Source organism: Oryzias latipes, chromosome 4 (assembly GCF_053564925.1).
Source record: "Oryzias latipes strain Hd-rR chromosome 4, Olatipes_Hd-rR_3.1".
Lineage (NCBI taxonomy): Eukaryota > Metazoa > Chordata > Actinopteri > Beloniformes > Adrianichthyidae > Oryzias > Oryzias latipes.
The window spans coordinates 25,060,660-25,132,139 of NC_136240.1; the positions used below are offsets into that span (position 1 = coordinate 25,060,660).

The 71,480-nt window shown below is 43.0% G+C and overlaps 3 protein-coding genes and 1 long non-coding RNA gene across 4 annotated transcripts; 2 read left to right on the forward strand and 2 right to left on the reverse strand.

Annotated features, from left to right (window-relative positions):
• The first annotated feature begins 12,011 nt into the window (after positions 1-12,011).
• Positions 12,012-14,388, forward strand: igfbp1a (insulin-like growth factor binding protein 1a). Its single transcript, XM_023954395.2, has 4 exons — positions 12,012-12,581; positions 12,697-12,860; positions 13,047-13,175; positions 13,265-14,388. Exons 1-4 carry the CDS (start codon positions 12,197-12,199, stop codon positions 13,373-13,375), a joined length of 789 nt encoding a protein of 262 aa, XP_023810163.1. The 5' UTR covers positions 12,012-12,196; the 3' UTR covers positions 13,376-14,388.
• A 2,000-nt stretch (positions 14,389-16,388) lies between these two features.
• On the reverse strand, positions 16,389-38,644 carry LOC101162674 (insulin-like growth factor-binding protein 3). The gene is made up of 4 exons (XM_023954396.2): positions 38,168-38,644; positions 36,195-36,436; positions 33,602-33,721; positions 16,389-21,544 (listed from the first exon to the last, which is right to left on the reverse strand). The coding sequence occupies exons 1-4, from the start codon at positions 38,529-38,531 to the stop codon at positions 21,419-21,421; spliced, it is 852 nt and encodes a 283-aa protein (XP_023810164.1). The 5' UTR covers positions 38,532-38,644; the 3' UTR covers positions 16,389-21,418.
• On the forward strand, positions 36,324-41,368 carry LOC105353971 (uncharacterized). The gene is made up of 3 exons (XR_002290002.2): positions 36,324-36,464; positions 41,037-41,147; positions 41,236-41,368. It is a non-coding gene; the product is annotated as an uncharacterized LOC105353971 (long non-coding RNA).
• A 17,802-nt stretch (positions 41,369-59,170) lies between these two features.
• LOC105353972 (uncharacterized) lies at positions 59,171-66,879 on the reverse strand. The gene is made up of 2 exons (XM_078946152.1): positions 59,506-66,879; positions 59,171-59,418 (listed from the first exon to the last, which is right to left on the reverse strand). Exon 1 carries the CDS (start codon positions 66,752-66,754, stop codon positions 63,611-63,613), a length of 3,144 nt encoding a protein of 1,047 aa, XP_078802278.1. The 5' UTR covers positions 66,755-66,879; the 3' UTR covers positions 59,171-59,418; positions 59,506-63,610.
• Between the last annotated feature and the right edge of the window lie 4,601 nt (positions 66,880-71,480).

Consider the following 71,480-nt stretch of genomic DNA (forward strand, 5'->3'; position numbering starts at 1 on the left):
TTTGCTCGCTGTGTCAGTAGCTTCACATGCATACTGAGGGACGATTTGGATATACCAGTCAACCCATGAAGCATGTTCTTGGACTGTGGATGGAAGCTGGTGTGCCTGGAAAGCAGGGAGAACAAACTCCACACAGAAAGATCCCAGCCGGGATTTGAACTAGGCGATGGCGCTAACCACTACGCCAATTTACAGCCCAAGCTCGGTTGCCTATAAATTGAAATAACTATGCATATGAGCGGTGAGAAGGCTTTCCCTAGAAAAACTTGCTAAATATTATGTCTAAAAGCAAAGCACATCAAAGAGGTTAAGCACAAGGTGATTTAGTGATTTTTGTGGAGACCCGATCGCGTGGAGACCCGAACGCGTGGAGACCCGATCGCTTGGAGACCACATCACGTGGAGACCACATCGCGTGGAGGCCACATCCCGTGGAGACCTGATGGCACGGAGACCCGATCATGTGGAGACCACATCACATGGAGACCACATCACGTGGAGACCAGATCACGTGAACCTGTTTCTCGGTTTTTGGACTTCAAGCTCTTTCAGAGCCTGAAGTCCTGTTTTGGCTCATTTTTCTGCAGGAGAATGGAAACCACATGGGATTTTGTGTCAGTGAACAATGTTTTGAGTTTTTGCCCTGAATATTGAATCCCTCAGACTAAAGGTTGTCTTCCAGCAGCTCCGATGTGCATTCCTTAAGTTGCTCCTTTTCTCATTGTTTTCCCTCGGCCGTTGTTTCTTTACACAGTTCCAGCATGAGAGCCGCATTTACAAACCCTCTGTGTTTCACGGCAGGAAACAGGCGCAACACTTCACAGATTCATGCAGAGGGACACAAAAAAAAAAAAAAAAAAAAGAGTGTAACCATGCACAGCTTGAGTAGTGACATTATTGTGATAGCTTTCTTGATTTGTGATCACCCCAAGCGTGCCCCATCTTGGTTTTTCCACTGTTCTTGCATCACAACAGGTACGCAAAGCTAAAAACCAAAAATGGTTTTTCATCAGTTTTTCAGTTTTTTCAGGTTTTTCTATCACCAAAAGCCCCAAAGTCGCAATTTTGATTTACGATAAAGGCTTCAGAGGGGATCGCTCCATAGCAACCAAACCGTTTTTCCCATGTCTTGGTCTAAAGAAATAACAATTATGCAGGAATTTTTGTGTCTGTGCCTCAAAGCGATTTTTCCTATTTTTCCTAGCAACTGATGTTTACAGTTTCCACACCCTCATCAGTATCACTTTGATTGACATGTAGGTGTGTTAAGACTTGGACAGGCTCTAAAACTCTCTGCAGGATAAACTATGTAGGTTAATTTTTCTTACTGAAAAGACCAAACGAGAATGTTTGTAACCCCAAAGTAGAGGTCCTGTGGTCTATGTGGATTAGGATGGCCAGTTGGCCATCAATAGTTGTCGTGCACAAGTTCAAGGAAAATAAAATACAATGGCGGTACATGCAGTTTGCACCTATAGGCCGTGTCACACAGCCACCGTGTACATATTGCACATATTGCACCAATGAAAATTGGTCACACGTGAATATTTGTGAGATAAAGTGAGAAAAGTTGTGGTCTTAATCATGGTCTCATGATTGAACCACATTAAAAACACAGAAGAAGTACAAATAATCACGCAAAGAACATGTAAATCAACTCAGAACATGACCCGTGTGTGATTATTGCACTGTTTATATGGAATTCATTAGTGGTTCGTGCATCATTACATAATTTTAATGTGATATGTGCACCGTCTACGCGATATAAGTTATACATGGATGGTAAATGCGTGAAAAGTCAGTTAAACGGTCGTGGAAAGACACAAATATCCAAATGCATCTCGCAAAAATCACGCACAATTGCATACAGTTTACATAATAAATCTTATGCTAATAAACTAAAATATGCCTAAACCGTCACGTAAAGACCCGTTGGCTGAATCCCTCGACGGACATCTGCACACATGGACAAATGCAAGAAGCACTTATGAATCGCGTATATCACGCATGTATCACGGAAAATCAAAATTTCATGGAAAATGCTTTCAATGTACATAGTAAGTGTGTGACACGGCCTTAAGTCTTTATTGACATCGCTCTTTGTTCTATGTGTGTTTATGAACCTAACACACAATGTAGCCCAGTTTATACAGATTATACTCTTATGCAACTTGCACAGGTGAACTGCACTGTAACCTGTGTACAATCAACAAATAACAAAAAAAACAACAACTAATAACTTAAAAAAAAAACATCAATCTAAATCTTTGACAAGCAGCCGAAAGCTGCATTAAAATGCATCAAACATTAATAACTATTTTGTCTTGCTTAGTGCACCTTTAAAGTCTTCAAAAATAGACCATTCGTGGCCGTATTATCTGCTGTGCCCTATTGTGTGGAAATGACTATAATTTCAATTAAGGTCTGGCTGTATGCAGAAAGTTTTGTGTGTGTCAAAGTTTGTGGTAAAGCCAACATTGGTGACTGTATTTGCTTATTTGCCACGTCTTCATAAATCCAGGCGGCTAAATTATCGACTAAATCCAAGCATCAAGAGCAGCCGGCACAGGTGTTGTGAGTGTGAGCCGAACTTGTTGCATGTTTAGAGGGCTAAATACACAAAAATGTCTCCTTCAGCTTTAAGTTCATAAACAAGCCCTTATTAGGAGCTTTAGCTGCATACAGACCACAGGAGACAACTCCTTGAAATCTACATTTTTCAATGTTTGACCCTTCTGTCATTGCAATTTTGATTTATTAGTGCCGTATTTTCCACACTATAAGGTCCAACTGAAAGCCTTAATTTCTTTTTCCACCTAAATCCGGAGTGCCTTATATATAGATTAATTCTGGCTCTGTTTACTGACGTTGAAGCGATTTTAAGGAGTACAGAAAACAACCATCCTTCATCTCTGCATTCAGGCAGACGGCGACCCCATGCTGCACATATTTATGCACCTCCGTCTGAACATAATAAAGTTGAAAGTGAGGAGTAGAGGAGCCGCCGAAAGTAAGTGCAGCCAACATCAAACGGGGTGGTGACCGGGTTTCAGCTTCTCCTCGCCACATAGGATGTTTCCGTCTTTATTTACGGCGCTGGATCCTCTGATGTGGATGTACTGGACAGATTGTTCTTGTGTCAGAGGATCAGCAGACAGATTGGATGGAAGGAAAAGGGGAGGAGGAGGAGGGAGTCCCAAGTAGCAGTGAGCTGGGATTTTTTTGTTTTTTTTTTTGCACTGGGACATAATAACATGATCCTAGCAACACAGCTTCCCTGACCCATTCATGGAACTGTTTCCAGATAACTTTGCCAAGAGTGATCCTCTGGACTGGACTTCCCACTCCTTCTCATTAGAGCGACAGAGGGAAGCGCCGCAGCTAAACACACACACAAACACACACACACTCAGAAGGACAGAGAGAGGAGGAAACCAAACACAATAGATGCTGGCGCATGGGAGACTGGATTTCCTGGGTTTCCCACACACAAGTGTGCAATCCCAAAAACTCTCAGACACTCACGCTCATAGGAAAACACGCACTAAAAACACAAACGCACACACCTGCACCGTCCTCCTGCCGCATGCTGGCACGTTTCAGAGCAGGTCCTCGAATGACAGGCTCTGCATTTAGAGCAGATCTCCTCCATCATTTATGACCTCCATGTTTTGCTCCACCTGTGATCTCACTATAACAGGAATGATCCGATTAAGAACAACTTGTGAGAAGGAGGCGGAAGAGCAAAAGGACAACTTTGGAGGAAGGGGGGATTAGCGTCACCGTACCCACTCACATCACATTCCTGACTGCTGATTCTCAGCCCTGGGAGAGGACACTGCTTATCCAGCGCCAACCATCAGCTGAGTGTCCCCAGGCCGGACCGTACCATCTCTGATCCCGGGAACGCCAGACTCTATTTGCAGCAGGAGAAGTTCCCGACCGGAAAACACCCACACCATTGTGCTGCTGGGTCACACCAAGCAAGCTCCAAATAGTACATGTCGTCCAGCAGAGACCGAGACCGTCCCGACCCCCACGACCCCAAACTGGGGTGACAGGGCCTCGTACAGTGTGTGAGACACAACACTGGGCAGGAAAACACAACATCTTTCACCCAGAAACACAACACAGCCACAAAATACTAACCACAACCTTTTTTTTTCTCTTTAAAACACTTTCTTGATGAGACTTTACATGATTCCTAATCCTAAATGACTGTACTGAGCTCAAAACAGAATTCACGTTGAGTCCTGTCGGTTGAAACCTTGGAAAGGCATCTGCGCACATCGATGAATGACGAACTCAAGAAACACTTCTGAATTACAGAGATCACGCGTGTATTGCAAAAAAAATGTGCAAAATGTAAGTAGTAGCTGCATGACACGGCCTTAAATAGATGAAAGGGAAAACGGAGCAAAAACAGAAACCGTGTGGGAAACTAAAACTGAAACCTGGTGTGACTGGAGAAACCTGAAAACTGGAAGTAACCTGAAGACAAAATAAAGAACCACCTCATCCAAAATCCTGGGCACAAACTACAATTATTCATTTCTCCTTCATGATCATACTTACAACGGTTGGCACTTCCGTGTTTTGAAAAGTACGCTAACAACACGTCACTTTCAAAGCGGAGTCCCTGATTGGTCAAAGTTCAGCTGAATAAACTTTCAGCGTGCGTTCAGTGAACGGGCTGTACATAGTGACCGAGAACGGACTTACAAACCTGCCTAGTGTCACGAGAATGGGAGGGAAGCCTAAAAAGCGGATCTTCGGACATTTACGTAGACTTTACATTAAAAGTGGCAGTTTGAACGCGAGTCGCCGTATAGACCATCTGACACAACAGGAAGTACCTGAGTTTGGCTGTCTTTTACAACTTGTAGTGTGACCCAAAAACATGTCTAATGACTGAACTCCCTAGGAGTGAACACAATTAACACACTTTATGTTGCAGGTTTACACATTTATGGCTATTTCTGATCAAATCACTATGTTTTATTTAGAAATCAAACTCCAATTATTTTTTGATCTATATAAAGTGTTCCCAGTGCTCTTTTATTAATTATGATTATGCTGTTTTTAGCCAAATATTTAAAAAAAAGTTCATTAGAAACTCTACTCTGAGTTGTAGTCAGGACTGTTGGCACGGTTTAGTTTAGTTTGAGCATCATGAGGTTGAGATCAGAACACGCCGCAGGTTCGGGTCCTCTAAACATCTGAAGGGCCTGTAAAGCTGCTCCACATCTCCCAGTGTAAACCTCAAAGTGTGTTTGCGTCTGCCTGTGCATCATTCACACAGGTGCCAGCGCTTTCCCGCAGGCGTGTGTCATACATCTCTGTTTTCCCCCTTTCCTGTATCGTGGACCACCATCTCCCCCCCTCCACACGCCTTAAAAGGCAAAAGTTTGAATTGCGAGTTAGCAGTTGGCGTGAGCGGACTCTCTGTTTTCAGCAAAGGTAAACATTCCAGTCTTGGGACGTTCAATGCCAAACGCCGTTTGATCTCCTCACCATGTGACGCTTCGCAAAAACAAGCCCTGCAGCGGGGGCTGGGCATTTTTTTCAGAGGTGGAGTCTGCTGTGTTTTTGAGAAAGCGTGGGCCTTCCCCCCCTCTGACCTGAGATAACTCCGTTTTGTTTTCCGCCTCTCTGATCCGACAGAAAAACCTGTCGGCTCACACATGTGGCTCCTCAATGAGAATACCTCGCATGTTTTAATGCTTCACGTCTGTCCCGCTTCGCATCAAGCTGCTAATTAGGCCGCGATCCCATGCTCTGCTGCGTAGCCATGCCAGGCCGTGTCGTACCACAAACGGTGGGAGCCGAGCACTTTAAAAGTTATTTTTAAAGCGTTTAGGTTAGAGGAGCTTCTTCGATTTAAGAGATTTTCTCTCAGCAGCTCTTAGGCCACACTCTCCCACAGACCCTGACGTCACAGTGGAGCTGAAGACACACTAAAAACCGTCTGACTGCAGTCATAAAATGAAATGTTTTAAAGCTTAACCAGCTTTAAAACCATTTTTTTCTTTAGTTTCAAGTTTCAAGCTCGTTTTTTCTTGTCTGGTTTCAGAATAAGAGTCCGACTTGCAGTGGAAATGCTGATATATTTATTTTTACATTTTTTGAACAAGCAAGCTATTAACCTGCTTCTATGTTCTGTCATTAAAGAGAAAGCATGCATTCGCAGTTCTTTTTATTTTTAAAATACACCATTTTAATGTTGCATTCTTTGCTTGGGAGTCCAGAGCAGGGGCCTCAAAGACTCCTATGGCTGCAGGAGCCAACGTCAGTTTGAAAGAGTCTTTGTGCACTTGTGATCAATTAGAGTTTTGCGTGTCTCGGCATGATGTAGACGTACAGCAATTATCAAGTCTGTGGTTAAAAGTAAAAATTCTGACATGTTTTGTAGGTTTCCATGACGACAAAGTGAGATACAGTGAGTCAAGGCCGACAGAGGACGAAAGCGAAGACCAGTCGGTCGAGTCCGGAATAGTCATTAATCAAACACTGGATGTGGGTTTGGTGCCTCCATTGTTCCATCCTGTCTGACACTGAATAACATTGAGGATTTTTGAGAGATTATACCTCAGATGAGGGATTATTTCCTGCTGGTTATCTGCTAGATAAAGAATGTTTTAGAACTTTCAGTGGTCTCTATAAGAAGATCTGACCACATCGCTGTACCCCTAATGAAGAGTCGGTCAAACTCATTAAATGTTTGAGCTCACGACTGCCCCCAGTTTTGGGTTGCCGGTCCAATTATGTGAACCCAAATTCCTATCATTGCACCGGAAAGCAAAAGATTTCTTTGTTGACCTGAACTTTTCACTGCTGTCGTTAAGCAGTGTGTGATGGGTGGGGGTCATACATGTCTTTAGTGGGGTGGTACCTAACCTCAGTTCACTTTAATGTAAAACTGTCCAACTTTACAAAACTCCTTTTGCATCTGAGGTTAGTGGAAATCTCCACTAGACAACCGGAAAGCCAACAAACAGGGGGAAAAAGCTTTAATTGGTGTCTGTACACTTTGTTTTTGTTCATATTTCTGATGTAAAAATTAAGTCAAATATACATAAAAAACTCACCTGCAGCCATCAATTAGTTTATGAGCACAATAAGAATTTGTGGCCACAAAATATCACTAATGATGTTATTATCGTAGATGGATAAATACACCATGTCACTAAAACGATGTGCACCACAATGTCCTGTTTAAATGTCTCTCCAAAATGACGACTCCATGTAACGTCAGGCTTCTTAGAATGCATTTGTCTCTCATTTCCATCCTAAAGTAAACCTCAATCATATTGTCTCTGTCCATCAAGTAGCTTTGCTCTATATCCTGCTTTTCTTACCTAACAGCCCACAAATTATGACACTTAATTCAGCAGCATATTTTGTTTGCATTGTAATTATGTTGTGGCCATGAATAAAATATTTTTTTACCATGTTTTGACTATTTTGTGGCTACAATTTATTTGTTATTTTTTATACCATGTCACCAGACAGACTCCTCCTTATCTTTGTACAAATATTAGCTAATCTATAGATCACATGAGTTGGCATGACTCTTTTATATTTATCTGTGAAATTAATTGGCATTAAATTCTTGAATGAATTCTTTTTCTTTTTCTTTTAACAGTTTTCATTTACTTTTGCTATCATGTTTTTTCTTCTGTTAGGTTTATGGCAACAAATTTTCAAAATTGATCACGAGTGAATTTACTTGGAAAAAGTGAAAAAGAGTTGTGGTCTTTACGTGAAAATTCCACGTATCACGAATAAACCACGTAAAAACTACAGAAGAAGTACGAATAAACCACGCAAAGAATGCGTAAATTAACCTAGAACATGAACCGTGCGTGATTACTGCCGGGTTATATGCAATATAATAGTCATTTGTGCATTATTAACACAATTTTTACGTGATATGTGTGTGCCGTACATGCGATATAAAAGTTATACATCAGTGGTATATGCATGAAAACTCCGTCAGACACACATGGAACGGATGTGAAAAGCCAAATTTGCATTTGCATCTTGTAAAAATTATGCACAATCGCACCAGATTTACATAATAATTGCCTATAAACTACATAAAATACACGTGAACTGTGTAATTCTCAAGCAACCAAAAACATTCAACAGTTCAAAATCAAATACGTGTTGGTTGAATCCCTCGACGGAAATCTGCGCACATCGACGAATGACGAATGCAAAAAACACTCAATTACGTAGATCACGCATAGATCACGAAAGAACATAATGTCATATGTGGAAAACATGCAAATGGTACGTAGTGGCTGTGTGACACGGCCTTGAAATCATTTTGATAAAATGCATCAAAACTAAGTAATGTATTTGTGTTAATGTCAGAGTTATTTCCATTGTTACTAGGAAGATTCTCTGTAGTCATGGAAACAAATTTAATCAGCGATCGCTTGTGTTTGTTTTTAGTCAGAACAAATATCTTAATGGTCTTCCTGTGTTTCGGGGTCATCATTATGACAGCCCTGACAGATTATGCTGTAACTACCATTAAGACCTGTTTACCATGACGCTGCCGTGTTTATTATTTGCTTTTTGGCCTCCTCAGAAACGTAAAGTACAAAAAAACATGTACCGAAGGGCTGAGTGACGATAAGGCTCCCTGTTGTTGTAACTCATTAAAGGACTTCCTGTTCAGTGAGAGTGAGCAAAAACACACAACACCGGCGCGTCCTTTAGAAAAAAAAAAATTTTGGGGGGGGGGACGGGGGGTTCTTTTAGGCTTCCCATAAAACGTAACAGTCATACCCGAAACATGTAAACAGATCTGAGAGGAAACCTTTCAGCATCTAAACACTGTGCGAGGATCTCAAACAAGTTGAGTCCTGCACCACGCATGATCCATCAAACCAGGAAATATTCGTTTTAGGATCTCTTTTCCAAAGAAATCCATGCTTACAATTGATCGTCAGCAGGTGCAGGTTTCTATGAATAACGGAGGTTTATTTTTTGGTTTGGCATGAAGCAGGCACGTTTGTAAAAAGAAAAAAAACAAGAAAATACAGAAGCACCCCAACACTGAGAGAAGACATGTCTACTTAAGAGTCAATATTATTCAGCATAATTCGCCGGCACGATAAGTCGCACTTGATAGCCTTAATTTGATTTAAAAAACAACAACAATGTGCCTTATAATCAGAAGCTCCTTATATATGGATTGATTCTGGTTGTGTTTATTGATGTGAAAACGACGTTGAGAGGTACACTGTGCTCTGTCAAAATGTCGGATGGATTTTTTTTACAAGTTGCAAGTGGTTTGTGAATACGCTAACACGGCTAACATGTTTTTCAATCCAGGTAGGAAGTACCCGCTGGTTCCAAAAATCCCATTGACTTCTATAGAGAAAGAAACACCTATAACTCAGTCAGAATAACCATTCTTGATCTGATACCTTTTTTTATTTTATTTTTCGTTAGATTTTTTACTGTAATGAAGGTTATACAAGTTATAAACCGGCCAATCGGATGCCTGAATAAAAGCATGCCTCAAACATTCAAAACGTTTGACTGACAGATTGTCCCGCGCCCGCTTTCAATGAAAGGGGTATGAACTTCCAACAAGCTCACTCCTGATTGGCGACAGTAGTTGACATAGAAACCTCAGGCCGACTCGGACCCATCATTGCTTACTGTCGTTGTCTGGCTCCAACTGACGGCGTCTGTATTGCAGATATTTGGCGACGGAATAGACTTTGAAGTAAGTAACACTCACTCCTGTTTTCATATGCAGTCAATACAAAAACAGGTGAAGATCAAATAACGAAATGTGTGTTTGAGAAGTTCAGCTAAATGTTAATAGTCAAAATTAAACATTCAAGGTCAGTTTTCAGGCAATACACAACACAAAACACATCTTAGGAAAATAAATGAACCTTTGTATTAAGAAAAATGTCTTTCTTGCAAGAAAAATAATCTTATTAAGAAAGTTTTCAGTGGTAAAATTATCTCAATTTAAAAAAACATGTCTTAGTGACTAGATTTTCTATTTTAAGAGAAACTCTTGACCATTTTTCCTACCTCAGTGGCAGATTTTTGGTTTAGTTCTCCAATTTTTGGATCTATTGTAAAATCGCTCCCAGTGGTTTTTTAATTATGATTATGCCGCTTTTTAGCCAAAATCTAAAATCAAGTTCCAGGACATACTTTCTGTAAGTATTAGTTGATTTGAACACGCCTCTGAATTGTGGGCAGGACTGTTGGCGCAGAGTAAGCCTGTCCAAACTTCCCATTATCTGTTTATTTACGTGTTCTCCCGCTAGCTTACAGCCACCGATACCCCTAGTCTAACATTACTGGTGCAACTACATGGCGAGAAGTACTGCGGCTGTCATGGATCTATTTGTCTAAAAGAATACCCAGAAATATAATTTTAAGCTTAATTTTGTCATATATATCATCTATCTTCAGAAAAAGGCCACAAAAAAATGTTAAAACACAATTTTCATTGGAGTGGGGCTTTAAGGAAAATATTTCACATTCAGAATTCTTTCATTTGTTTCTGGGGGGACTGTTTTGGCTGTGCAGCGCCCCCTAAGGGGCATCTCTTGTAAGTGTAGGATGCTTCTATGTAAAGGAGTTTTCTCTCAGTGGTACATTGTGAAACCAAAGCACACCTTCTGTGTTTTTTCCACCCAATAAAGCTTTAACATCCTGAGCTTTGGAGCAGCTCCCCCCCCCCGCCCCCACACACACCTCCACCCTGATTTGGCATCTTTAGGTCAAGTGGAAAATTCAACCAACTTCCCGTTTGCCATAACTATGAAACCATTCATAAAAAGAAGACATGTTCTCCCTCACCTTTCCCCGTTGCCCTCCAGTTTAACCTGCACTACAGGTGTGTGACTCATCATCATCATCCTCATCATCTCACCTGGAGACACCTGCGTCTTCCGTTGAGGGGGCGAAAAGCAGCACATGCAGGATCAACGGAAGCTTCCCGATGCCCCGGGGCGGCGGAAGAGCGGGGCATCAGTGCAATCAGATGATGCAATCCCACAACGCGGTTACGTGCGGGAGCACGACACCATGCAGACCGTTGCGTCAGAAAAAAACCAAACAAACAAACACGGGTGCAATTCATTAAAACGTGACGTGACAATGAATCAGATTTTTTTTTTACAATAACTGGGACATTTTTGTGCATGGGCTGCGACCGGGAGTGGGTGGGGGTTAATGGCGGGACACTCCAACCCTCGGCGAGTGGGAATGAGAGAAACGTGTCTGTGGTCATGTCAGGCTGATCCGATTCCTATTATTACCCCAAGAAGAAAAAAAAAAGGGGGGGGGGGCAATTAAAACAGGACATCTCCTGAGAGGAGTCCAAAAGCTGGCTGGAGCGCACGCATACCACGGTCCTGAGATGACCCCCCCCCCCCCCTCCAGAAAAACAAAAACTCATTTTGGAGCAGCTATTTTTGTAACTTAGGGCTCATTGTCCTTCCGCGGAGCTTGATCATGTCGCGCCAGGAGCCCTTTGCGCGCAACGTGGGCGTGCGTAATTTGCGCAAATTATGCCCAAAACTCTCCATTATTTCCTGGATCTATTTGTTTTTGTTTTAAATATGTTTGTATATTGAGGCAGGGGGACATATAATCTCATATAAATTGACACTGAATTCAGGGACTGCCCCAAAATGAACTTATTAATTGATTATTTAAAAAAAATAAAGACGCGTGCAGATCATCCACTCCTCTGAAGCTTTTGGAAGCAGAGGGTTTTGTTAACTGGTAAACCAGTTAAAAAGTAGCACCCTAGTGAGGAATAAGGGGGGAGGGGGTGATCGCAACATCAAACACTGGTGTCGTCACCCGTAGGTCGTACGTGCCAAGTGCCCGCCTGCTCCAAAATAAATATTGACGTGATAGATAGTTGTATTCAAATGAGCGGCATGACCGGACGCGAGCGGGCCAATCAGAGCGCACTGTCTCATTACACCTTCTTTTCAGAAATCATTCATAACGCCGATGCGTCAAACAGTCATAGAGGGCCGGCTATAAATACGGCTGTGCGCGGCGCAGAGTTAGACATTTCTCTAAGATCCAAGGAAAAGGCAGCACAGTGCCGCGGGGAATCTGACCGGCTCCTTCATCTGATCACTCCGTCTGACCTGCTCTCCGATCCATATTCCACGCTGAGTGTCTTATCATGCCGGCAATGGCTGGATTACATGTGAGGCGCGTCGTGGTGGCGGCGCTGTGCTGCGCTGCGCTCGCCGCGGTCACGCTGGGGTCCCCCATGGTGGGGCCAGAGCCGTTCCGCTGTGCACCGTGCACCCCGGAGCGGCTGAGCCAGTGCCCCGCGGTGGCGCCCGGATGCGCAGAGGTGCTGCGGGAGCCCGGTTGCGGATGCTGCCTCGCCTGCGCGCTGAAGCGCGGGGAGATGTGCGGGATCTACACGGCGCCGTGCGGCTCCGGACTCAAGTGCACCCCAAGACCCGACGACCCCCGGCCGCTGCACTCCCTGACCCGCGGACAGGCCGTGTGCGCGGAGGTGACCGTGCAGGAGCCCATCCCGGAGCTCCAGACGCAAGGTAGGCCCCGTGATTCCACCCCCTCCTCCTCCTCTTCCCCCCTTTCCTCTTCACTGCTGCACCTTTGCGCTTCATTCCATCTTCTTACTCATCTTCCTTCACGTCCCTCCATCAGATCAGGAAGAGTCGGAGGCGGAGATGGACAACACAGCCGGCATCCCGGACACCGGCCTCTACCTCGCCGGTCTCAGTAAACCCTACGACCCGCGCGCGGCCGCAGACGCCCAGGAGAGCATGAAAGCCAAACTCATCGCCATCCGCAAGATCTTCCCTGAGCAAGTAAGTGCTTTGGTCTTCCTAAAAGCGCGCCTTTCCAAAACTTTTGGGGGAAGATTTGGGAGATAGGTGGATGAGCCACAAGGGGGAGCACGTGCGCTTTTTAAAAATTTTTAAACAGTAAAAAAAAACTGCTGTAGTGTTGCTGCCAGCAGATCCCACACTTATTCGGCCTCTTCCATCAAACAGGGTCCCTGTCTCCTGGAGCTGCAGACCGCCATGGAAAAAATAGCCAAATCCCAGCAAAAAGCTGGGGACAAATTGACCAGATTCTACCTCCCAAACTGCGACAAGCGCGGCTTCTACAAACCCAAGCAGGTTGGTCTGAGGTTCAAACAGCTCTGACAGTGAGGGTGATGGATATCAGCCATCTAAATGTCTTGTTTCCTTTCTCTTCACCTCTGCAGTGTGATTCCTCTCTGGATGGCCAGAGGGGTCCCTGCTGGTGCGTCAACTCCTGGAATGGCAAGAAGATTTTAGGTTCCACCGACCTGCCTGCAGATGCCGAGTGTCCTTAAAAGAGAAAGAAAAAACAAGAACAAAAGAAGAAGAAAGAAGCCACTGATTTAACCTTTTTTTGGTTTATTTAATAAGCTTTGTCTATGTTTGATTCAGGTACACTGTCCATGTGAGACGGGGGTCCCAGCCACCCCGAAACCCCTTCATTCCTTTATCCTGCACCCGTCCCAAAGAGAAAAAAAATCTATTTTGTTTGTTCTGAAAAGGAGATTTTATATTGATGCGTTTATTTCTACTCTTCAGTCTTATTTATTTTAGTGCATTTTATTTGGTATTTGTAATTATTCACGAGTATTTATATCTTTTTTTTTGCCTTTTTGTTATTTTTTTAAATATTATTTTTAAGCATGTATAAAGTGTATATATGGATTTTGGCCCTGAGAAACTCTGCTTTTAAGTTGCTCTGCCCTTATGGAGTTGTTTCTAGGTTTTGGTTTGTGACAAACCAAGAAAGATAAAGAAAAAAAAAAGCACTGAGTGACCAAAAGTCATTAATGATTCTTTTTTTAGCCATTGTTTCCTTCTGTTACATTGTTAGCCTTTATTTCCTCATGCGATACATCAGCTGCCGTTGGTCGATACAAAACTCCTCTTAGAGAATCCTCTGCAGGCTCAGAAAACATTTCCCATGCTTCCATGGGGCTGCAGATACAGATAGGCACAGGAAGGTGGCCGCTCACTGTGCCACCTCTCAAACGGGTATTTCTACATGTACCTACCTCCGATATTTACATGTCTGCTGCCAGTAGTGTTGCTGTGTCTGTTGGGAAACAAACAAGATTTGCTACTTTGACACCTTCTCTATATAGGCCAAGAACACATGACCACAAAAAGCGGGCGCCACAGTGAGCTGAGGCGGCTCTGCTACATGCTGCTGTTGGGGGAGAGAATTGTTGTTTGTGTGAGTCGATTCCAAAGTGGCTAACAGCTCACTTGTGTGTATGTACACTTTTGTAACTGAGATGTAATGTAAGAAATAAGTGATATATTTAATAAAAACAATAGCCTCATGCTCATTGTGTTTTTTATTTTAACTTTCTGTACACATAAATTGTTTAAACAAGAAAACATATGAAAAAAGCCCACAAATATGTAAATATTTGATGCTATGGATTAAATTCTTGGTGGTGTCATTTATAAGGTTCCAATATAGATAAATACGGGCTTTAAAGTGGCACATCAGTGGCCTCTGGTGGAACCCAAGAGTATAACCTTTCTAAAAATAAAAATCCACAAAATAAATCAACAAAATGTTTATCTGACACATTTAAATATTACGGTGGCCCTGAAGGGCCAATCACACCAACAGATCACTCAACACAAAAACATGTTAAAGTTCAAGTAAAAAAGCAGAACAAATAATAATAAAAAACAACATCATATTCTAGAAATCAAAATAAAATCCCCCCCAAATGATTAAACTATGTGGGGGAAAAAGTGATTTTTGAAAATCAAAATGAAATGTAGGTACTCTGGGAAATCACTGATTCAAGGATGATGTTTTTTTTTTTTTAATGTGTGCATACTATTTATTAAAATATCAGTAAAGAGCATCTCCAGTGTCATTTCAAGCCACATAACATGCAGTTGAAATAATGGACAAAAGTCATCGTCCAATCAGTAATCAGCAAAGTTTGCAATCAGCCATTAACCATGTCAGTAATGTTAGCAATGGAATGTTAAAAAGCGAAACAAAGAAACCAGAAAATGTAGGTACTATGGGACATTTGCTGATTGATTTGATTTGATTTTATTGATTTATTTCAAACATTGTAGTCAAAGCAATAAATAATTTACACATATTTATCAAACTCATTACAGAAATGATGAAATGCATAGATTAAAAAGACAGAAAATAAAACAAAACACAAACCTCATTTGAATCACATTTGCTTAATTAAATACAGTGATCATTAACTGAAGTATAAGTAGAGTTTGATTTATTGCTTGAAAAGGAGTGGGAAGAAGATGATGATGACACCTGTCCATCATTTCAACCTAAAATGAATTGGCATGAAGTGATACTGGATATCATCATCTAATCAGCAACGTCCCATCGTTCCTACTGGATATCATCATCTAATCAGCAACGTCCCATTGCTCCTACCATAGATCATTTTGTAACATTTCATTTTGATTTCTGGAAATTTCTTTTGTTTTCCCAAACATTTCATTCTTATTTCGTGTCATTTATTTTGATTTCTAAATGTAAATGTTATTTTTCTCTTTTGTATTTTGCTTTTTTAATTGATCTATAACATTTTTTTTGCGTTGAGTGATTTGTTGGTTTGATTTGCCCTTCAGGGTCACCGTCGTCAAAAACCCAAAGCTGCTTCCTTCCCCTCTTCCTACCTCACTTTACCACTTAGCATGTTGAAAAAAACTGAGATGCAAGAGTTGCTACTTGAAAAATATGATGATTCCCTGATAGTACAAGAAAAATATAAAAAGTGCTTTGAATAAAGTTCAAAAGAATAAACCTGCCAGAACAGAAATGCCTTTATTTCCACATTGAACCATCGAAGTGTATACATTTTTGGCAGATTTGTGCATTTCAATGCTGTCTTCTGTTTAGTTTTCAGTAAAGTGGCTAAAAACATCAGGAGGAAGACTAAAGCTTCATCAGGAGTCCAAATCTCACATTTTTCACTTCAGCGTATTTGCATGCTGTGTTATCGCAGCGATCTAAAGTGGAAGGTGCTGCTCTAACTTTAGCCGGTGGCTCGCACCGCTCAGCCCTGCCGTTTGACCCGCTCTTTGTTTGTCTTGGTCGGGCACAGGAATTTGCCCTAACCTCTAGTGCCCACTGCCAGCCTCCCTGGCACCACCAGATTTATTTTTGTTCTTCACAAATTGAACCCTTGCTTCATCCATATTAACACATTCCAAGACTGAGGCGAGCCTGATTGCAGGAGGAGGAGGAGGAGGAGGATATCTTTGCCTCCATAGATGATCAGCTGCATGCGTTAGGAGGAAAGAAACACACACACAAAAAAACAACACACGGACATCTTTAAATGTGTTCACTTTTTATTTAAAAAAAAAAGACATTAAATACAAATTATATCTTGATTGAAAATCATTACCTTTCTTGGAGAAAGTCATAGCTGTAAAGTTTGTACCATGAAAAGCTTGAATCAAGACAAAAATCTTAAAATGACAAATATGATACAGTTACCCGTGATCAGAGAGGGGACCAAAAGGAAAAAAAACAAATGAAAAATAAGTGACATAACTGAACTGTGACCCTGGCTTTCTGCAGTAACACATGCAGGATGGCTGGGTTTGCATGGAGAGAACCCGATCCAGTGACCTACGGTAACCTGGAGCGGCCAAACTGAGACGGGCCCGGCGGGCACAGAGGTTACTGCTGACAGACAGTTCTTTTATTTAAAAAAAAACAAAACAAAAACAAAATCATTCATTAGTGATTATATTACCCCAAAACACAATGAATTATAAAGACTTTGCTGTGCAATCACTGAATTGTTCAAAGGAGAACCTAGTTTGGATCAGCTTATAACTCTTTCATAGATAAATAATTTTTATTTTTAAGTACTGTACATGATGTCTGATCAGACACATAGCTGGCCAAGAAATACCACTAAGAATAATAATAAATTTATAATAATAATATATAAAAGACAAACATACAAATATTAGGGAGGGGATAGCTTAATCAGATTTCATGCATGTTCCTCCCCCTGCATCAAGTCTTTGAATGGATGGGTTGTAGTAGCACCAACAGACTGGTCAGAAGTTGCTGCTAGCTATCAGGAAGCCAATCTCACACTACTGAGCAACCAGGCAGGCCTTTTTTTCCTCTTTCCCATCAGCATTCTCTCCGCGTTTCAAGTCTTTACACAGGATGCAAGAGAGCGTTGGGCAGGAAGCTCAAAGGGAGGGGGGAAAGAAAGGATCACACCTCCCTCCACGAGACCCCCCGCCAGTTGTGTGAATGCATATTTTTGGTGCTTTGTCCACCTTGTGGAGATTTGTTGACATTTGATCACACGAGATGCTTTTTTTTTCTTTTTCTTAAAGACTATCAACAGGAAAATAAAATAGTTGCACTGAATGGAAACCATTCCAGAGGGAGGTGGTGGTGTTGTTGGGGAGGGTGGGGTGTCAGAAGTCCTGGTGTAGCTTTTTTTTTTTTCCTCCTTGCGTTTCAGACTGTTTCATCTGGCATTACCTCTGAGCACAGGTATGCAGATGCAGACAGGTCCAATTGTCTTTAACTGCATGCATTGACGAGTAGCAGCTAAAGTGCTTTAAGTGCTTGTGCTTGAAGCATAGGGGCAGCCGGCACCTGCGACGGGGCGAGACGGTCACACCGGGCTCGCCCCGTTCAAACAAGCCGACACCAGGTTGCACCATTGACAGGAAGAGAGGCGGAGGTGGCAGGATGCTGGAGGACAGGATTAGGCACAGACGTGGGGTTAAGACAAAGCGGAGGACAAAAAAAAAACAACCAAAAAGGACGGATGGGGCTCCATTGTATAAGAACAAAGACAGCCGTCAAAGAAAATTGGACCAAATCTATCTAATTATCTTTAGGCTAACAGGGTGTTTTGTTGGTAGTTTTGCTTTTGGCATCAACACAACTTCAACCTCAAAGCCCTAATAACAGTTTTGAATTTTTGTTTTGTTTTTGTCGTGTGGACCATTGCCTAAATTCCAGACTGGGTTTTTTTTAAAGTCACGTTTGGGTCAAGCATTTACTAAATATTAGCATTAAAGAGAAAATAGAGCCCAACGGTGGAAAAATCACAAAGTGTTGCTAACTTAAGGTTTTGCTAGCAGTGCACTCAAGCCTCACCTCTATAGCTACATTTCAATGGTTTATTGTGGAAAGGATTTTCCAAATTTAGGTTCAAACGGAAGCATTAAAAAAATTAGAGGAAATATTTTAAATGTATCTTACTGTTGGGCATCATGGGAGGACATTAAGTACGTTTTTTTTTTAGCTTTAGCAAGGATTTTATTATTACTATTTTTTGTCTTTTACTTTAGCTGGAAATAAAAAAAAATTATAAGACATTACGACAAAATGATCCACCTGTGAACGCCCAATTCATATTATAAAATCTTTTGCACATGTTTATAAAAAAACAGTACACTATCTGATGTCAGGCAAGTTTTTAGGCTAAACTTTAACAAACAAAAACAGTTAGCTTTAGCTGATTCAGTCTGACCTTAGTTTAAAGACATTAGCTCAATATTAGCTTGGTTGTGGTTTTCATGTTTTGAAGCAACTGAATAAACGAGCAATTCATTCAATAAACAAGATTTAAAGGGTCTATATCATGCTAAATCAGTTTGAGTTTTTAAGTCTATAATAATGTTAATTCTTCAAGAACAACAACCCCAAAGTGGTATTTTCATCCATTCACGCAGAGTATCCTCTAAAAAAATTGCGATCTCAGGTTCTCACATTGTGATGTAGATAAGTGAGGAACTGTCCATTCCAGGAAGAGTCTGTGCTGCAAGCACAACCCCCAGGCTAACACATGCACACACTTTCGCCACAGAGCTAGTGGTGATCGGCAAAACACTTTCCTTTTCTATGCACATATGCACATCCATCTTTGCAAAAGTTTGGATGTTGTTTGTTTTTGTGGGCGAGACGCAGACACGCTGCCGAAGGCCAACTCTAGGTTAACGTCATGAAATGGGCGGCACCCACAAGGAGCGAAATTCGGTGCCCCCAGAAATTGAGTCATCTTACCTCCAGGTAAGAAAACAAAAAAATTACTAATATTTCATTTTTAAAAAATTGTTTTAATGTGCCAAAAGTGGTATATTGTCATATACTGTATATGGATTTAGTTTACTCTGAAAGGCTTAAGAATAGCATGATATAGGCCCTTTAAAATTGCATTGTGAAAATTTAAAAAACACCAGTTAGCATGAAAACAACCAAAAACCATTTCGTAGCTTTACCGCGGGGAATTTTTATATTTAAAGTCATCCATTGAAACAAACTGCAAATTTATAACAATCTTAAAAAGTGTTACTATGCTACAAGCCTAGTTTTACAAGTTTTCGATTAAAATATTCAAATACCGCTAGCATTTTTTTGTTCAGCTAAAATAAAAGATTCTTGCTAAACACGTAGTTACAGTCTGGCATGATTAATTTTTACATGTGTGCTTGGTTAAACAAGGGTTGGAAATTTGATACGAATTGAGCTGTTAAGTTTGTTTAAGTCCCCATATTCACCTTTTGATCCTTTGATAAGGGAACCGTTGACGGTGACTGGAATTAACAAAAATTCTTCTAACTGAACTCTTCGACCATTTACTTGATTAACGTAATCCCAACGGATTTGGAAACTAAGAATAACAGCTTTGCCCTGGCGTAAAGTTATTCTGTGTCAAAATTAGTTGATTTTTGTCAATTGCATAAACACTCGTGAAGTGTTGTTAATCAATTTCTTAGCTTCAGAGAAACGTAGTTGGAATTACGTTAACTGCATAAACAGTTAAATAGTTGCTGTTATTCAAAGACAGTCACTGGAGCTAAAGCAATGGTGCTAAGGGGTTAAACTCCAAACAAAATGTGTTTTCAACCAGCATCCTATGGCAGCCAAAGACCTACTTTATGAACAAAAAAAGGTTTTGTGTTTCTGGTACTTCTGTTTTTTCTAAATGGATTTGAAGGGACATGTTCCGGGTAAAACAACATTAAAGTAATTTCTGAATTCAAGAGGGAAAAGGCTCATTTGCTACCAACTTCCCTCTTCTTAATATTTTTTGTTTTTAAGCAGAAAAGGCACAGATGTGGAAATAAGCTAAAGTCAAAAACTGGGAGGGAACGAATTCTGAAATTCAGAGCCAAAAAAAAATTAAATATCCATAAAGATCTTTTTCTTTACCCTAAAGCGGAGTAGATGCAGCTCAAATTATTTATTTTCGGACTCTTGCTGTTATTTGTATTTATTTATTTATTTTAGTTTTAACTTTTGTCATTGGTTGAAAATAATAATAGAAGAGATAAGAAGAAGTTAAATTGGAAAGAAATTAATTGCCACATATTTAAATTTAACTGCTATTAGCTAGCTTGTAGCATTGTTTTGCTACATTTTTTCCAATTGTGCCTCAGATGTTGGTGGTTTCTGTTTCAATTCTGCATTTATAAATTTTCTTTTAAATTTTCTTTAGTAAATACTTTTAAAGGTGACAATAGGGCATTGTTGACTAAAATCATTTGTTAAGTTTCCTTTGAAGTTACTGTGATCTGTCAAATCTGCACCTGCTATCCTCGATAAAGTGCTAGCTAGTTTGAAGTGAAGACAGAAGAGGCTGAAGGGAAAGGGAAGCCAGGAAACGGTCAGCTTTAAGGCTTTGTAACTGCATGAGGCTTTGAGGAAAGGCCAACCATGCTCTCATCTTCTTTTATTTGTAAATGGACCCTGAGCCAGAGTGTTTACGTCTTTCTGCATTATTTAATGGAGCGGGGACCGGAGATGAGCATTTCCAAAACTGAGCTTAGCGACTTAAGGTATTTACACAAATAAACAGTTTTTAGGAGAGCACGCACTCACACACTATCTTGCATTGGCAGGCAGCTGTAAAAACGCAGGTTATGCAGGCGCTTGTGGATTACAAGACACACACACACACAAACAATAGAAAGATGGGGTTTTTTTGGTGGTGGTGGGGAGATCACAGTCAAAAACAAGTCCTCTTTAAGGTGAGTGGAAAAATCCCTCCTTCCTCTCCCTCTTAAAAAATAGTGCAGATGAAGGATTCTCTCTTTCCTCCCATACTCTCAGCTTTCAGCTTAATCTTTTTTTAAAGAAAGGATAAAGAGACAGGAGGTGGTGCCACACCCATTCGCCCTCACCTCCCTACCTCTCCGGCAGAAATGGGACCTGAATTCAGAAGGTCCAGAGCTCCATGAAATGTCTACATAAAAAACAAAAATCAGCAAAAAGAGCAAAGTGAGCTTTTTTTCTTTATCTCTTCCTTCTCTTCCCCATCCTCCCATCCCCATGCTTTTTCCTCTCTCCATCTGTGAGTCGTCCCTCCGTCCTCTCATTGGCTCTCCAGGTTGTAGCACTGCGTAGCACCCTGCTTACTGCCCTCATAACCAGGTAAAGGCTGCCCGTATTTGTCCACACACCAGCAGTGGCCCCGTCTCCTGCCTTTGGATGGACGACACTGCAAAAAACACACACAAAGAAAGTCACGACAAATCCGGCTTTAGCCATTTGTCAACAAGGAGAATTTTTCATCCCAACGCAGCTCCTTTAGTATCCCCCTTAAAAATACATGTGCACTTTATAAAAACACTCATATTTCTGTGGACTTATTGATTTTAAGATTGTTAGAGGGGCCCAGGACATGCCTCAGGGGAACGCCAAAGGGTACACCGCACCATCAATCAAGGAGAGGAATGCCTAGCTGCTTAGAGCTGTCTCTCAAGTTCTAATATTCTATCAGAGATAAACAACACAATGCAGCTGGTGAAAGATGGGATTTCGTATATCCAGATAAGCACAACCACTATGAGTTTGTCAGATTTATGTGCCGTGGTCTTCTGGGAGAGAATGATAAAAAAAAAATCATTTTTTCTTTTTTTTACGCAGGTAACGAGAAACACTCCTGGTGAGAATGAAGGAGTGTGAAGGCAAACATGGTGTTGCTAAAATATTTGCCAAGGCCGGTTGGAGGGCTGCAGGGAAATCAGCACTGCTATTCTGGGAAGCTGGCAGACACTCAAAATCATCTGGAGCTGATTATGGCCCACTCGTGCAGGAGCGTACGCATAAACACACACCAACGAACCCAAGGCGCACAAACAAGAGCTGTGTGCACTGTCCGCATACATACCTCCCACCTGCCTGCACACATGTATGCAGGAATATCCGATGTCCCAGAGGGGGGAGTGTGGAGGGGGTCAGGATTTGTAAAGTGACAACTTCATGCGCTCCATGAAATGGTACAATCGGTCCAGTCAATTTTAGGTGGACAACATACCAACCAGGATGGAGACTAATCGCTTTGTGCGACCACTAATTAATCATGGTCTACAACAGATTTAAATCTACCTTTTAAAAAATAAATAAATAAAAACTTTTAAACAGCGCAGTACTTCTGAGACTTTCACAGTGGGATTGCCAAAATAAAGATTCGTGTCAGAGCGTTGGCTCCTTAAAGGGCGAGGAGTGGAATGCCAGTGCGGCAATCTGAGCCCCAAGAATTTTTGTGACAACCAAAAACTAGAGTGACAAGAAGTTTTCAGGGATGACATCAGTGTTTTGGCACTCAAAGTCCCAAAGCAAATGGGAGTTTTAATCGTGGAAAACTGTTTTTTCACTTTAGTCACACTTAAGTTTGCCTTAAAATTTGACTTGCGGCTTGGGACTTGTGAACAGTTTTTATTAAGCAAACTCAGATTTACAACTTAATGTTCCAATCGGTCTTTTTCCTATTAGGAGAGGTAGTCTACCTTTTTTTTTTCACTTCAGCATTAACTAAATACTGATGGAACGAATGATGGGAAGTTTCTGTCGTCACCAAGAACCAATCGCAACAAACACTTTGAGCCTAACCTAAACACTTGTGGAAGAATAAAGCACAGGAGCATCTCACACATTTAAGTAACCCGAATGATCAGTCAGAGCTTTTAAGGACTTGCCTGACATTGATGAACGCCATGATGAACGCCGTTGTGTATCTGGCTAGTTTTATTAGGGCTCATCAATTCCTGTCCTCAAGATCCACCATGCTCCTTGTTTTTCAGCTTCCCTTCCACTATGCTAAATTCACTCAGCGGATCTGATCTTGGTAACCAGCAGCAACTTAAAACTTAGTCACAACTGCCCAAACCGGTGGATCCGAGCTGACTGTGAGTGGAAAATGGGCAAACCTGCACAGAGCATGCAAAATTGCAGCGGTCGTAGACTGTCGGTAAGCCCGTAGGGTAAAAAATGATCATTCACATTTAATGCTACCGGCATGCTTAGAGTAACAGGTCATGGATAACACTTATACAACACACAAGGGTAAAGTAAGGGTGAGATGCAGACACATTTTCATTTTTTCCAGCTCCCCCAAATTCCACTGACCGCACAAGGAGGCTGTTAGTTTTGTTAAAGTAATAAATGTGTAGTCATTGCTTGCAGCCTGATTGTTAGAAAGTCAGAGTATAGTTTGTGTGGGTCTTACATATCCCACGCACACACGGTGGATGTGCATTTGTGCAGGCTTGGTAAGGAGTCAGTATGTGGAGCTTACTATGGACTAGAGTGTCGGATAAGGGCAACATAAGACAGCAACACCTGTGTGAAACTTTTGAAAAGCAATCATGGAGGTCACATGTGCTGCCCTTGTTGTCAGACATCTTATTTTTCTAATTATGATTAACCCTTTGAAACTGTGAACAAATATTCTGATAACCATAGCATAAAGAACACGCTAACAAGTCAACTCAAGTCTTTATCACTTCTAAGTAACTTAATCCGTTGAATTCTTCATCGTCTGTGTCACTTTGGAACAATCTGCTAAACCCGGTTTAAGACTGAGGTGCTTCTTCTTCTGCGTTGTTGCCAGTAGGAAATACTAAGTAAGTAAGTAAGTCACACCCCCAGACAAAGTATGCAAAGAAAACGTGACTTATACTCTGAAAAATTCAGTAATCCTACTACCACTGCTTTTTTTTTTTTTTTAACTAATGTGTCACCTGTTTTTGTCCACATCCATAAAGCATTACAAGCAGGAGCTGCCTTGCAGACAAAACTCTCAGGAATTTAGAACTGCCACGAAGCTCCCCCTCCCCACTAATATTCAGGGGTGAGTAGACAGACAGGCTTTAGACTTTGACCAGGTGTCTGTTTCCGGCACATTCACGTGCGGCCTGACTGCACCATCAAAGGGAGCTTTATAGAGACAGAGGTCTCTTAAAAAAAACACTGCTGAAGGAGTCTGGGGGCAGAAAACAGCCCCACGCATTCAGTTCTCACACTAACATCAGCCAGAGATTCTTTTTCCCGTCTCCTCCTCCTTCTCATCTGTTTCACTCTCCTTTTTTCTTCTTCTTCTCCCACCACGTCACGGTCTGACTCTACAGACTGCTTCTATTTTAGCCCTGACCCAGCAGACGAGACTGCGGAGCCTTCACATTGTGTTCCTCAGTTCGCGGTGATAGAGTTCTGTGTCTGCTTTGCGAGTTTCAGGGTTTCACAGCCAACGAAGAAGCGGAGAGGAGAGGGAAGGAAGAGCAAAATGCGCACGTGTGCATTCCCCTGTTGCTTGGCTACCTTTGAATTTCCACTCAGTCTCTCTTTCATGTGTGAACAATTAGCAGTCATCTCGAGCAATCCTTCCTTTACTGCTTAGATGCACTCACTAACACACACATTAGGCAGAGCTATCACTTTTATGAGCTTCTTTTTCCATTGAAGAAGGTGTAATTTAGTCTATTCCATCTCTTGTAATTACCACATTGAACACAATAAGCTACAGCATCTGGAACCCTGAAGATACATCGTATTTCTATTGTCCTGAAGTACCAACTTAAAGTTCCAACGTGCAAAGGATAAAAGGTTGGAGTGTGGATTTATTTAGAAAAAAAAAGAAAACGCTGCTTATCTTGAGTCTATCCATACATTACCCACCTGTCAATCAACACACCCTAATATCAATGCAAGAATTTAAGCCTAGACAAAATTGAAATTCTAAAGTTACATTCACACTGTGATTAGCATTGTGCTTAATAAAAAGTCTATGTAAATGCGTGAAAACAAAAGTTTTGGGCTATCGCGTTCAAAACGCTGGCACTCATGTGTAGCTATGCAATTTTTTACGACCATTTTCGGGCTTTACGTATAAAATGTGTGAACATTGAACGTGCATCGCAAGTTAAACCAGGTTGAACTTGGATTTGGTCAGGCGAGTGAATGGCCAAAACTTTGAAATTTGATTAATAATTGTGGTTTGTACAGGAAATGAATCAGCGTAACTCTTCGACTGTTTACTCAATTATCGCAATCTCAACGGATTTACGTTGCAACACTATAAAGAATTTAACACGGAAGTGTTACATACCAACACAAAGCTGCTTTTCTCAGCTTTTAGAAAATGTTGGAATTATGTGGATTGCATTAACACAAACAGAATTATTTGTACAAGTGGCAAAAATACAACTTTGGTTACAAACCAGATGGAATGCTGAACGGTAATACTGAACACAAGTTCACACCATAAACTCTACCTATGGGAAATGAGCAAAGGTTGCTTGGTATACTGACGTCAGATTAGCTTGTTGTTTAGCTTGATTCTAGTCACCATATTGACTGAATAGGACATCATCAAACCCATTTAAGGCAACCTTAGAAGGTCACTGGATCGTGCCTTGTGATCAAATCTTATTTTTGACATTAAATAGTTAAATTTAAAAAGGCCAGAAGTATAGACTTTTCAGCTGTTGTATTTCTTAAAAGTAGGGGTGGGGCTGGGGGGGAGGGGGTGTTCAAATATGTTGGCATAATTCTTGACAAAGATTTAAAAAAATCATCAACACGAGCTACTTTAAGCATTAATATTAGCACCTCAGCTAAAATGAACGAAACTTTCGAAATATTTGCGGCCAGTGCTAATCTTTTTTCTTGGCAGCACGGGCTTGAAGGAAGGGTCACGGCTAGGGTTACGGTTAGGGTTGGGTTGATTCGTGCAACCAACCACATTTAGCCTTGGCCAACATGATTTTCCACCAGTTTTTGTGCTTGGTTGTAAATACATACGAATAACATCAGCCTTTTGATATTAATAGCAATAATGACAAAACTATATAAAATATGTATTTTTGATCCTTTTATTTTTACTGGCCTTCCACTCTGCTGCTCTCATTTGCCACCCCTCTTAGGTCTTCTACCCCCCTCTCCTATATAAAATGGTACAGCTACGCCCCTGCTTAGAAGTGAATGGATACCACCTATTGGTCAAACAGGGTAATGCGTTGGCTACACCTAATTACAAAGCAGCCCTGATTAAAATCAGAAATATTCCCTTCAAAATAAGGTTTATATCCGCGAACCAGAAAACCAACTAATTGTTTGAATTTAAATAACCAGAATAATTATTAGAACTTGTGTTTATCTTTTCCAGCCAATTAAACAATGCAAAAAAAAAAGAAATCATCCTTAACGAAACATGTACCTTTACACAGTCACAGTTTTTTTTACGTGTTCGTTTCCTCTTCAGGTGATAAAAAGTCACAAACAGAATTGTGAAGAATGTCTTTTAATGAGCTTACTGCTTTTGGCACGTGCCACCAAAGACTCTGAGCTGTGGGTCGGCTAAGACCTTGCGTCCAGCGTTCAGTGACTCACAGACCCAGCATTGGAGCTGTCACTAAAGAAAAAAAAAAAAACGCACTTTATACATGCTGCACATTTATAATGCGGCCTTTATAAGGGGGTGTATGCATGTGTTGTGCGTATGAATGCGTGCTCTTGTGACGCCGGCCTTTATAGCTAATAGCAGCGCCGTTGGGCTTCACGGACATTAAAAAGAGCCTGGTTTGACCACAGGATAAACACAAGCTTATAAAACGTGGCATGTGTTTGTGCGTATGTATAGAGGCGCGTGTATTTCTATAAAAGAAGGGTGCATCTGTGTGTGTTTGCCAATGCATTGCTTATAGCTGAAGGATATTGCTTTTTATTAAAAAAAATTCAAAAAAAGAATGAAGTTGAATCAAACTCCAGCATTAAAAAACGGAAATAAAAATTCTTCTAGATGAAAGAACCTAAAAAATGGGAGCTTAAATAGTGGGCTGTAGGTTAGAAATTACAAAGCTAAACTTAACCAGATGAGACAGAATGATTAAGGCTGGACTTGAGGGAAAAATAAACTATTAAACAGATCTATGGTTGTAGAACAAAGGGAGGAAAGGATGTATTTTTAGAGGTGGAACTTATTTTAATAGTGGTGTTTAAAAAAAAAGGCTGAAAGGAATGAGAAAAACAGAGAAATTACAAATTCATTAAATACACCGACGGCGAGACGGCAAAAACTGCAAAAGAGGTCAATTGAGACGGAAAAGCAGGAAGGAATAAAGAATAAGCTTAAAACAAAAGAAAAGTGGGATGTAACTGAGGAAGATTGAATCAACTTGCCACAAAGCTATGTTCACGGCGCACTTGGTAACGCGTGTTGAAGCGACCACTTCCAATGAAAAGTCTATATAAACGTACATGTATGCATGATTTGGCCTTCCATGTTCAAAACCTTTCCTGCGTAGCTACGCAAGTTTTTACTGCAAATTTCAGGCTCTATGTACAAAAGCCATGGCCATTGAACAGGCGTTGCTAGTTAAACCAGGTCAGACTTTGACCAATCAGGGTCTCTGATTTGGTTTATCTGTTGAACTCAGAAATGGTGACGAACCTGACAATGTCTGTTTGTTTTTCAAATATAGGCCACTCCACTGGCACGATGATAATCCACATTCGCCATTGCCAGGACGCTAACAATGAATCGAACCGTGCCCAAATCGCAAGACTTTGACATTTCGCACCAAGCCTCTTCCACTGTCGGTGGCAGACATGTGCAAGTAAACAGTAGAAAAAGAAAAAGAAGAAGTCCCTCCCTGCTTGTCCAGTGTGAACAGCATGGACTAAACGCATATTACACAATGCTTGTCAAAGTCTCGTTGTGTACTTATACATCCATCCGTCTATCCATCTGTCTATCTATACAACTATACAACCATTTGCCCATCTATCCATTCAGCCAACCAACCATATTTATCCGTTCATACAACCATTCGTCCATCCAGCCATCTCCACCCATCTCTGGAGTCTCTCCCAGTCAGTTAAGAAATCAAATCTCTTCAGTGTGTTGTGTCGTGGCGTACCGCAGGGCCTCTTCCTGGTTGGACAGGCACTATAACACCTCACTAAGGGGGACCAGGCTGGCATTTTTGCCAGACACCAACTCAAATGGCTCCTTTAGATGTGGAAGACCGGCATTCCAAGTATTCCAAGTTTTACTCGATCTTTAACCTCCCGTCATCCTGTCTTTCAGCTTCAGTCCTTCCACACCCCAAATAAGTGTCAGACACTGTACAGATTGGTCGTACTCATATTACAGCTTACTCATATTTTTTATTAGGCTACGAGCACAAAACAAGAGAAACAAATCACGCCGTTGGAGGCACTGCTCCTCCAACACGCTCAAATGAGGTGAAGCAATACCACGGACCAACGCAGAAGACATATAGCCTCTGGAGCTGCTGCTAAAAGTGATTCCGCCAGCGACAGAATCAGACGCTTGCAGTTATAAAAAAATCCCATCTGTGTTCTGTTTGAACACACACCTCGCCCCACAAAAACTCACATAGTCCAATCATCTGCGGGGAAATTGTCCTCTGCTGGAGTGTCAAATATGCTTAAAATTTTACCTTTTTTCCCATCTTAAGGAACTAAAAATCAAACATTTTTCAGTTAAAAAGGGAAAAAACATCTTTAGTAATTGTAATCAACACAAAAATAGTACCAGGATCTCCATATTATGTAAAAGCCTTTGAAAAAACAAAGTGCTTTCCCTCATTGAGGAGAAAAGGGAGCTGGTTCAAAACTTCAAGGAGGGAGACAATCTAGGCAGAGAGACAGAGTAAAAAATAGCTGTCTGGTTCTCCAAAGGTTGGGCCGTTATTATAAAGTCATTGTGGTCAGCATGTACGTTTCCACAGAGGTTTCTGAAGCACGCTCAATAAGTCAGTCCTTATGGGCCTGGTACCGTCGGCACCCAGCAAAGGAAGAGGCAGGCGTAGACACCTGGCGCTCATCCTCAACCCACAGCCTCCTCCTCCTCTTCCTCTTAACACAAGAGTACACATATGCGGACATCATCCTACCATTCACAACTTTCTTCTGGGCGATTCCTGGCCAAACAAGGAGGGAGAAGCAGCCAGGTGGGTGGAACAGCAGGATGGGCGGAATGTTGGAGCAGGCAAGTGGAACAAAAGGAATGACAGGAGGCAGGGCACAATAAGGGTAATAATGGGTGTTAAATGAGGAATAAGAAACGAGCAAAAAGGGAGCCTTTGAGGAGTCTAATGACTGGGTCAGAGCTGGGAATCCAAAGCGTGAACTAGGAAACCAATTCATATAACTGCTACTAAAAATAGTTTCTCTCTGGACTGTAGCTGAGGTCAGGCTACACTGCTCGAATTCTCTTACAAGCCACTCGTGTTACCCGCACATAGACGGCCAAACATGCTCGACAAACTTTTTTTTTTTCTTTTGGATGCAGAAAAAAAAAAAGATAGTCTTGGAAATTCAAGACTTTTGGTCTGGTTTGAGTGACAAGGAGATGTTCAGTCGGGAGATGGTTGTCAAGCTCCTCCTTTCATAGAGTAACCTTCATTTGAAACAAATATATCCTCCCTTACTTTAGAGGTGGTTCAAACTTCTTAATTATCTTAAGTTAAATTGTAAAGTTAAGGTTTACCTGGCTAATCCTAATCCGAGCCGCTAACTGCTATTCACAGTTTTTTTGCTAATGATGTCCCGCAGCAGTCCTGTACTGCAGGGACCATTCAGTTTTTGCAAGTCTTCTTGGTTACTGTGTCTTTGCATGAAAATATTCAGATGAAATGTCACACGCCACAAGATTAAGTCTACAACCACTACCAAAGTTTTGTTGACCTGTGACCTCGGGAAAAGGCAGTCATTTTTAATTCCCCCCCCAAAAAATTCTCTTGTTCTCTTGTTGCTTCCACACTTTTTACTGGAATATTGTAAAAATGTAATCCCTGGCTCAAGCGTAACAAAATAATATGACATACATACGATATGAACATATTGGGAATGGGGGTGTGGTTCACAAAAAACGTCCGTTGCCAAGGAGATCCAAAATGTACTTTTCCGATTCTTCTAAAACTAACATAGACCTATCCGTCTATTTTAAAAATAAAATGATTGCTATGGAGATAAAACCAACAGAAAAGCAGCCATTTTAACAAAATTGTCTTATTCATGAATTAGTCACGTGCAGCTGTAACCAGAGAGGTGGGGGCAGAGGGGAAGGGTGGGGGTCACTTAGCAGCCGCTCAGCCAATAGAAAGGGGGCCATGAGGGTGGAGGCGGGTAGCATTTGCTTGCCATCCAATGCTGTTTGATTTATTCTGGTTTTTTTAGCATTTGTCTGTTTGACGACTTGCTGCCCCACATTAGTCCGGGAAGGGAAAAAATAAAATTAAGAATAAAATTTAGAGGAGCTTTGTACTATTGTAGTGATGCAAATAAGAAAAATATAAAGTCACTTGCCCAAAGCTTCATCCATGGCTGTGTCCAAATACCCACCCTAAGCCCTAACTACTGAAAAACAATAGAGTGCGGACTATGTAGTGCCCTGGATTTTAAAAGCAATTCAGACACAATGCTCACTACTTTTTTTGTGACAACCATTTATAAATCCACTGAGTTCTGAAGATGAAAACGTTGATGGTTTAATAAAAAAAATACATTCAAATACAATTTTTGCTGCTATGCCCAAATCGCGCCACAACCCTCAAATGGCACTGTTGCTGGACTGATGTGCCACACCCCACGCTCAAATCCCCCTGCAAGAACTCTGATCGCATCGGTACATTACTTACATTGAAACTGGACCTTCTACGGTGCAAATCACATTCAGTTTTGAACGCAGCTTTACAAAGATGTGACATTGAACCAACTTAGAGGTCTATTGAACAGAATGTAAACCTTTTTGATCCCATTATACACCCTTGTTCTATCTTAGATGACCCCACCCTTACTTTGACGTGTTCTCCCTACCATGACAAAGGTGGATAAAGGTGGAAAGATTTCATGTAATCCATGGACACCAGTGAAGATCACAAATCATTGAAAAAAAAAGGTTCAGAGCACTGTCTAGTGGGTCTAGATGACCCAACTCCCAATGTTAAAGTGCCAAGGATAGCACAAGGGTTAAAAGAAAAAAAGAAAGCAAGAATCTAGTCCAAAAAATGGCCTACACATTTTCTGGAGGCTTTTGCAAAGATTATTTGTGCCAAAAATTAGGATTTTTCAGAAATAAAATATATAAACTGAGGAAGTTTGTTATAAAACAAGTAAAAGTCACATTTGCTCAGTAAGCAGAACAAACAGGCATGACAGTTGCTGTATCATGACCAGTAAGGTCATTCCAATGTTAGGGATGAAATAGGCCTAAATCAATAAAAAAACACTTGTTTTTGTTCTAATTTGATGTCCAAATTGAATAATCATCAGCAAAAAGATGTAATATTGATTGCAATGAACAATAGGTCTTGAAAGAGAGATTTAAAAAAATAAAAACAGTCTGTAATTGTGCCCATTTCTGTTTTAAAGTTGGATAATTTTACTTTAAAGGTGAGAAGTGTACAGCAACCTCCTTAGTGAGTCCTTGGTTTACCAACTAGGCTAAAGCCACTTTTGATTTTGAATGTGCCTCAATCAGGAAGTTAATTGATTAATTCTAATTTATATTAAAGCTGTCATGGACCTATATTGCTGCAATCACACTGGGCATGTGACGTTCTTGAACGACTGTTTTGCCAATGGATTTCACACTGGACAAGCAGGGAGGGGCTTCTTCTTTTTCTACTGTTTACAAGCGCATGTCTGCCACAAACAGCTGTAAGAGATTTGGTGTCACATAACTCTGGCCAGACACAATTTAATTTCTCCTTTGTGGTCAATTTTCAAACGGTTGGCACTTCCATAAATGAAAAAGGATGCCATCCATGCATCACAAACTAATCAGAGTCTCTGATTGGTCCAAATTTGACCTGGTTTAATTTTCAACGTGCGTTCAGCGGCGGCACGTTTTGTATGTAAAGCATGTAAACGTTAGTAGAAACGTACGTAGTTAACCCTGAACACAAGAGTATTGAACGTTGAAGCCCGAAAAATGCATTTACTTAGACTTTTCATTGGAAATGGCTGTCACAACGCGTGATACCGAAGGCAGTCTGAACACAGCTTTAAAAGTGGTATCCGTCATTATTACAATGGGTTTTCTTTCTGGTCGAATGGGCTTTTATTCAAACACTTTTAGTTGAATTTGAGCTGCTTCCCACAGCTCTTTCATTCCTAAGTGTTGATTCTGCTCAGTGTCTGCACTATAGTTGGGACTTTCACTTTCAACAAACTCAGCAGTTGGCTTTCATTTCCCTAGAAAGATGTCAAAAGAGAATACGTTTTCAATCAGATTTGCTCTATGCCTCAGATAACAGCAACAACCTTTCACCTGTTTGGGCATAATTCATAATTCATTTATACATTTATACCCCCCCCCCAAAAAAAAAGAAAAGAAAAAACAGAACTGACACTTTCAAGGACAACGTTTGTGGAGTACATCCCAGAAAGAAACAGCAAGCGTTTGGCTTTATTAACAGTCACAGTAAAGCCACGGTTGAAGGGCTGCTGGGAAAGGAGTAAGGGAGATGATGATCTTGTGTAAATCAACGGCTTTAGTTGACTAATGGCCCTTCGGTGGGGGGTTTTTAGTGACTCATATGTTTCTGAGAATAGGCTTCAGCTCCGTGGAATCCTTCTGATGAGACTCTCAGCTCCTTCAGACCGGATGGTGGCGTTCATTTGATACCCCGCGTGTCTCAGCGAAGCCCCACCTGCCTCCGTCCAACCAGCTTCCCTTCCAGAAGTGTTCGCTGCCTCCCTGTGTCCCCCCCCCCCGTCTTTTAAAGGCTTTGGGTGGCCCCAAATCCTCTGAACCACGGACGAGAAAATCTAAACCAGCGACGGCCTGTTTATTTTCCTTACCTCACCGAAAGCACCCCACACCCATTCGACCCCCCCCACCCCCACCCAAAACTACCGCCATCAAACAAGCGCCATCCTTGCTGCTACATCTACTGTACCACACACACAAGCACACACACACGCCCAGACCACATTCTTACCTCCCTACCCCCCACGCTCTCCCACACCACAAACACACCTGACCGACTTCACTTCCTGCGAGGCATGAGTCAGACGGCTGCAGCGCATTTACCCCAGTAATACATAGTTATTAGCCATTCTGATAACATACTGTTGATGTGGCTGTCAGGGAAACCTGGGATATGCAAAAACTGAGGGGGGACAGCAGGGGTTGGGATGTGTGGGTGGTTAGGATGAGTCTTTGAGGATTCTTTAGAAGTGTTCTGACATGCGGTGGGTCTGTTTCCACGTCTACAGGTGTGTGTGTGTGTCAGCCTTTCACCTGTCTTTTCTTGTAGAAGCCCTTTTTGTCACAGTTGGGTATGCGGACGCCTCTCGGGTTGAGGATGTTGGTGATTTTCAGGTTGCTCATGATGCTTTCCATCTCCCGACGACACGGCCCCTGGAGGCGCAACACAAACCACAACAAAGGTTGTCAGAACATGTATAGCACAAATTAGTAATGTAACGATTGATTCTGGAAAGTTATCAAACGCTTGATCTTTTATTTTTAGCAAATAGGGAAAAACCTGACAGATGAGGGACTAACGCCTTCAAAAATCAGGCTGGAAATCCTGCTGGTGGGTCCAGATTGAAGAGCTTTATCCCTCAAATGAGATGTAAGCCGTGTACAGAAGTGGTACCCTCTGACACAAAGTACTTGTAATCAAACATAATCGTGTCTAAACAATGGTTAAAAAAAAGAAATCCTGTGGAGCTCTGCGCCACAAATTGCAGAGCATGGCAATGTTTTGTCGTGTTTGGACTCTGCGTTTCTGCCGCACGTGCTTCGCATCAGTACCACCTACTCACTGGCTGACAGCTGTATGCATTTCTGCCGGCAGCGTACGGCCAAGGTAGAATGAACCGCTATAGCTTTGTTCAAACAACACCATCAGCTGTGCCGTCTGCACGGATTTGTGTGCAGACATGACCACCGCTTGTTCCCTTGAGTTACCATAGCAAAGACACTGGTATCGTAAACACAAGCTAGTCCTGGGGAGCTTTCGGAACAAATACACAAAAATCCCTGCTGTGTTCTTCAGACGTCAGCTATGCAACCAGAAAGATGCTTCAGGTTTTTATGCCTTTCTGGTTTGGTTTAACAAGGGGAACTGGTGATTCTAAAGCTACGCTAACACCACCCTTGGCAACACACGTTTAAGGAGCCACCTTCAATGACTAGTCTATGAAAACGCACGTAAATGCGTGATTCAGGGTTCCGGGTTCAAAATTGTTGTGTTCAGGCATAGCTACACAAAATTCTGTGACCATTTTTGGACTCTGCGTACACAACTTGTGGCAATTTAACGCCCAAGTCAAGTGGCCCCAAGCCTCTTCCAACTGTAGGTGGCGGACATGTGTTAATAAACAGCAGAAAAAGAATAAGAAGAAGTAGAAGAAGAAGAATCCTTCAATGCTCGTCCAGTGTGAACACCATGTGCTGAACGCGCATTTAGCATGTTCTTGAACGTGTGTCACATGACCGGTGTGTCCTTAGAGTTCTAAGTCAAAGTTGAAAACATTTCTCACCACTTTGTTTGTCAAACAAAACAAAGCACGACATGAGTTGAGTGGATATTATTGGATTTTGGGGAATTGTTGCGTAAAAACATTGCCAAGTTTACCATGCGACTCATCCTCGTGGGAGGGTCGTTTCGCTGTGGCTACCCCTGATGGGAGAAGCCGAAAGTGAAAGAAGAAGTTGCGATCAACACCAAGCAACAACCTGGGCACCTAGTTGGGTAAATTACCCCAGTCTGATCTTTAACTCAGCTCACTGGCTCCACATTTTAATGCTGCTTTCAGGGGGGGGCAAGAACTTGGAAAAACTGTTCAGAGAAAACACGGAAAGGAATGTAGCCTACCATGTTGGGAAATCCTTTCCAAATTATTTCATCATTTCTTTGTCGTTCCAGGGTAAAAATAATTCTGTCCAGATGGCACAATAGTCGGTTGCAAGATAATTTGTTCAGGTCAGAGTTTTTGAAATTTGTTATGTCAATTTGCCAGAAATGTCAAAAACAAGCGACTATAGTCTATTGATTTGCTCATCTTATTGTATTGTAATTCCTAGTGGTTGTTTGAAGAACTGCAGGATGTGGCTACTCAAGGGTTGAACAATTTTGGTTCACCTGTTGCTGAAAACTTAGGTTTTTACCAAAAGTGGTGTTTAATCTGATTGAATCAGATTTTTTTAAAATCCCAAACGGGACTCGACAACAGTGATACTGCAATCAGTCATCTACTTAGTCTTGTTTCCAAAATCATTCATCCATAATGAGACCATTTATTAAATCTGCCTGAACTTTTTCAATCCTATTGGCTCATTCACCAATAAATCCACTTGAAATAATGAGAGCTGGACTGAATGACCCCTCCCTCCTGGGGTTCCAAACAGGAAGTACCTGCTGGTTCCAAGCCAAAATCCCATAGACTTCTAAAATAAATAATTCGCTATTACTCAATCATTCTATTTGAATGAATCATTATTATGCTCTGATACCTTTTTTAACATATTCTTACTAATCCTAATTTTTTTTAAATAAATGATCTCTTCTATAAAAATAACAAGAGTCGCACCCCCAGTCAAACTGCAAAGAATCTGTGACTTATACTCTGAAAAACACGGAAATTAGTTAATTAAAACTATCCTTAATTTCAAAATTAAGGAAAGTTTAAGACAGGTTTGAGACGTTGAGCTACCAACTTTAGTTGGTAGAAACTTTTTGAATGGGTCCTGTCAAATTGACGTTTTGTGATTCACAGAAGCAAATATATGCCTTCTGCAGATGTTTTGAGACATTTTATGAAACTCCTTTGTGGGGCACAACGTTTGTCTGGATCCACCACACGTTCGTATGCGCGTCACTTACATATTCACTCTCCCGTTTGCTCTCCAGGGAGAAGTTGTGCGTGTCTGTATTGACTCCTCCTGCCACCGGTTCCACCTTGTGGCTCTGTCCCCTCTTCTTCTCATTCTTTTTGATGAGGATGTCGTGCAGCGGAGGCCTGGTGTTCACCATCTTCCCGCCACAGTCCACTGTCGCCGCACCGGGGAACACCGTTACTGTCTGGGTAACGTTGGCACCGTCCTCCATCTGATTGCCCAGCTTTTCTGCGTTCGACAAAAGAAACCCATAAAGGTCAGAGTCAGTATTCGTGCTAAGAATTTGTGAGTCATTTCTTTGGCACCCCTATGGGGTTACAAAACCCCTATAAACTTGTCAGCTCTATCCATATTTGACAAGATGATGAGATGATTCTCCGGTCTAAAATGAAGATAGCATATAACATCATTTTCTCAGCCTCAATTTTTTTCTGAAACCTCAACCTCAGCATCCCGCGGCTTATAAATTACAAAAACATAAAACGATCTCTGCCTGCTGGGCCTTTCAGTCATCTCTGCTGAGACGTCTGGACTCAAACAGACAAAACAAAGTTAGGTCATTGCCTTGTGGGCTTTTTTGGAGCCAGAGATGAAGCCAAGCAATAAGCAGAAACATGACGATTACACGTCCACAAACTTTCCACCAAGAGATAGACCAGCAGGGACTGGAAGTAAACAAGACATCTGAAAAGAGGAGGAGAAAAAGTTGGCTGTGTTTGTGCAGGGTTGGGCAGGGAGATTAGGGTAGGTAAAGTGGAAGATTGGGAAGCAGACATATTAATAGCCTCTGGCGCTGGCAAAGTTTCCTTTCAAATCGTTAAAGACAGAGCAGAGTGGGAACCACGTGGTCAAGACCAAAAGAGGAGGGTGCTTTTTTTTCTTCCTTTTTTTTCTCCATTCTGCAGAAAAACTAGCTTGACCAGACGAACACAGTATCTGTCACCCGCCCAACCACACCACCACGTGGACGCAGCCAGACCTAACCTGGAGAAGCAGAAGAAACCACTCAGTGGAAGTCTTAAAAGACTTCTATGGGCGGTGTTCAAAATCGTTTTACTTGAGTGTCTTCCACATAAACACATTACACAATTTGTTTGTAAAAAAAAAAAAACAGCTCAGGAGTAAACAGCACAAACTGTGGTAAGGAGAGCTTGTTAATGTCTGGGAGGAGTGGAACCACCAGGATGCAATGAACTGCTCTGACCAACAGGGGAGTCTAACATCATTTTCATCCAGAAGCAGCCCATCTGTGGATGCAGAGGTCTTGCAGCAGCGTCCCAAGTCACATTTATTTCAACCCGACACGAGGAACGACGTCAATGGTGCAGGGCATGAGGTTTTATGCAATTATCTTCCTGCCACTCATCCTGCAATAAAAGTTAGGAAAAGTGCAGGTGATTGGTGGAGGAGGTGGCGCTCCACACATGAGCGGTGCGCTCTGTTCGCATGACCAGTCTGAAGTCAAGGACAGTCCACCCCCTCTCCCCCTCACATATCTGAGACTTTCTTGCGCGTTATCACTTTAATTTTCAGCAGAATTTTAGAGTTTCTGTGCGTTTTTTTTTCTTATCATAAATCTATTCAAAACCTCACAATCTTTTTTTGTGCGCTTTTACGCACTTATCCAAAGGTTGGCGCCTGATGGAATAAAAACGACAGTGTTTCTGCAAACTAAAGTAATAAAAAGACAACTTTCCACCTGCAGTTGTCTGAGCTCAAACTTTCAGAAGCCTTTTTTTTAACATGGTTGCGCACTGTTCACAAACACATCTCTACTTCCAGTGCGCATGCATGCAGCGCAGGTTTGCAGAGCGTTTCTGCGTATGCTTCCAGAAAATTGTCCCCCTTCAGTCTGTCTGTGCGCAGAGCAAAACCTGCTCAAAGAGGAGAGAGTCGCTCTGAGGCTGCGCCTGAGCGCATGTCCGACGCGCAAATCAGGGGCAAAAACGTCGATTTTACCTGCTTTTTGCGCCGGCACGAGGAGGCTCTTGAGTTTTGTGGACGCGGCGCTGGTACACACCCCCCGTCCTTCCAGCAGAGCGAGCAGGGGTCGACTGTCCCCAGACAGAGGCTGGCAGGTCAAGCCGGAGCCGCAGCGCGCCGTGTACACTCCACACGCCTGCCCTTCTCCGAGGGCGCACGTCATGCAGCAGCCGCAGCCGGGCTCCCTCACCCTCTCCGCGCAGTCCTTGGGCGGCGGCTTGCACTGCAGCAGCGCGCTGGCGTCGCACGGCTCACACCGGACCACCGGTCCCACCGAAGCGGCGAGGCGCGCGAACGCGGCCAGCGCGGCGGCAAGGCACAGCACGCAAAGACTGGGCATTGTGGGGATGAAGCAGGTCACACAGGGACAGAGTGGGAGTTGTCACACAGGCTTAGGAGAACTGTCTGTGACACGGCGAGGCGACTAGCCTTCTCCATCTGTGTTTTCTTTTGCGCGAACTTCTCGTTTTATACAGGGGGGTAGAGGAGCCAACAAGTCACACCCTCCTCCGTATGAATAATGTAAGCAAAGAGCCCCAACATGAGGGACCTCTGCATCCAGTCCCTGGAGAGAGTTGGCCCAAGTCCTCACTGAATCAGGACTTTTATTGTGAAAATCTCCATATTTCACAAAAGAAAATCAGAAAAAGTTTGCGTCCATGGAACAGTAGATTTTAAAAAGAAAAATGGTCAACCTTTTTTACTGCAGCTGACACAACCTTACATAACGCCTTTGGTTTGATCTCACCAGCAAACTCACAAAAGAAGGTTCCTTTCATGTGATCTAAAAATAGTCACTTGTCTGGCCTACTCCTGATGGAGATTTGTGCCACTGCTTAGTGGTGGTATGACTGTTTTCTTTTGAGCTAAATATATATTGTATATTCACTTAAAAACATGGTTGAAAAGTCAAATTATTCATTTAGTCTTCATTTATTACCGCCAATGCACATAAAAACCATATTTTATTATTATACTAGTGCAGCACAGCAGATCACGGGGTAACTCCCTCACTGATTTCAATTTTAGCCGGTGAAATTCCCAAGTGCGTCAGCTGTCCTGCTTGTGTTGTTTACTAAGACAAAGTTTCAGGAATTCATTGGAAATTGCAATTGTGGGCAAGACAACTGGTGCGTAGTAAGCCCACCCCTACTTCCAACCATCCATCTGTTCACACTCTTTCCCACTAGCTTACAGCCCTTCACATCTCCAACCTAACATTACCAGGGAAACAAAAATGGGGAGCAATAATGGAGCAATCCAGCCACGCAGTTTTGAGTAAGATGCCAGCTCTGATGAGGAAAACAAAGATGCCAGTTGTAGCTTCAAGATCACAGCTACACATTTCTTCCAACTGAATCTTTTTGTCTGCTTCTGATTAACCATGATTTGAAAAAAAAAAAGGAATACTCAGAAATGTCATTTTAATCTTAATTTTCTTTAAATATGCACTCCATCGTGAGAACAATTGCCACAACAACATGTTAAAAACACGAAACACAATTTTCATCGAAGTGGGTCTTGAAAAATTATTAAATAATAACTTCCTACATTTTTAAAGATGTTCAAAATGTGTAATTTTAACTGTGAAGAATAGCCGACTCCTGTCTTTTTTCTGAAATATTAATAGGAAGCAGTGGATGCAGTTTGTTTTTAATGTACAGAAATATGAAGTTTTAACAAAATTCTTATTTGGAGATGACAGTTTTTAACAAAAGTTTACAGAAATCTTGATAACACCTACATTTTCTGTGAACTGAAAGAGGAAGAATCACTCTTGCCTTACAGCAAGAAGGTCCTGGTTCAATTCCTGGCTTGGGGAGGAGTTTGCATGTTTATCATGTGCATTTTTTCTCTGAGCACTCCGGCTTCCTTCCACACCAAAAACATTCTTCATTGGTTGATTGGTGTCTCTAAATTGCCCCCAGGTGTGCCTGGGAGGGTGAGAGTGTGAAGCTGCAACAGAGCAGCACCTTCTTTGGGGCATACCCCGCCTTCGCCCAGCAGTAGCTGGGCTGGCTCCAGCAGCCCCGTGACCCACAAATGGATTCAGCGGGTTTGAAAGACAGATGGACGGATTCTGCTGAAATTGTACAGCAGAACACAGGATTGACTTACTCACTGAAAGGAATTTCTCAGTGTGCTTTTAAAGTATTCAATTGTAATTACTTTTGAATTACAAAGAAGCTCAAAATGTGTCAAATGTGTCAAAATTCGCTTTAAACTGTGAAACATGGCTGACTTTCTTTTTCCAAAATGTATTATTATTTATTTATAAAATACCAAAGAGCAGTGGATGAAGTTTACTTTTGATGCACAGAAACACCAAAGTCAAGGATTGGTTTTACAGTCTTTGCAGTGAACAGTTTTGAGTAAAGCTTAATATGTAGATGGATTAGCCTAAAATATTTCTGTGAAATGAAAAGGGAAGCAGAATTCTTACCTCACAGTGAAAAGGCCGTGGTTCAAATCCTAACTGAGTCCATTCTGTGTGGAGTTTCCATGTTCCCCCCGTGCATGCTTGGCTTTCTCGGGTCACTCCGGCTTCCTCTCGCAGTCCAAAAACCTGCTTCATAGGTCAATTGGTTACTCTAAATTGTCCTTAGGTGCGAATGTGTGTGATTGAATGACTGTGCTTCATCCAACTGTAGCTCTGATAGGTTGCAGCAACCTGTGACCCCAAAAAGGATGGATGAAGGGGAAGCCAAGAATCAGCTGTCTTTGTAACAAATATTGCAGTACAGTTCTGTCAAATCTGAAAATGATCTTTTGTTTTAGTACAGTTTTACTGTTTTTATGGCAGGCAAGATAAATAATCTCACAATTGTCATGGTGCCTCTGTCAGCTTCTCCCCCTCCCCTCTCTGCTTGGCCACTGATTCATCACAGCTGCGTCCACTCTACTCATCAACCGACCAGACCTTCTTAAGGAGCTCCAGGATCATCACTCATCGCCAGTTCGTTAACCCTGATGGTCTAGTCTTACCTCAGTGTTCATGCCAAGTATCTTAGTCTTTCTCTCACGTGTCTCTATCCTGTGTCCAGGACTCTCATGCCCACGAGTGGACGCCCCGAATCAGCTACAACCGAGCAGAACTTCACCCGAAGCTACCAACCTCTCCACAGAGCTTCATCCAAATGCCAAGCCTCAAGCCCGAGCCACAGCCGAACCTCCAGCCACGTCAAGAGCCGCAGCCGAAGCTTCTCTCTCTTCGCGTGCCACCACCGAACCGCAAGTCACGCTCCGGAAACCTCGACGGTTCTCCTTCCACGCCGCCCAACTGCCACAACTAAACAACTTACCACTGGAAATAAATAAATTCCATTACTTACCTTCACCTTCCTCCTGTCTTCCTTCCGGGTTCCAACATCTGGGTCTGCCTAGTGTAGTTGCCATGACAACAATGAAAGAACTCAGACCTGCTGAAAAAGGAACATTTAACTTTAATGACCTCTAGTAATTTGGTTTACCTTTCTGCTAGAGGTATAATGATTCGTTTTAGCAACAAATGGATTCATATGATAATTTGTGGTTGAACAATCCAATTTTGGCTCAGAGACTCAGAGATAAATACCTGGGTGCTGAACAGTGCAGGTGAAGTTTTCCACATTCCTTTGTTCTTGCAACATAATCAAGTGTAAATTATATATATGTACAAACAAAGAAGTAAACAAGAATTTTTGGCAAATTCATTCACATTTAATTTTCATCAAGTTCAGCCCACTGTTGTTTTTCCACATCGATCTGTTTGGATCGCAGGAATTTCAATCGATTCATCCATTAAGTCGATTAATCATTGCACGCCATACTTTCTGGTGTATAAATAACAGTTTAAACATAAAATTTATGTAAATAGACATTGAGACAGATCTGAGTAAAGCTTGAATCCCAAGAAACTACACTGAGTCAAATTTGAGACAAGAAAGAGAATCTACAGTTCTGGATGCACAGATGTGGGTCACCTGGGTAACGCAGGCATTTGACTCCAAATTTCACATAGTCTGCAGTTTCTGAAATCAAAGTGAGATCATTTTGAGACACCTGCTTCCCTCTTTGAATTCCCTCCTTTTACTATTGATTCTACCTTGTTGCCCAGTGACTTTTCTTCATCCTTCCTGACCTAAATGTCCTGCAGGGGTGGAGGTCTTTGTTTTCATGTTTAGGCCTCAGCACAATCACCCATCTGATTTAGGAGTCATTTTTGCACAAAGTGAAGCCATTTACATGGAAGGAACTTTTTTGCCAATTGATGATTCAGAGAGTCCACTCTTTTGGAAAAGGATGTCACATTCAGCTAAATCAGACCCGCTAAAAACAACTGGACCTTTAGGTATTCCAGGTATTTCCACAACCTCAAGACAGACCTATAAACCCACTGAAGGGTGGATGTTGCACCTGTGGATCTGCGATTATCTGCAAAGCAGCAGAGATTTACTTTTTTTTTTTTTAAGCTCTAATAGGAGTCAGACGGCAGACCGTCCAGCAACTGAGCACGTGCGACACCGCATACCTGAACGTGTTTATAGTGATACTCACCTTTCACATAGTCTGAGCAGACCTAACGATCTTGCAAGCTGTGAACCCCAGACCCCCCCACCACCATGTTTCCTGTCCGTCTACCCAAACCTCGCCTCCAGGCATCCCAGACCCCCCCCAATCCCAACCTATCATCACCCCCGCAGGATTTTAAATGATCATAGACAAAATATTCAAATTGTGCAAGCTCAGCTCTGCCGAGACCACCTCCCCTCCCCAACCAGAACAACATATCCTCCAGTTCTGCAATAACAAACACGAGAAGGGGTACACACTGAGAAAATAAAGCAATCAGTGTCGGCCATTGTGCGATTTCCACCACAGAAGCAGAATAAGTGTTGAGACTGCAATATGAAAAACAAGCAGAGGGGAAGAAACTCCTCCAGAACAGCTAGAAAATTTCTCCTGCTAAGATTACTTTTCTTATTTTCTTGACTTTTTTTTATTTTATTTTCGTGCCTCAAATAATCAGCTCTTGACCTTTGGCTTGTTTATTGTCTGGGTGTCTCTCCCAGGTTTGACTTACCTAAACCGCCTGGGAGGTTTAGATAAATTCCACAGAGAGAGACTTTTGGCACGCTTCGCCCGCTTTGAACCAACACAGCAGACCCTTCGGTTTGTTTAGCCCTTCATCGCAAAGCTGACAGGAATTATTTGCGATGTTTCGTTTCACCACCGAGGCTCTTGGAGAAACGACGACGACAAAACGTTTTCTCACGTTTTCTGACAGCTTGATCGATCAGAGCTGAAGGATTCATCCACAGAGATCCACATTTCAGGCTTCAAATCTCCAAAATGTTATCTTGTGCAATTTGTAGTTTGGCTATAAAGAAACGATGAAATACGATTAGTCACTGCTGGCACCGACCTAAAGCAATTTTTCAGCTTGTTTGGCAAGGGTATCATGAAGTGTTTGTAAGTAAAATGTAAGTTACACGCACTTAAGACGAACAGGCAATGCCGTCGTACCGCGTCTTTATGCAACAATCTAGCAGTGGTGGGCCTTCAGGGCCTTCAAGGCCTTCTGTGAAGGCCTGATAATATCTGAATCATGTGTTAATTATATTTTGTCCATGCATACTCATAAAATCATTCTAATTTGTCTGTCCATTCTCTTTTATTGTGTTCATGATGGTTATGCTGCTTCCAGACAGCCATGTGTTTTCACATTGGACCATTTAACCAATCGCATTTCAGCTGTCCTTTGTTGCTAGGCAGGGTCAGAGCTAAAGAGACTTGCACTAACAGTACTGAAGGTCCTATAATGCAACATCAATGTTGGACATTAATTTCCTTCAACCAATCAGATTTTGAGTTGGTGTCAGCAGGGCCTTCTAGCAGGCTTAGGCAACATCACAGTAAATGAGTTATATCGCTAGAGGAGACATCACGTGATTCCTCATGGGAGTAGAGCACCGCCATCTTGGTGAGGTCAAGTCACTGCTGCTGTGCATGCATGTGAACATACCATCTGTGTCACACCAAATTTATCACTCACATGAATTGGTAAATCTATTGTTTTTCTTTTTTTAGGGTAAATCTATTGTTGACTTTTGGACTTTTTGTGGACTTGTTATTTTATTGTTATTATTATTAATATTATTAATTGACTTGTTATTATTATTATTATTATTATTATTATTTGACTTGTTATTATTATTATTATTATTATTATTATTATTATTATTATTATTATTGTTATCATTTATTGACATATTATTGATTTATTATTATTATTATTGTTATTATTTATTGTCGTATTATTGATTTATTATTATTATTATTGACTTGTTGACATTGTTGGGCTTGTCAGGGTGTGGGGGGCAGGAGAGCAGGTAGGACCCAGACGCAGAGGCAGTAGGCACATGGTTCCAAGGCAAGTGGGTTTATTGCAAACAAAAGGCGCTGCCGAGCAGGATAATAAAAAAAAAACTAGACTTACTGTGGCGTGGCGTGGCATGGCATGAAACATGGAAACATCCAAGAAATAAATGACGCTATGACATGAAAACGTTAGAGACATTAATGGACCAGCACAAGAGGAAGGGAGAGACGAGACTTAAATACAGACAGGGCAGACAAGACACAGGTGAACATGATCAGGACAGATAGGGACCAGGAAGTAAAACTCAGGAACATGACCAAACAGAACACCTTTCAAAATAAAACAGGAAACAGAACCAAACATGACAGAACAAGAAATAAATCAAAAACCAAGACAAAAGAAACCCAAACCATGACAGGGCTTTTCTAAATAATTTAAATTACATGTTTAAGAGGTCTAAAACTTCTAAATGTTTAGAAATTATTTTTAAAAATTCTTTGTAATAATTGTTTTTATTTGTAAAAAGTCCTGTAACTATGCATGTTTCATTCAAGTTCGAGCTTTTAAGGCTGACTGTTTCTCTTATTTAACAACAACAAATGATGTTTATATATATATGATATTTATACATATGTATAAATATAGATAAAGCTACATAGATACCACCAAAGGCTATAGAAAGCATTGTCATGTGGGCGCCGTCGACCTCACCAAGATGGCGTTGCGCTCAGCCACCGTTGGCCAGGCGTCCCAAGCGGGCGTGTCTCCTCTAGCGATATAACTCATTGGTCACAGTATTCAGACCATCTGATTGGACAGAAGTTTCAGGAACACAGGAAACATTTTCCACATGCAGCCTTGTCCAGTTTGACACAGAGCCACTGAGCACTTAAAAAAAACAAACAAAAAAAACATCTGCCCGATGTGCCTCCCCTCTCAACTACTTCACCCTTACGTGTTGTATAAGTGTTCTGTCAGATATTCACACTTGTAGTTGGTTTCAGTGCAGTAAATATATTTTCTTACAAATTTGGATTAAAGCTGCAGGTTGGATTGACCCTCGAGCTTCTCGTTTTCAGATTATCTAGGTCTTTATTACATCATTTATGTTGAAAAGTCTCTCCCACATGATGACACTAACACTATTGCAGATCGCGCCTGTACATTGACGTACCATTAAAACTGGATGCCCCTGACGTGCCAATTGCGTTTGTTGTACAGATCACATTTGTGTATATTGTCACAGGGAAAAAAAAGGTATAGAATATTTTCCTGTTGTGGCATCGCCCTTACTCTTCAGTCTCAGGCCAAAATCCTTTTCAGTATCCAAATACTATAATTTAAATTTTCAGTAAATTTAAGCCCCTAATGTTCATGCAGACTCTCCTTTGAGCAGTGGACTCGGTCTAATTTGTTTGCATCTCCCTTACATGTTTTGTTTTATGACATTCAGCAAATTCCATTGGGCTGAACTGGACTGAGATTGATTAAGCATTCCTTCCAGCAGCCAAACGGCGCTCTGTTATCAACTGGGAAGGCTGTTGCAACTTCATAAACATCCTTACACTGCAGCCGAAAAATTCCAAGACTGCCTGCCCCATGTCCACTTTGCTTTTATTGAGCAGCCCAGCCACCAAAGCCACTTTTCATCTCCCTCCACGCAGTTGGTTTGCTTTCCCCATCAGCAACACGATCAACATATAATTGCATTGAATCACGTTGACTGTGGCTCGCAGCGAGGCAGCATAAATAACATGTGCTGCCAGTTCTGCGTGGAGGAAAATCATCTTGTGCTCCTTAATTCAGTCGGGGCGCTCGGAGTGACGACAGGCCTCGTCTATCAGAGGGTAAGAGGGTGGTGGTGTGATCCTCTGGTGAGCTTGGGACCAATTTCTTCAGGGTTATGGTTGCATCTGGATTAATTTGTGGCCTTCAAGTGATCTGAATGTGCACCACGAGGAAGGACGTAAACGTACGGAACCGCTGCTGGATGAAACTCTCATTTCCCCCATAATCAGGGCTGACATCTAACATCACCACTAATGTTGCCACTCATTGCTTTTTAATTCGGTAAAACACATACAACGGGGATGTCTCGGTGCGCAGGATGCCCGTTTGTGCGGCGAACATCTGCCTTCGCCACAATACCCAGACCCCATTAATTTGGTCATTTTGAGGCCAGGAGACTGATGGGTAAATTGTTTTCCAGAAGGTTTGAGGCTCAGTATGACTTTAAATAGGGAAAAGTTAAGTTTGTCTTAACTTTTTGGTTTGGTTTTCCAACTCGGGTAGCTATGAATTATCCTTCCCTATGGCCAAATGTATGACTTAAACTAAAAATATGTGTGATCATAATTAGAAGAATAATTTTACCAATGTGGAGCAAAGCAATGTTTTACTATATCTTTTTCATTGTAGAGAAATGGAGTAAAGTATTTCAACCTTATTAAGCTTTTTAGTTGTGCTTCTTGATATGAACTTAAATTTATCCTGACTACTGTAAGCCAAGGTGTACAACAAGAGTCTTTTCTTGGAACTATCGATTTTACCTATCAATCAATGAAGCTTTATTTAAAAGAAAATGCAATGCAGCTCGAAGTGCTTAACAATTAAAAACAGATAACAAAAAGGAAAAAAAAAGTTTAATTAAATCTGAAACCAACCCACACATTTGTCGCAGCGACCTGTTGCTTGCAGCATGATTGTAGAAAAAATGTGCATGAACATTTTTGTTCGATGGGCTCACTGTTGGTTTACGACCTTGATGTCGTACAAGTTTGCCCATTTTCCTTCCACAGACTAGTGGAAGTTGGGACCAAGGCTTTAGGATACCTGATGTCCTCCTACGATGGACGTGTTTTCCTCGCTGTATACTTATTTTGACTCTACCTTCCACATGTGTATGTGGCATTGCTATGGTGTTAAACTTGTCTCTTTCTTACAGCAGGCATTCAAAGTTCTTGTGTGTTTGCTTCTTTGGGGGCCGCCGTGGTGCTGAGGTAGAGCGGCCGATTTCTGATACAACAGAACAGCGGTGTGTGAATGTGTGTGTGTGTGTTTGTGAGTACGGGTGAATGGGTCTGTGACTGTAAAGCACCTTGGGCCTTCTAAGAAGCGCTGTAAGTATGCACCATCTAGCCATCCCCCACCTGTTGATGAAGAGGATGCACTCATTGTGGAAGTTCCTTTCTGTTGAAGGGGATGATGATACCTTGCTTTGAACTGGCAAACACTTATGCAGATTGGATGATGCTTTTATTACATAAAGAGCATCAGATTACTTAATCTGGAAGTAAAGAACAGCAAAAAGACTTTCCTGGAAAGCAAGATAATAAAAGATCCATTTTCTTGCTGTAATCCAAGCTAACGTTGTCTGTAGGGAGCAGCGTTTTATTGCACTCCTTTAAATCCCATGCATGCTTTTAAAACCTGGCATACTTTATCAATTGCCATAATGGGGGGTGGGTGGGAGGGTTTGTGCTGTAGTATCTGTTTTCAATATAGCATGAGGGGGATCTGAACCGCTCTCTGTCGCTGGTTAAGTGACACCGTTTGAAAAATATCTGGGGGGGAAAAAACCAAAGAGGAGTAAAAGACGGTCACATTAAGCCAACCGGTTGTGGATTTTTATATTTCTTGACAGTGGAGGTTCTGTGGTGGAACCATGATGCATTTGTTTGTGGTCAGGTCTCTCCATGGGGGGGTTCTGCTCTGCTAAGGCTCACTACGCCCTCTTTCTGTCATCTTGGGACCTCATTCGTCTGCCTTCAGGTCACAAGTTCTTTCATGTCAAGCCGTGCGTGGACAGAAGCGTTCTCACCTCGCAGCTTGATCAACTTAGGTGACACTTTGGGCCAAGATTGGGCCAATTCCAGGCTGTCAAGAAGACCCGTTTCCTCTTCCTGTCCTGACACACTTGAAGCACACCTTCCTGTATTTTATTCTAAAAGGCAGTGTTGCAGTGAGGACCAGATCAGAGAGAGCTTCACTGGAAAGTCCTCCGTAAGAGGATTCAGATCTTAACTCCAACTCATAAAGTTAAATTGTGACCAGCTTCAGGCCAGGTTTGGTTGGGGATGGGGTAGGGGTGTGTGTTAAAGAAACAAGGGGGATTATGGTCAGTGCAGGGTAAATTACTTCTAAAAAGTAACTGATAACTTTACTTTACTTACTTAATAGTTTCTTTATTTGACTTTTTTTCCTCTCATTTCCAAATTCTCAAGGGAAAAACAACACAAACAAGATTCTCTTGTCTTCATTTAACTTTATTTTTAAAGCAACGACCTCATGCAAAGTATGAACCTGTTTCAAGACATAACCTGGTTTCGTTAAAATTCAGACAACTTTGTGAAAAATGACACAAAAATAAGTTACAACACATGTGGTCTATATGCCACCGCTCAAAGTGAGATGAACTTGTTACACTTACATTCATATCAATCAAATCTGAAATCAAGCCACTCTTTTAAAAACACAAAGAACTATGTAATGCCTCCACGTTCATTTTGCAGACTTTAGGTTTTCCATAACAATGAGTTGCCCTTGTGTCATTCCCTAAGTCTGCCTTTTTTGCAAAGTTGTGCGTTGCTGCGAGTCTACCGAAGACCCCCCCCCAGGTACATTGAGCACCTTGTAGTCTGTCAACAATCTGTTCTGAAGCTCAGTTGGGCTTTTACAGAAATAAACAGTCTTGTTTGGCCTTCCTGTAACTCTGGACATTCAGAATCAGAATCTTTTTTTTTATTATTCTATTTAGGATAACATAAAATCGCTGGGATTCTGACTAACATTTTCTAAGCTTTTGCACAGAACCTGCTGCCTTTCTGAACCCTTTGATTATATTTTCTTCGCTGCTTTTTTTTTTTTAAATAAAGGCAGAGTGAGGATAAAGAGTAATGGTGTTATGCAAGGTAAAATTCATACACTTGGGTTACAAGCTACTCTGTGTCAGTGATTACCATGACAACAGACACATACATATTCCTCGGCTCCTCACACCAGTGATTTTGTAAAGGATGTTCAGCTCTGCAGACTGTTTTAAGTGGACTGGAAGACCGTTACAGGAATAATTAATAGCTGATCCAGTTTAACGCTCAGTGGAGAAAAATGAATGGTGGCTGTTGTGGTTCTGTGTGTTTGGAGCATCAAAAGGCTGGTAAAGTAAATAAAAGTTGTGACCCTTGTCAGTCGTGGGGTAAAAAAAGAAGATTATGTCATTTCAACAAAGCTTGTGTCTTCCGTGGTAGACCTTCAAGGAACTGTTCCCCAAAAACGGTGCATTGAAACTGTGTAAATGTACTGTATTTTCCCCACTAAAGGCCGCATTGTCCATGAATGGTCTGTTTTCCAACTTCTGTCTTACATAAGGCGGACTAAGCCAGACAAGTCAAAGATAAGTCCATCAGTCAGTCAGACTTTTTTAACTGCCTTCAAGTAAAACTTGTTTGTAACATTCCACACATTAGCCACAAGTGTTAGCTGCTTTAGCGTATTCACAAAACCTGTAACTCCCAAGGCAGTTTGCAAAATGTAAAAAAAGACTGATACAACTAAACAAATGTTTCTGTGACTGCGCTAACTCCCAACCTTGTTAAAAATATGTAAAGAAAGTTTGACGCCACTAAATATTATCCACATTAGCATATTTACAATACTGTAACTCTCAATCACATGTTGCATTTTGCAACACATAAAAAACAGACTGAAACCTTAAAATCTTTTTTACTGTGACTACGCTAACTCCAAACTCAAAGATAATGTTTGACTATCGCCATGATCTTTTTTTCTGAACCTTTGTTAGTTTAAGTCCACGTTACTGAAAGCCTCTCCATCTCATCAGTTCAAAGAACATTTGCCCAGAATTTTTTGGAGATTGTCCAGATTTTTCTGTCTTAGAGGAAAAAAAAGGTCTTGCCAAGGATCCATATTAGTTTAGTCTCTTTGTTCTCATCAAATTAGGAAACAAAATCCTAGCTTTTAAAAGTTTTGCTAAAATGTAAAACCCATTATTAAAGGGCTTCAGTGGATAAACTTCTGTCTGTTTTTCTCTCTTATGGTGTTGTTGTTCACCTTTCGGCGCCTTTCAGGGGTTCCCACAGGTGGTTTGGCACAGATTTGTACACCCTTCCTGACACAACCTTGCTGAGCCATCGTGCCGCTCATGAATGTTAGCTGAAATGAACATCTGATGCTTCATAGCGATTTATACTGTAACAGTTTGATTTTTGTGAGTCATTCAAAAATTCATTCCTTCACATTAAAACTCACAGGGCAGGTTTCTGTCTCCTTTGTGGGCTTCTGGGTCCAAAATGCAGTTTGTTTCTGTTGACTCTGCGCGTCTTTCTCGTGTCAAATTCATATTTCCTGACCATATAGTGCAATGTATTTTTGCCACAGCCACTTTCCACATTCCTCATGTGAACTGTGTTTCTGACACAAAACATTTGGGAGCTGCTTGAAGTGACGTGAAGAGGAGAAAAGCCAGCAAGGAGGAAGAAAAAACAAACAAACAAACAAACGCAGGCTTGAACACACACACGTCCATACAGATCCCCGTTCGTGAAGACCACAAGTTTCTAATTATATCTCCAGTTTCAAATAAAAAGCGTTTACAGCCAATTTGTTTGCGTAAATGCCATTCCTGTCTGTGTGCGGAGATGCTTCTAACCATGAGACAATAAATAGTTTATTGCTTTTATTTGTCATGTCTTTATGTTGTGTTGCCAAGCTTGAAAAAAAAAGGAGAAAAAAGACGCATATTTTTCCTCTAATGACTGTCTGTGATTTATATTCTGTCTCTGACATGGGAGGGGGTTGCACTTTCAAGCTACATGTAATTAGACCTCTGGAGGGACGTGCACAATGTGCAGAGGCGCTGTGCGTTGCAGGCGTGATGCAGCATTCAACGCGTGAGAAAAATGCCTCCAAATAGGGATGCGCGTTCACACGCAGAGAGCCGCAGCATCAGAAACAAATAAAGTGACTGGCATTGACACACTTTCGGGGTCAGAAACAAGAGGAGAAGAAAAGAGCATATAGATTGGCTCAGTGAGGATGCAAAGACTTAGTCAAGCATGAGCTGTTCCCCTCCGGACAGAGAAAGAGTGGTTCCCTTACCATCACTACCCCCTCCCCCGTCCCCAGTGACCCCGAATGCTCACAGAGCGACTTTAACAAATCACAAAGAAGCACAAGCTCACACTTTCTCCTCATTTTGCCTCCTTATCCCTTTTTTGGCAATAGTTTAAAGTTGATGTTTCTGTTTGGGTTCCTGTCAAGTGATTTCTGATGAAACTCTTCTCTCGTCCCCACAACGTGTATTTTAGAGTAAATGAGGTGGGCAGTACACGGCCTCATTAAGTTGAAAAGTGCCGATCTCTGCCGCAAGAGTACATGGTGCTCTGGAAACATGGGATTTGCACCAACCAGCATCCCACACATCCTTACAGAAACCATCTGCAACTTACAAATACAGCAGTAGTCCTCCCCTTGAGGAAGGTCACATGTAAAATGACAGCATTGCAAGTTGTCATTCCGTTGAGATGGATCCGACTGAAAAAGTGGCCTGCAGGAGGAAGGCAGCTCAGTTCTAGTTGAGGTCTGTGTTAGGATCTACACTCACTGGCCTCTTGAACTGCTCGTTAAGGCAAATTTCTAGTCAGCCAATCACATGGCAGCAACTCAATGCACTTTGGCGTGTAGACGATCTCCTGCAGTTCAAACCGAGCATCAGAATGAGGAAGAAAGATGATTGAAGTGACTCAGAACGTAGCATGGTTGTTGAGTATTTCAGAAATGGAAGAAAGTGCTGATCTATTGGGATTTTTACCCACAACCATCTCTAGGGTTTACAGAGAATGGTCCAAAAAAGAGAAAATAACCAGTGAGCAGCAGGTCTGTGGGTGGAAATGTCTTGTTGATGTCAGAGGTCAAAGGAGAATGACCAGACTGGTTCCAGCTGATAGAAAGGCAACAGGAACTCAAATATCACTGGTGTCAACCAAGGTCTGCAGAACAGAATCTCTGAACGCACAACCTGTCCAACCTTGAGGCAGATGGACTACAGCAGCAGAAGACCACACCAGGTACCACTTCTGTCAGCTAAGAACAGGACACTTTACATAGGATCACCAATATTGCCAATATATGATTGGAAAAATGTTGTCTGATCTGTTGAATCTTCATTTCTGCTGCAACATTCAGATGGTAGGGTCAGAATTTGGTGTCAACAACATGAAAGCATGAACCCATCCTGCCTTGTATCAATTGTGGTGGTGGTATAATAGTAAGGGCGATGTTTTTTATTTTCTTGGCCAACTTTGAGCCCTTTAGTACCAACTGAGCATGGTTCCAGTGCCACAATCTACCTGAGTAATGTTGCTGACCATGTCCATCCCTTTATGACCACAATGTACCATCTTCTCATGGCTTCTTCCAGCAGGATAAGGCACCATGTCATAAAGCTGGAATCATCTCAGAATGGTTTCTTGAACATAACAATGAGTTCACTGGACTCAAATGGCATCCACAGTCTCCAGATCTCAATCCAATAGATCACCTTTGGGATGTGGATGTGGATGGATGTGCAGCCGACAAATCTGCAGCAACTGTGTGATGCTATCATGTCAATATCGACCAAACTCTCTGAGGAAAGTTTCCAGTACCTTGTTGAATCTATGTCACCAAGGATTAAGGCAGTTCTGAAGATAAAAAGGGGTCCAACCCGGTAGTAGCAATGTGTACCTAACTACCGAGTGTATTTACCCAACCATCTCTTTTTATTTCCATCTTCATTTTACCTTTTGTAACCCTTGTGCTATCCTAGGCACTTTAACATTGGGTGTTGGGCTATCTAGACCCACTAGACAGTGCTCTGAACCTTTTTTCTTCAATGATTTGTGATCTTCACTGGTGTCCATGGATTACATGAAATCTTTCCACCTTTATCCACCTTTGTCATGGTAGGGAGATCACGTCAATGCAAGGGTGGGGTCATCTGAGATTGCACAAGGGTTATATAAAAAAACACTAGTTTCTTTTTACGACAGGTTTTAGGCCATCACTTACTCTTTGGAGTTTTGTTGTGCATTTTGTCAAGAGAAGGGGCCTGAAAGTCAAAACCAGTGTTGGATTTGTCATTGTGGCTAATCATTTATCTTCTTTTCAGGACACGGTATTTGCTTGTGTCATCCATCCAATAAAAGGCTGTTCCTGAATGTCTTCTGGTGTCCTCTTTATAGGTTATTGTCCCATATACTTGGCCTGACTTTTAGTTTGTATGTAGCCTCATTGGGCTGTAACAATTCCCTTGCAATACCATAAAATGAGAAACAGCAGACAAAGGTCAACTGGTGTCCATGAAAAAGTGTGCATAGACACACCCTGGTGACATGTTAAAAAGAAAAAGTGTAACTTTTTTTCTTGCAGCAATAATTCTTGCTCTTGTGTTCAGATATTGATTTTTCCCGTAGACGTCCCATGTGTGTCCCTCTGTGTCCTTGATGTCACACAAAAGATTCTGAATGGTGAAAATGAAGCCTGAGAGGTGACAAGCACGTCATCAAGTCTTCATTCCTTGCATTATAAAGTTCTGACAAAATATGGCCCTCCACCTGCCAATAGAAAACAAACATTCAACCTAAAATTGAAACTGGACACCTTGTCATGACTATAGAACGACTGAGACCCAGATGCTGAAACCCGGAATGAGACACAGGACAGAGATGTCTTGGCGAGAAGGTAGATTTAATATGAGGGCCAGACAGGTAGGTATCTGTTACTGGAGGTCCGAGAATGTAACTGCGGCTCGTGGCGTCACTGGTGGAACTGCTCGTTCGGGTCTGGAGTCGGCAGCGTGAGTCCGTCTCGTGAGGCAGCTGGTTCGGCAGAGGCTCGTGGTGAGGATGAAGGGAACAGACCAGTAGAGGAGTCCGGATTACGGCTGCTGTGGGTGACCACTCGTGGCTGAGGTTTCCTGGAGACAGGTAAGACAGCATATGTTAACTACTTGGCTTAAGGCAAGGCAACAAAGCATGAACTTGACGTGAGGCCAAATATGCACCATCAGGGGCAACGGACTGGCGTTGAATGAAGATCCTGGAGCTCCTTAAGAAGGCAGGTGTGTCGATGAGGTGAGTGGAAGCAGCTGGGGATAATCAGGAACCAAGCGGAGAGGAGAGGGGGAAGGAGTCTGACAGAGGCACCATGACAGTACCCCCCCCTCAACGGCCGCCTCCAGGCGGTCAAGGGCGGCGATCTGGGTGGGCCCGGTAGAAATCCTCAATGAGCGAGGGGTCCAAAATGAGAGAGCGGGAAATCCAGGAGCGCTCCTCCGGCCCGTAACCCACCCAGTCGACCAGGAACTGGAATCCGCGACCCCGACGGCGGACATCCAGGATCCGATTGACGTCGTAAGCCGGAGCACCGTCGATGAGCCGGGCGGGTGGCGGGGAAGCGGACGGCGGGCACAGAGGACTGTCCAGAACTGGCTTGATCTGGGAAACATGAAATGACGGGTGAACTTTCAGAGCCTTGGGAAGACGGAGTCGGACGCAGGTGGGGTTGATGAGTTTCTCTATGACGTAAGGTCCGATGAATCGTGGAGCCAGTTTCTTGGAGGTGGCTTGGATGGGGATATTACGTGTGGAGAGCCAGACCCTTTGGCCAGGTTGGTACTCGGGTCCCACCACCCTGTGACGGTTGGCGATGCGGCAGTTGCTCTCTTTGGTGCGGAGGAGAGCAGCCTTAGCCTGTGCCCAGATGCGTTGGCACCGCTGGATGTGATGTTGTACGGAAGGCACCGCCAAGTCCAGTTCCTGTGACGGAAACAGAGGTGGTGAGTACCCGAGGGCGGCCTCAAAGGGAGAGAGCCCAGTGGCAGTGGAGGGATGAGCATTATGGGCATACTCAATCCACACGAGATATTGGGACCAGTCCTGCTGGTTCTGTGCCGCCAAGCAGCGGAGAGCTGCCTCCAGTTCCTGGTTCGCTCTCTCCGCTTGGCCGTTGGACTGAGGATGGTAGCCAGATGTGAGGCTGACCGTGGCCCCCAAGGCCGTACAGAAGGCCTTCCAGACCTGAGAAATGAACTGCGGGCCACGGTCAGAGACAATGTCCAGGGGGATGCCATGGTGACGGAAAACCTGCTTGGTCATGATATCAGCAGTTTCGGTGGCAGTGGGTAGTTGAGGGAGCGGAATGAAGTGGGCCATCTTGGAAAATCGATCTATGACTGTGAGTATGACGGTGTTACCTGCTGATGGGGGTAACCCGGTGACAAAGTCCATTGCCAAGTGGGACCAGGGCCTGCTGGGCGTAGGAAGTGGGTGGAGCAACCCCGCCGGAGCCGAGGAGGACGTCTTGGATCGGGCGCAGGTGGTGCACGCCGAGATATACTCCCTAATATCCTTCTCCATAGACGGCCAATAAAACCTCTTACGAAGTAAATGGAGGGTACGGTGGACCCCCCCATGGCACGCCAGACGAGACGCGTGACCCCAAGTGATGACTTCGGAGCGGAGATGAGCGGGTACAAACAGTGTGCCCCTGGAGGCGGGTGGATGGTCAGAGTCCCCTTCCAGGGCTTGAAGAACCTTGGCCTCGATATCCCAGGTGACACTTCCTATGATGCAGGATGAAGGGAGGATTGATGATAGAGTGTTCTCAGACGGACTGTATTTCCTGGAGAGGGCATCGGGTTTGGTGTTGCGGGAGCCTGGTCTGTATGGTGAAGCGAAACCGGTCAAAGAAAAGACACCAACGAGCTTGCCTGGAGTTGAGTCTTTTCGCGGAGCGTAGGTATGCCAGGTTTTTATGGTCCGTCCAGACGATGAAAGGCTGCTCGGCTCCCTCCAACCAGTGACGCCACTCCTCCAGGGCAAGTTTGATGGCTAAGAGTTCCCGGTTGCCAACGTCGTAATTCTGCTCAGAAGGGGACAGCTTGCGAGAGAAAAACGCACAAGGTTTGAGTTTCCCAGAACTCTCCTCCTTCTGTGAGAGGACAGCGCCCACCCCAGAGTCAGAGGCATCGACCTCAACGATAAATTGCCGTGAGGGGTCAGGTTGGATGAGGATCGGGGCAGAGACAAACAGTTTCTTTAACCTGTTGAAGGCCTGTTGGGCTTCGTTGGACCAGACAAAGGGATGCTTTATGGAAGTGAGGCGTGTAAGGGGAGAAGCAATACTGCTGTAATTGCGTATGAAGCGTCTGTAAAAGTTAGCAAAGCCCAGGAATTGCTGTAGCTTCTTACGGCTGGTTGGAGGTTCCCAGTTGGTAACAGCTTCTATTTTGGATGGATCAGGGCGTATGCAGCCAGCCTCGATAATGTAACCGAGAAACTGTACAGTGGGGGAATGAAATTCGCACTTTTCATGCTTAACGAAAAGCTGATTTTCCAATAGTCTCTCCAACACCAGCCGAACGTGATGCTCGTGTTGAGCCAGATCGTGGGAGTAGACAAGAATATCATCTAAATAGACAAAGACGAATCGATTAATGAAGTCCCGAAGGACATCGTTAACTAGCCTTTGGAAAACTGCCGGGGCGTTGGTGAGGCCGAAAGGCATTACTAAATATTCGTAATGCCCTAACGGGGTGTTAAAGGCAGTTTTCCACTCGTCCCCTTCCTTAATTCGGACCAAGTGGTAGGCATTGCGGAGATCTAACTTTGTGAATATGCGAGCCTTCTGGACGGAATCAAAAACAGAGGTGATTAATGGCAGTGAGTATTTGTCTTTTACGGTGATTTGATTTAGTTCGCGATAATCAATGCATGGTCGGAGGGACTTGTCTTTTTTCTGCACGAAGAAAAAGCCTGCTCCCACGGGGGAGGAGGAGGGTCGAATGTGCCCCAGGGCGAGGGCTTCCTGTACATAGTTCTCCATGGCTGTCTTTTCTGGTCCAGATAGATTAAACAAATGGCCCTTGGGCAATGGAGCGCCAGGCATCAGGTTTATGGCGCAATCATAAGGTCTATGAGGTGGGAGAGCACTAGCTTTGGTTTTGCAAAATACTGCTTTTAAATCATGATAACAACGAGGAATGTTGGACAAATCGACTTGGCTATGACACTCAGCGTTAGGAGAAGTAACGGAAGGGAGAGCAGAGAGAAGACAATTAGCGAGGCAATATGGGCTCCACTGGATTATAGTCCCTTGAGCCCAATTAAATTGAGGATTATGCAGTTTTAGCCAGGAAAACCCGAGTACTATGGGAGTATGGATGGACTTGGTGATGAGGAAACGGATAGACTCACGATGGTTGCCAGAAGTAATGAGCAGGATGGGTTTGGTGCGGTGGGTGATGCGGGATAAGAGTTGACCGCCTAAACCGGAAGCCTCGATGGGGTTCTCCAGGGGTTCTGTGGGAATCGACAGTTCATTAACAAGTTGCTGGTCAATTAAACTCTGCTCGGCCCCGGAGTCGACCAGGGCCCGTAACTCATGCACTTGGAGATCGTGACTTAACTTGACAGGGATTAGTAAAAAATTATTACCGGCCAGGTAGATGTTTGTTACCCCTCGCAGCCTGTCTCCTAGCGAGGGGTTCGGGTGTTTAAACGAAGCGGGCAGGAGATGACAATGTGGCCCTTTGCTCCGCAATAGAAACAGGCCCCCTCCATGCGCCGTCTGCGGCGTTCCTCTTCAGACAGTCGAGAGTGTCCAACCTGCATAGGCTCGTCTGGAGGTCTAGAGGGGCTGAGGGAGTCGAGAGGGGTGGCGTGAACAGCGTGTGAGAAGTTGGAGGATGTGGTGGTTGCGGCACGCTGGAAAACGGGCCCTCGTTCCCTTTGACGCTCCCGCAGGCGAACATCAGAGCGGAGTGCCGCAGAAACCAGTTCCTCAAATGACCGGGCTTCGGGTTGAGAACACAGATGATCCTTAATTTGTTCATTTAAAGACTGGTAAAAGATCCCCTTCAAAGCTGCGTCGGGCCAGCCTGCCTCGACCGCCAGAATACGGAAATCTATAACGTGTTCACTCACCGAGCGGTTACGCTGCCTGAGCGCGAGTAACCGACGGGTTGCTTCGTCCTGTTTGCGTGGTTGGTCGAAAATTAACTGGAACTCTCTGAGGAAACGTTCATAAGTGAGGTGGCTTATGGGATTGGAGGAGAGGAAAGCCTGGGCCCACTGGAGGGCTTTATTGCGTAGAGAGTTGACGATCAGTGATATTTTACTGTGATCCGACTGATAATGACGGGGGGCTTGTTGGTAAATCAGCTCGCATTGGAGGAGGAATCCTCCGCAGGCTTCAACGTCACCAGTAAATGGTTCCGGTTGCAGCCGGATGTTTTCGTGAGCGGAGGGTGATCCGGAAACGGAAGTAGCCGAGTTAGCCGTAGCTTGAGCCGTATCTGTTGGAACATGGGAAAAATGTCCGGTTAAATTGTTCAATGTCTGTGTCAAACCGTCCAGGCGGTGAAAAAGGTCCTGTTGGGCCGCGGCCATCTGGGATAGGGCGTCGGCCTGGCGACCAAGCAATATGCCTTGCTGGGATACGGCTAATCTGAGTCCCTCCGGGTCAGCTGGGTCGGGATTATGGCCAGTCCGTTCTGTCATGACTATAGAACGACTGAGACCCAGATGCTGAAACCCGGAATGAGACACAGGACAGAGATGTCTTGGCGAGAAGGTAGATTTAATATGAGGGCCAGACAGGTAGGTATCTGTTACTGGAGGTCCGAGAATGTAACTGCGGCTCGTGGCGTCACTGGTGGAACTGCTCGTTCGGGTCTGGAGTCGGCAGCGTGAGTCCGTCTCGTGAGGCAGCTGGTTCGGCAGAGGCTCGTGGTGAGGATGAAGGGAACAGACCAGTAGAGGAGTCCGGATTACGGCTGCTGTGGGTGACCACTCGTGGCTGAGGTTTCCTGGAGACAGGTAAGACAGCATATGTTAACTACTTGGCTTAAGGCAAGGCAACAAAGCATGAACTTGACGTGAGGCCAAATATGCACCATCAGGGGCAACGGACTGGCGTTGAATGAAGATCCTGGAGCTCCTTAAGAAGGCAGGTGTGTCGATGAGGTGAGTGGAAGCAGCTGGGGATAATCAGGAACCAAGCGGAGAGGAGAGGGGGAAGGAGTCTGACAGAGGCACCATGACACACCTCTGATCATGTTTGGAGGGAACGTAGCTTAAGCGGTTTCCAACATCGTTTATGGACATACAGGCTTCAGCGTTCTGGTGGTTTAATTAACCCTGACCCTTCAAAGAAGTCTCTTCTGAGAATAACCATTCTTGATCTGATACTTTTCTTTACATGTTTTTGATAATCCTAAAAGATGCGACTGAATTGTCTCAATTTCGTTGGATCCAGAAAAAAATCATTTTCTGTGGATGACATCCCACTCCCTCATTCCATTTTTGCATACAGTCAATGTCAACAATCCATTAATTTAAAGCCAGGCTGAGAAAAAGGCGGGCGGTGCAGCTATTGGCTCAAAGTGAAGGTCTAATTGATAATGATACTGAATTGTAGAGTGACAAAATCCCACCGTAGATCCTGCTGCACAAAACCTCATTCTTGCAGGGTTTCTCCTTATTTTGAGACAGTTGTATGTACTTTTTTCTGATTTTTCTAAATAAATCTTTATATGGAAAAAAGGAAGGAAAGGGCAAACATTTTTTTTTCTTTGTTCAGTTATCGCTTCCAGCAACAACAAATCTTCTTCTGCTTTCAACGTGCTCTTCCTCTTCGGCTTGCTGTGTTGTTGTTGCATTTTCACCATGCTTGCCTTCAGCTGTCAGGACTTTGCATTAATAAGGTTTTTAATAAGATGAAGTTTGTTGTGAAATAGAGCTTTTTTCTTGGTCCCATCCGTGTTAATGTTTGAAAAAAAGCATTATGGACAATGATTGAGATTTTTAGAAAAGTTGTCTTCAAGTTTCAGAACAGACAGAAATATTTTATGTGTTGCTGAGGAGTCCTGACTTTTTTTTTTTTGTTTCCATTTTTTCTTGCATACTGGTGCATAGTGGTGATGACCTGACTCATCTGCTGATTTTCAGATCTCTTTAGGGCTTTTTGGTTGTTTTACTGCATCACACAAACCACCAGTTGATAATACCGGAGGAAAATCTAGTGCAGCAAAAAAATCTACTGAATTTTTTAATTTTATCTCAAGCTGTCAGATAACATTTTGTTTTCGTAGCAAAAATAGATTTTTTTTACATACTTGGTAAAAATTGTATAATGACATACTTTTAATGCATGTGACCTTCAGGCAAGAAAGGAAAAAAGTCTGAGGCCAAAAGCCACTGTGATAACTCATTTTAACCCATTGTGACCCTGAACGGAAATAAACATTTCAACTTTTTGAAGTTTTTTAATTTGTATGTAGCGAACTCAAACATTTCATGGATAAATCTGAAACATCCACATCTGAAAAGATTCAAATCTGCTTTATAAATACGATTTTTGACAGTAAAATGTTTTTACTGCATGCTCATAAGCCATGTGCAGAAAGAAATTGCTCCTCCTCTGCTTTTTCTTTGACACTTTGTTACACACTGGATTGCTCCAAACTAGTAAAAAGCTAAACTCGGTCTTCATAGTTGATAGTAAATGGAAAAAGTGTTGACGATTCAAATTTCCTGAATGCTGTATCTACTTTTCATATATACTAAGGCCTAAAGAATTAGGTATTATGTTCACACTTTGCTCATCCCGTTTGTACTGTTCCCCTAGCAGGTGTTACAGGATGAGTATAGCAAAGACAAGTAGTCTAACAATAGGGTAAATAAAGCATCAGCTCAGAGGTAAAGGTCACCTCTTGTTTTTGTCCAGATGATGAAACAAAAGGTTTGTTTTAAAGAAGCCAGCGCAGTGATATAGAACAATTGTGACCGGAACTTCCTTTTTAGGATTACATCTTCACTGTCCATTCCTTTTTAAGTCACACCCAGCAGCCAATCAGATCAAGTATTCCCCCTGACCATGGTATAAATGACAAGAAAAACTTTCTGAATGTGAGTCGGTAAACTCTGATAATCAGGATGTTATTGAGAAATTGGTTCCCGTATTACCTGCACCACAGGGCACCCAAAATTATAAAGCATACTGTCAATGAATTGACTACTTTTTTGAATTGATGTCATATATAAGATGCAAAGCCAAGAAGAAGGGGTAACAGATAAGTACGTCAGTCAGACTTCATCAACTGCGTTCACAGTCATTCTAGAGTTTTATTTTGTGCCACGCTGCATGTTAGCCTCGTTAGAGGTGTTAGCCACGTTAGCGTGCTCACACCTCTAACTCCAAACCTTGTTTGCAACCTGTAGAAAACAGACTAAAACAATCATTATTGTGACTATTCCAATACGCTACATGTTAGCTGCGTTAGCGTGTTCACAATAACACCCAACCTTGTTTGCAACTCTGAAAAAAACAGTGGGATATTCTGACAGAGCACCGTGTGCTTCTCAAAATCGCTTCAACATCAGTAAACACAAGCAGAATTCATCAATATTTAAGACGGTTTGGAATATAAAGCAGACAGTTTTTTTTGAAAAAGATGAAGGCATATAATGACCTCAAGTTTAGAAAATACGATAGTTTTCAAAATGTCTACAAACGTTTTGGTCTAGACATCACCTGCTGCTTTGTACAACTTCAGAAAAAGGAACGACTCCTTTGCCATTCTCAAATTAATATGAAGATAATCCTTATGGACATACAGAACCTGTTTCCTGCAGACTCTGTAATGATCTATTTATCCGATCCGCCTTCTCTAGCATCTCCTGGACAGAGCATGAGCAGGTTAGAACTCCCTGTTTGGACAAAAAATGCAAAAAGTTGGTTTATTTGAAGAAAAAATCTCATTGTGTTCTCCAGAGGTGGGAATTAAATTGAGTTATTATAAAATTGGAAAACTTTTCTCTAAAGGAGACATAGTGGAACCATTAATATCCTTAATTTGCAGATGTGCTCCAAATTCACTTAATGTTTCAGTACTAATGGCTGAAAATATGATTTGCTAAATCTTTTGATCAATTACCTTAATCCAGAAATTTCAAATCTCGTCTGCAATAAGTCAGAATCGAGTCCAGGCAGGTAAAATTTGTTCATTTTTTCCTGAAGACAGACAGGAGGATTTTATCCTGCTGCAAAACTCCCATTAGAGCTGCCTCCACCGATTGCGAGGACAGATTGATAACATTGATTTTGCAAGCATGTCACCTCACCGGCGAGGACTGGTGGAGACAGATCAGGAGGTTTCAGCAGCCAATCACAGCCCGGCCTCAGAGTCTGTCAGTCACCTCCCAAAGGGCCAATGAGACGGCCTGCAGAGGCGCAGACGCCATTCCCTCCAAACCTGTGCAGTCAAGGGTTAAAAACAAATTCACTTGATGAGTTTCACAGAGAGCAGCCTGTTCTGCAGCTCAGAAACGGACTCTTCACATGTTTCCATCTCTGCAGTGGGTGTTTCCTGCAGTCTTAATGTGGCGTCGCACTTTTCAGAAATTTCAATAGAGCCGGTGCAAAAAAAACATACCATTTTCAAGACTTAAGGATGTAGAAGTGTACTCAATTGCTTTGTGACATAAATTTACTTTAATAAAATACCAGCTTAACCCTTCTTGGGTACTTGTGTTTAAAAGATTTCACATAAAAAATAGGAAGCCAAGTTTCTGCATCTAGTCCAGTGGTCTCCAACCTTTTTGAGGTCACAGTCCAGTGTAATATCAGACAATATTTCACCGACCAGGCTGTACGATTTTTTTTTTTTTTTTTACTTTTGATGTCAAAGTGGAAGCTTAAAAAATCAGACACCAGCTTCAGCCTTGTCCAAAGGTGTAATGGATAAAACAAAACAAAACAAAATTCTGGTAATAAAAATGACATTTTGCATAGATAATAATAAACGTGAATCCACTGTACAACTTTATAAGCAGCCTCTTTGTAACATTAGACAGGCAGTTGCTGAATATTCTGAATTGTACATGAAACATCTCATGGATGCACTGGGACGCATCCTCAGTGATGTATCCTGAGGTCATCGGGTGTTTCGGGTCTCACAACATCATACACCCTCACCCAGGCGACCCAGCCGGGGTTGATCAGACCCCGACTTGCGTCCCAGCAGCAGACCACGGATCAGCCCTCTTCATCCACAGCCACCTCGTGGCCTTCTTTGCGGCTTCGCACACAGATTGAATGGCCCTCTTTTTGGCCGCCCCTGTGATGCCTAAATGGCAGAGGACTTTACAAAGGGAACGTCCCGCAAAGCCTCTACAGCCAACTTCTACAGGCTCATAGAAAGTTTTCCAGCCTCTTTCCCTGCACCCCTCAACCAGTTCCTGGTACTTAGCGCGTTTCCTCTCGTTTGCTTCCTCCATGCGCTCTTCCCAGGGCACCGTGAGTTCCAGCATGATCAGATGTTTTGAAGTCTCCGATATTAATAACATATCTGCGCGGAGATTTGTTCTCACAATGTGCTGAGGGAACCTTAGCTGTTTTTCTAGGTCAACCTGCAGCTGCCAGTCCAAGGCTTTGTGGAGAAGGCCTGTCAGTAATTGTTTTCGCACCTGAGGTTTCTCCCCAGCTTTGATGAAGGGTACTACCTTCTTTGGAGCGCGCTGGTTTTTGCTGGCTTTTATGGCTGAGGCTAAACTCTCAGCAAGTGCTTTAAGCACCTGGCGCAAGCGGTAGCGACCATCAGCCAGAGCTCTTGGGCAGGTGCTAAGGAGATGTTCTAATGAGCCCCTCCCAGAGCAAAGGAGGCAGGATGGCATTTCACTCTTTCCCCAGACATGGAGGTTTGCTGGGCTTGGCAGGACATCATAGACAGCTTGTACCAGGAAACGGACCCGATGGAAGTCTGCCTGCAAGATGTCTGCCCAGCTAATCCTGCGCTGCAGTGTACTCTCCCACCTAGTCCATGCTCCCTGCTGCCGAAGACCCGTCAACCTGCTCGCTCGCTCTTCCTCCACACCTGCTCTGACCTCTTCTTGGAGTAGACGGTGTCTTTCCTTGCCATGGGCCTGGCTGACCACAGTCTTTGGGAGGTAGCCCAAGCCCGCTCTGCCTATTGCCACGGTGCCCACCAGTGCCTTTTGTCTCAGACGTGACTCTGCCTCCTCCACTGCTTTTCCAGCCTTCCATTTTCTTCCTGTCCTCACTTCAATGCCCGCTGCTGACACCTTGCCATCTCTGGAGTCTCTATAATGTAGGACCACCATAAATTCTTCTGTGAGGCCAATGAAGGGCAATTGCAGGACATTACTTGTCCCATACAACGCCGAGCTGGTAAGACACCATGGAAGGCCCAGCCACCTCCGAAGAAAGCCACTGATCTTCTTTTCTAGGGACTCTACTGTTGTCATTGGGACTGCATAGACCAGCAAGGGCCACAAGACTCTAGGCAGGATGGAATGCTGATAGATCCAAGCTTTAAATCTACCCGGCAGACCAGACTTGTCTACCTTAGTGAGCCATACTCCAAGTTCTTTGTTGGACTTCTGGATGGCAGCAGCATCTTTTAGGCTTGAGTCGAAAAACTTCCCCAAACTCTTAACTGGTTGTTCTGTGATGGTCGGGATGGCCGTCACTGAGATGGAAAACCGGAACTTGTCAACCACTTTCCCCCTCTTCAGCACCATGGACCTTGACTTTGAAGGCTTAAAACTCATCCTTGCCCAGGTGATGAGTTTCTCCAGTCCTTTTAAGATCCACCTGCTCCCTGGGACCGATGACGTTGTGATGGTAAGGTCATCCATATAGGCTCTTATTGGGGGCTGTCGTACAACTGACTTGGTTAGGGGCCCTCTGCATTCCACCTCAGCTGCCTTAACCACCATGTTCATGGCAAGAGCGAAAAGGATAACAGAGATGGTACAGCCTGTGATTATTCCTTTCCCAATACGATGCCAGTCAGATTTTCCTGAACCAGAAGTGACCCACATCCTGAAGTTATTGTAATAATCCACGATCAGGTCCTTGATCTTACTGGGAACATGATGGAGGTGTAAGGCGAGCTCAACCAGCTTGTGTGGAATTGATCCATAGGCGTTGGCCAGGTCCAACCACAAAACACCTAGGTCACCTTTGTTCTCATGTGCCTCTCTGATGAGTTGTGTAAATACACCAGTGTGCTCCAAGCAGCCGGGTGCTCCAGGAATCCCCCCCTTCTGCACCGAAGGGTCGATGTAGTCATTTTTGAGGAGGAACTCTGTCAGTCTGCGTGAAACGATGCTGAAAAACACCTTCCCTTCAACACTCAGCAACGAAATGGTTCGAAACTGGTTGATGTTTTTCGAGTTCTCCTCTTTGGGGATCCACACTCCCTCAGCCCACCTCCACTGGTCAGGAACTCTTCCTCTCCGCCAAATCACCCTTAGGATCTTCCACAGGTGTCTGAGAAGTTGTGGACAGCGTTTATATGCTACGTAAGGTACACCACTGGGGCCTGGGGTAGATGCCCAGCGAGCTGCCTTGATGATCTCCTCAACCTCCTTCAGGCTTGGCTCCGTCAGATTGAACTCAATTGTAGGTGGGGCTGGCTTAATTAGAGCTTTGTTGGGCTCCAGTTCTTGCTCTCTCAGGGGATCGCTCAATGTGTCCTGGAGGAATTGGTTCACTTCCTCTGTTGAGCACTCAAGCTGACCACTACGCTTGTCCCCAAGCAGTTTCTTTGTGAAGCCGAAGGGATTGGCGATGAAGGCTGCACGCTTCCTGGCTCTCTCTCTACCCCGTCTCCGGTGCCACTCAGCTCTGCGTAGGCTCATCAGCTGCTTTCGCAGAATGTTTTTCAGCTCTGATAATGATTGTTTTTCCTCCTCAGTAGCTTTCTTGTGGTGTTTCTTGAGGGTACGCAGCTCCTGACGCAGGTGATGTATCTTAGTAGCCCTGCGGTTCTTGGTGTAGGGGGTATGCTTGGTCTGTCCTTTCTCTATGTGGCCAAATCTTTCTGAAGCATAGCTAACTATGATGGTAGTCATCGTTTGGAGTCGGCTCTCAGCATCTCCTTTGGCTGCGGCTTGGATGATGTTGGACACATCCTCATCAAACTGGCACCACTCACTCCGTTTTCTGGCTGGGGGCCACTTAATCCGCTGCTGCGGAACTACTCTGCTGGGGTTGGGAGGCTTTGGTACGTGGAGGGAGTGGGCTCTGTGGGTTGCCTCCTGGCCGGGCACCTCCTGCGTCTCACCAGGTTCAAGACCTGTGCGTTGCACCTCACTTTCCCGCTCCAAGCATTTCATTCTGGCCTGATGGATTTTTAGGCCTCGATGATTCTTGCACAGCTTTCCGCAAATACATATCACGTTTGTCGTTTGTCCGTTTGCATGAGTTCTTAACCTTAGGTCCGTCCGGATGGAGATCTCATCCTCCCCCCCTCTCGGGATCTCCTGGGGGTATCTCTCTGTAGGGCTTTCCGTAGCTTGTTTGGGTTCTCTCTCACGAAAGACACAGGCTGGGGTGCTAACCCATACTGTCCCGGGTGCCGTCTTTCCGAGCTGTCAACTGTCTCTCCAGTAGTCCACCAAACTGTTCTTGGTTGTCAACTAGTCTATTCCCAGGAGTCACTGGCTACGCCAGAACATAAACTTGTACATGAAACATCTCATGGATGCACTGGGACGCATCCTCAGTGATGTATCCTGAGGTCATCGGGTGTTTCGGGTCTCACAACATCATACACCCTCACCCAGGCGACCCAGCCGGGGTTGATCAGACCCCGACTTGCGTCCCAGCAGCAGACCACGGATCAGCCCTCTTCATCCACAGCCACCTCGTGGCCTTCTCTGCGGCTTCGCACACAGATTGAATGGCCCTCTTTTTGGCCGCCCCTGTGATGCCTAAACGGCAGAGGACTTTACAAAGGGAACGTCCCGCAAAGCCTCTACAGCCAACTTCTACAGGCTCATAGAAAGTTTTCCAGCCTCTTTCCCTGCACCCCTCAACCAGTTCCTGGTACTTAGCACGTTTCCTCTCGAATTAATATTATGGTTTGTAGGAACAACTGTCGCATTAATCCATTTTTACACTAGAGACTCCAGTTTTTTGTCTGTTAAATACTTTTATCCAAGTCCAAGGCTTTTCTTCTGTTTCTTCACCTGCTCTTTTCTGCAAAAGTAAACTTTCCAAAAAAAATTTTTTGTTAGCTTTGCAGTTTTAATTTAGAGGTCAGCGCAAGCAAAGTAGTAGATGAATTTTTGACTTTTGACAGAACGACTTGACAGGCGTCAAGAATGAGTCAGATTGGGGTTAGATAATCCAGTAGTTTTTCAAAATAAAAGAATCTGAATATAAGTAAAATGGAAAAAAAAAGTGGGTCATGTGTTTTTTTTCTCTGTGGCCCAGTACCAACTGTCCCACGGTCTGATACCAGTTTGCGGCTTGGGAAACCGCTGATCACGTCCATCTTTGCATGAGCACATCCAACAGTCATGAGCATCAAGACCAATCTGTAACATTCACAAATATGGAATAAAAACCCAGCATTCATCTTAAATTTGACCACCCACCATCATCATTTTCTTCTGAGAAGGTTGAGCAAATAGACAGAAACTCAGAAAACCAATAGCTAAATTGGATTTCGATTGGACCACCTTAAAAACTTCATGTGGGGTTCAGGTGGACCGCGTCGTTCGTCTGCTGAGGTCACAAACATTTTGCATTGACTGGCAGGGCTGGACAGCAGCATATGTTAAATGCAGTATGCTCTCACCTCACAGTGAGAAGGTCCTGGTTCAAATCCCGACTGTGTCCTTTCTATGTGGAGTTTGCATGCTCTCCCCATGCATGCATGGGTTTTCTAGGGGAACTTCACCTTCCTCTCGCAGTCCTAAAACGCGTTTCATGGGTTAATTGGTGTCTCTAAACTGTCACTATGTGGATGTGAGGGTGGGTGGTCCTGTAACTCCGCTTTCACCCGACAGTAGCTGGGTTAGCTTCAGCAACCCCATGACCCCGAAAGGGATTTAGCGGAGATGGTTTTCTGGTACCAGGCTTCATGCTTCTGTCAATTGAGACAACCCAGATCCCAAAGCTGCAAATGAGCCCCAAACCATCACACCACCACCACTGTGTTTAAGGGATGTTCTGATGCTCTTTTTTTAGTTTACAGCATTCCTCTATCAGATCATCAGAATTTGGGGTCCGGATGTTGTGTAGACTTCCAGATGTTTTCCCCGAATGAGACAAAGCTTTTTATTCTTTTGATTTATTTTCTAAGCAGTCATCAATATTTCCTAAGTCTAATTGTAAAATAATCAACTGATTTTAGATCAGTGAGGTCCCTCTGTGTCTTGCATGTTGTTCTGCTTCTTTTATGACCTCCCTGATGAATCTTTGTTGCGAGCCAAATTGGTCGGTCCATCCTGGGAGTGTTCTCCACCCCACCAAGTTTTCCCCATGTGTGGGTAACCACTCTTAAGTTTCAAAGTTGCTGAAATATCTCTGTAACTCTTTCAGACTTCAACATGTCAGCGAATTTGTCATCAGATCTAGAATTTCTTTCAACGACAACACAGTGTGTCTTTTTGAGATCTTCATGCTGCTCCTCTCTGCCCTGCAGCTCCTTCTATGCTCTTCTGTTTTCGAAAATGTCCTTGTGGAGGTGATCGTGTTATGTTCCTGGACTCACTCTTAGCTGGAAACGTGGCCTGACCCTGCCTCTTTGGACTGTGTCTTGGTCATGGCACCTTCCCTGGTCCACATCTGGTCGATACAACTCATTCCATAACTCAAGTTGGAGCCAGCTCATGACCTCTGGGACACAGCTGACACTCGCCTGTGGTTTAACAGAGCTGAAAGAGCCAAAAATAGCCCAGATTAGGCCCAGATGTTTTGTTGTCTGGAAAAAGTGAGTAAAGCAGCAAAACCAAAAACACAAATAAAAAGCAAGGAATCTAGCTGATTAGGACTTTAAGTCCTGCTCATTCTGAGGATTTGTTTCTTATAAGAGCACAGATGAAGCAATAACCAAAGGGATCCAGGAGTTGGCTTATCAAACACAGGATCTGGCTGCAGCCGTGTACATCAAAAGGGTTAACTCGAGCTCACATTAATAAACAGATCATTAAACATGTCAGCCATGCATGCATGTTCTGTTTCTTCGTTTCCACAGCTCTCTTCTGCGCTCCTCTAAAGGAGGTGACAGGTGGGACATAAAATGATCTGACGTCTCCAGCTCGGAACATCAAACGCTCGCACCATGACTGAGTCACCCCTACAGACTCCAGATCGCTGCCCTGCACCGAGAAAACACAGCGTCCCCCGCATAAACACTTGTCGGTAGCGAGGAGATTGGAAAGCGGGACACGGCTGTTGGTGGAGGAATGTAATCAAAGTCCGTTTTATTATGTTTCACAGCAGGGCCGCTGGACTCTGCAGCTTTTCCCCCCACACATCATTCCTCCAGGTTACTGTACGTGTGATGCACGCCTGCTTTGACTTATGTTTTTGGGAAGTGTATAAGAGTGCATGAGTGTGAATGTTTTTCTCAACTACCATGTGTCTACTGAATGTTTCTTAGTCTCTTTTTATGAGGAAAACTTTGTCATTTGTTGCTGTAGTCATAGCATATTTTCCGCACTATAAGGCATACTCAAAAGCTTAAATTTCTTTCAAAGAAAACAACAGCAACAAAATCCAACATATTTGGATTGTTTGTGGTCGTGTCTTTTGATGTCAAAGCGATTTTGAGAGGTACACAACGCAGTTTTAATACGAGTTTCAAACAAGGTTTGGCGTGATTGTGAATACGCTAACACAGTTAATGTGTAGCGGTGTTGGATTGTGGTTTTTTTATGTTACTGACAAGGTTGAAGTTAGCGTTGTCACAGTAACCTTTGTTCAGCTGTATCAGTCTGGGTTTTTTCTGTGTTGCAGAAAAGGTATTGTAAGTATGCTAACTAGATGAAGGGTTTAGTTTCCTAAAAAAAAGGCTTTTTATATTTTTATTAAAATAACTCATTTTCTTAAGAGGAATAGGATGAGTTATTTTGGTCACTCTCTTCCTCATCAAGGCACAACCAGATGTTAAGCAGGGGCTACCTCACAGCAGCTAACGTGTAACTGAGTCGGACTGTGAGTTTGTTGTGTTACTGACAAGGTTGGGTGTTAGAGTAGTCCCAGTTATGTTTGTTTTAGTAGTATCGGTCTGTTGTCCGTGTTGCAAACAAGACTGAGGTTTACCGGTACTTTAAATACACTAATGTGGCTAACATGTACCGTATTGGACAGTGTTTTTTATGTTTTACTAAAAAGTTCGTAACGTAACTGCAGTAATTTTTTTTTCAAGTATCAGATTCTTTTTACTTATTGCAAACAAGGCTGTGAAAAACGCTAACGGTTCTGCAGTGGCTAACGTGCAGAGGTGTTGGACTGTGTTTTTTCACGTTACTAACAGCATTGGGAGTTAGCATTGTCCCAATAACGTTTGATTTAGCGATGTCCATATGTTTTGACGTGTTACAAACAAGGTTCAAAGAAACAGGTGTTGCAAATATGCTGATATGGCTACCATGTAGCATTTGGGATTGTGTTATTTATGTGTTGCTAAAAAGTTTGGGAGTTAGCGTACTCAGAGTAACCTTTTGACATATTGGAAACAAGGTTGAGAAGAACAGATATTGTGAGAACGCTGATGCTTCTGGCGTGGCTAACATGACACCTATTACAAGATGCTCTAAAGTTACATAAAGTTTGACTAACTGACGGATTTATCTCTCTCTCTTTTTTTCCTGCTTAATATGCCTTGTAATCCAGTGTGCCCTGTAGTGTGTAAAATACATTACTTGAATTCCAAAGTGTCGACGCTTCAAAGATTATACAGTGACCTCTGCAGCCATATTGTCCAGGGTGCCTCAACCAATTTGAGGGTCAACTGATCAACTTTTCTGTTCCAAAAACCCGGTCCCTTGCTGCTTGCAGAAGAGGAGGTAGGGAAAAAAAATTGCAGGAAATCAGCAGTTGACAAAG

What these genes read in the sequence shown, in the direction of transcription:
- LOC101162674 (XM_023954396.2), bottom strand. Translation starts at nt 38,531, where the DNA reads ATGCCCAGTCTTTGCGTGCTGTGCCTTGCCGCCGCGCTGGCCGCGTTC. An exon ending in CGTGCCGGCGCAAAAAGCAG is followed by an intron (nt 36,437 to 38,167) that starts GTAAAATCGACG and finishes TGTCGAACGCAG; the next exon opens with AAAAGCTGGGCAATCAGATG. An exon ending in GCAAACGGGAGAGTGAATAT is followed by an intron (nt 33,722 to 36,194) that starts GTAAGTGACGCG and finishes TTGCGCCTCCAG; the next exon opens with GGGCCGTGTCGTCGGGAGAT.
- igfbp1a (XM_023954395.2), top strand. Translation starts at nt 12,197, where the DNA reads ATGCCGGCAATGGCTGGATTACATGTGAGGCGCGTCGTGGTGGCGGCG. An exon ending in CCCGGAGCTCCAGACGCAAG is followed by an intron (nt 12,582 to 12,696) that starts GTAGGCCCCGTG and finishes TCCCTCCATCAG; the next exon opens with ATCAGGAAGAGTCGGAGGCG. An exon ending in GCAAGATCTTCCCTGAGCAA is followed by an intron (nt 12,861 to 13,046) that starts GTAAGTGCTTTG and finishes TCCATCAAACAG; the next exon opens with GGTCCCTGTCTCCTGGAGCT.
- LOC105353972 (XM_078946152.1), bottom strand. Translation starts at nt 66,754, where the DNA reads ATGAAATGCTTGGAGCGGGAAAGTGAGGTGCAACGCACAGGTCTTGAA.